This window comes from Dendrobates tinctorius, unplaced genomic scaffold, assembly GCF_039654945.1.
Source record: "Dendrobates tinctorius isolate UK_male_01 unplaced genomic scaffold, ASM3965494v1 ptg000046l, whole genome shotgun sequence".
NCBI classification, from domain to species: Eukaryota; Metazoa; Chordata; class Amphibia; order Anura; family Dendrobatidae; genus Dendrobates; species Dendrobates tinctorius.
In genome coordinates, this window is record NW_027361714.1 from 72,093,130 (window position 1) to 72,165,218 (window position 72,089).

Genomic DNA, 72,089 nt, shown 5'->3' on the forward strand with positions numbered 1-72,089 from the left:
TAGAGATGAGCGACTTTGCCTTTTTTAGGGTCAAGTCTGGTTTCATGAAACACGACTTTCACAAAAGTCGGGTCGAATGAAATCGGCCGACCATAGGGAAAAGTCGGAGGTCGACTGAAACACGAAACCCAATGCTAGTCAATGGGGAAGCAAAGTCAGCAGGGTGTGGAGGACAGTAAACACACCTACAGTGCCCATTTCAATGCCAAAAACATCAATATCTTATTACTGAAGCTTGTCAACCTTAATTTACTTCATAATAATAGTTACGCATTGAAAGCTGGGGGTTATTTGGCTTAAGATGAGGGGGGGTAGGGCTGGCTCCAGGTTTTCGTGTGCCCTGGGCCAAAGAGTGTCAGTGCGCCCCTTTAACACATACCACAACTAATGATGCTCCAATACGGCACAGAAATATAGGTATAGTACAAAGACAAATACTTCACTGCTTACATAACATGACATGACTGATCTATTTTAAATTCTACAATAGCTCAAAAAAAGGACAGTATATTACTCCAGACAGTATTATGGCCACCACAATGTACGCCATACAGAATAATAAGCCCCATATATTTCTCCATACAGAATAATTGGTCACATATAATGTTCCATACAGTATATAATGAGCTCCACATAATACTCCAGTGTATGATGGGCCCTAATAATGCTCCATATATAGTGGGCTCCATTTCTAATGCTCCAGTGTATAATAGGCCCCGTAAATGCTGCTCCAGTGTCTGATGTCCCCCATTTGGAATGCTCCAGTATATGATGGGCCTCATGGATGATGCTCCAGTGTATGATGGGCCCTAATAATGCTCCATATATAATAGGCTCCATTTCTAATTCTCCAGTGTATAATGGGCCCTGTAAATGCGCTCCAGTGTCTGATGTCCTCCATTTGGAATGCTCCAGTATATGATGGGGATCATGGATGATGCTCCAATGTATGATGGGCCCTAATAATGCTCCATATATAATGGGCTCCATTAATAATTGTCCAGTGTAAAATGGGCCCTGTAAATGCTGCTCCAGTGTCTAATGTCCCCTATTTGGAATGCTCCATTATATGATTTGCCTCATGGTTGATGCTCCAGTGTATGATGGGCCCTACTAATGCTCCATATATAATGGGCTCCATTTCTAATTCTCGAGTGTATAATGGGCCCTGTAAATGCTGCTCCAGTGTTTGATGTTCCCCATTTGGAATGCTCCAGTATATGATGGGCCCCATTTTTAATGAACCGAGGGTACTTCAGGGTACTCAGAAGGAAGCTAAGAAAAATGAAGCAAAACTTCTTTCCTGCATGCTGACCAACGCAAGAAGCCTGACCAATAAGATTGAAGATCTGGAGTTGGTAATGTATGAGGAAAAATACGACATAGTAGGAATAACTGAGACATGGTTAGACGACAGCTATGACTGGGCGGCTAACTTGCAAGGATATGATTTGTTTAGGAGGGATCATAAAAAAGGAAAGGGGGTGGAGTCTGTCTATATATAAAGTCCACTTTAAAGCCCACACTAAGAGAAGATATGCAAGAGGGAAATGAAGAGGTGGAGTCTCTATGGGTGGAGATACAAGGAGAGAAAAGTAATAAAATCCTCATAGGGGTTTGTTATAAGCCACCAAATATAACAGAAACCACTGAAAATGTATTATTGAAACAAATAGACAAAGCAGCAAATCACAATGAGGTGATTATTATGGGGGACTTCAACTACCCCGACATAGACTGGGAAACTGAAACCTGCGTATCTCAGAAAGGAAACCAATTTTTGTCAGTAACCAAGGATAATTATCTGTCACAACTTGTGCAGGGCCCAACTAGAGGGACAGCCCTTCTGGACTTAATTTTAAGCAACAGGCCTGATAGAATAACAGAAGTACAAGTCGATGGGCACCTAGAGAACAGTGACCACAATATAATACAATTCCACTTGTCCTTCAGTAAGGTGCCCTGGAAGAGGGTTACGAAAACGCTGAATTTCAGGAAAGCAAAGTTTGATCAACTTAGAGAGGACCTTCACCGAATTGATTGAGACAATGTCCTCAAAAATAGGAGCACAGAAAATAAATGGGAAATATTTAAATCAGTTTTATACACCCACTGCGAGCTAGCCATACCATACAGAAATAAAAGGGCTAGGAACAGGAGAACACCAATGTGGCTAAATAAGGATGTAAAAAGGCAATAAATAACATGAACAAGGCATTTAGGAAGCTAAAACAAGAAGACAATGAAGAAGCATTACAAAGTTATAGAGAAAAAAATAAAATGTGTAAAAAAACAAATACATTTAGCAAAAGTGTAAACTGAGAGACTCATTGCTAAGGAAAGTAAAACAAACCCCAAACTATTCTTTAATTATATAAACAGTAAAAAGATTAAAATTGATGGTGTCAGCCCTGTAAAGAACAATGAGGGTGAAATCATAGAGAGCGATGTGGGAAAAGCAAATGTTTTAAATACTTTTTTCTCAACAGTGTTCACACAGGAAAAGGATTTGCCAGGGGAAATGCAGAGTGATAATGTAAACTCCCCATTATGTATTACCTGCCTAACCCAGGAAGAAGTGCAGAACCGCCTTAGTAAGATTAAAATTGACAAATCACCATACCCTGATGGCATTCACCCTCGGGTATTAAAGGAGTTAAGAAATGTGATAGACAGGCCTCTATTCCTAATATTTAAAGACTTTATAGAAACAGGGTCTGTTCCTTTTGATTGGCGGCAAGCAAATGTAGTACCAATATTCAAAAAGGGGTGTAAAAGGGAACCTGGAAACTATAGGTTAATATCTGTTGTGGGTAAAATTGATCAAAATAATGCACAAGCCATCCCGCCACGTCACGGCAACCCTTGTGGGACAGTCCCTACTCTAGTATTTAAAACCTTTTCACTTGCCAAGTGACGTGAATGTGAATAAGGATCGAGCGGCTGAACCACTAGTAACAGCTTAGGCCAGACTGGATGGTTTTTCCCAGCTCAGAAAAAGGGCGGTCACACCCATATATGCACTGAATGCACAATGAAATGAATAAAAAACAAATCTGAACTGAGAAAGTAAGTTAATGTGTATGCACAATGTAAGTGCATATTAACACATGACCATTAACCAGAGAAAACAAAAAGCAAAAAACACAAATATCCTGAACTAAAAAGTAAAAAATATACTGCAAATAATGCATAAAGGTAGTAATAATAATAAGGGTATATAGTAAACAGAATTTTGATCAAAATAATGCACAAGCCTTTATGCCTTATTTGCAGTAGATTTTTTACTTTTTAGTTCAGGATATTTGTGTTTTTTGCTTTTTGTTTTCTCTGGTTAATGGTCATGTGTTAATATGCACTTACATTGTGCATACACATTAACTTACTTTCTCAGTTCAGATTTGTTTTTTATTCATTTCATTGTGCATTCAGTGCATATATGGGTGTGACCGCCCTCTTTCTGAGCTGGGAAAGCCATCCAGTCTGGCCTAAGCTGTTACTAGTGGTTCAGCCGCTCGATCCTTATTCACATTCACGTCACTTGGCAAGTGAAAAGGTTTTAAATACTAGAGTAGGGACTGTCCCACAAGGGTTGCTGTGACGTGGCGGGATGGCTTGTGCATTATTTTGATCAAAATTATGTTTACTAAATACCCTTATTATTATTACTACCTTTATGCATTATTTGCAGTATATTTTTTACTTTTTAGTTCAGGATATTTGTGTTTTTTGCTTTTTGTTTTCTCCAGTCGACGGATAACAGTAAATCTCCGTATATATTTCATGAGTCATACACAGATGCTCACAGGCTCAGTATGGATTACCCAATAAAATAAAATGTTGAAAAAGGATTCAGTATCACCAGATACAAGGTAAATATAGCATAGTGTAAACATTCTGAATCTCTGTATATATTTCAGGAGGCAGACACAAATGCTCTCAGGCCCAGTATGGAATACACAAGAATATAAAAAGCAGTAAATGGGTAATGTAACACAAGCGTACAGCTGTATACAGTGTTGGGGTAATCTTAAATCTCCAAATATATTTTCGGAGTAACAAACAGACGTTCACAGGCTCATTATGGATTACACCTGAAACTAAATAGCAAAAGAGGTTACTGTATCAGAAGCGTACTGCTGTAATCAGTGTTGGCCAAATTTGAAATCTCCGTATATATTTCCGGAGTCACCCTCACACGCTCATTCAGTCTGGGTTTGACCATAATAAAAAATGTTGTTAAAAAGGTACTGGATAACAATATAGCAAGTATATATAATATAGGGTACAATTAAAATCTCTGTATACATAGTCCCGTAGTCACTCTCAGACGCTTAATCAGTATGGATTTAACCGTAACACTAAATGTCGACCAAAGGTACTGTATAACAAGATACAAGCTGTATCGAGTATAGAGTAAAAATTGGTATCTCCGATTCACCATCTACATAGAAGGTGGAAACCACACACGCTCACTCACTATGGAGGATACCTTGGGCCTCTTTCACACTTCAGTTTTTTGTGTCAGATAAAATCCGCCAAAAGGACGGATAGCGGATCCGTTTTAGTACTGATGACAACAGATGCCACCCGTCCGTTTTTTTTGACGGAACCGTCAAATGAAGAATGTTAAAGGAATCGCTGTCGAGAGAGAGAGAGAGAGAGAGAGAGAGAATTTTTTTTGTTTTTGTCCGGCACCCAGACAGAATTTCGGGTTAAATCAGTGTCTGGAGGATCCGCCGCCCAAAAAAACGTTGCAAGCTCCGTTTGGAAATCTTTTAGGATGTTGACAGACACCAACATTTTGGCGGATCCTCACAAAAACGGATGCAACGGACGGCAATCCATCAAGATCCGCCAATAATGAAAGTCAATGGGGAAAAAAACGGATCCGCAAAGAAAAATGGCGGATCTGTTTTTTTTCCAAATCATAGAATCATAGAATCATAGAATCATAGAATCGTAGAGTTGGAAGGGACCTCCTGGGCCATCTGGTCCAACCCCCTGCTCAAAGCAGGATTCGCTAAATCATCCCAGTTAGATGTCTGTCCAGCCTCTGTTTGAAGACTTCCATTGAAGGAGAACTCACCACTTCTCGTGGCAGCCTGTTCCACTCATTGATCACTCTAACTGTCAAAAAGTTTTTTCTAATATCTAATCTGTGTCTCCTCCCATTCAGCTTCATCCCATTGCTTCTAGTCTTTCCTTGTGCAAATGAGAATAAAGTTGATCCTTCTACAATGTGACAGCCCTTTAGATATTTGTAGACAGCTATTAAGTCTCCTCTCAGTCTTCTCTTTTGCAAACTAAACATTCCCAAATCCTGCAACCTTTCCTCATAAGACAGGGTTTGCAGACCGGTCACCATTCTGGTCGCTCTTTTCTGAACTTGCTCCAGTTTGTTGATGTCTTTTTTAAAATGTGGTGCCCAAAATTGGACACAATATTCCAGATGAGGTCTGACCAAAGAGGAGTAGAGGGAAATAATTACTTCACGTGATCTAGACTGTATGCTTCTGTTAATACATCCTAGAATTGCATTTGCCTTTTTTGCTGCTGCATCACACTGTTGACTCATATTCAGTCTGTGATCTATTAGTATACCCAAGTCTTTTTCACATGTGCTGTCACTTAGCCCTATTCCTCCCATTCTATATATGCTTTTTTCATTTTTATTGCCCAGATGTAGTACTTTGCATTTCTCCCTGTTAAAAACCATTCTGTTAGTTGCTGCCCACTTCTCCAGTTTATTTAAATCTTTTTGAATCCTCTCTCTCTCTTCTCTAGTATTAGCTATCCCTCCTAGCTTTGTGTCATCAGCAAATTTAATCAGTTTACCCTCAATTCCTTCATCTAAATCGTTGATAAAGATGTTGAACAATACAGGGCCCAGGACAGAGCCCTGTGGTACCCCACTTGAGACATTCTTCCAACTGGATGTGCAGCCATTTACGACCACTCTTTGGGTCCGATCACTAAGCCAGTTATGAATCCACCTAACAGTTGCCTTGTCCATTCCATACTTAGTCATTTTTTCAATAAGGATTGTATGAGAGACTTTGTCAAATGCTTTGCTGAAGTCAAGATATACTATATCTACAGCATTTCCTTGATCCACCCAATCAGTAATACCATCATAGAAGGAAATTAAATTAGTCTGACATGACTTATTAGTTACAAACCCATGCTGACTCTGTTTAATCACTTCATTCTTATCCAGGTATTGACATACATGTTGTTTAATAATTTGTTCAAAGATCTTTCCTGGTATAGAAGTCAGACTCACCAGCCTATAGTTGCCTGGGTCCACCTTCTTCCCCTTTTTGAAGATAGGAACAACATTTGCTCTTCTCCAGTCTTCTGGCACTTCTCCTGTTCTCCAAGAATTTTCAAAGATTATGGAGAGGGGTTCAAAAATTTCTTCTGCTATCTCCTTCAGTACTCTGGGGTGTAATTCATCTGGACCTGGAGACTTGAATACATTTAGGTTAGCTAAGTGTTTCCTCACTATCTTTCTGTTTATAGATATCCTGGATTGTTCTATTCCCTTAATAGGACAGTGAATAACAGTTGATGTTACATTTCCTTTCTGAGAGAAAACAGATGCAAAATAGGAATTTAAAAGTTCAGCCTTCTCAACATCCTGTCTTACCATTTCATCATTTTCATCCTGTAAAAATCCTATAGCATCTTTGACTTTTCTTTTACTTTTGACATATCCCCAAAATCCTTTATTATTGCTTTTGACATCTCTTGCAAGCCTCAATTCATTTTCAGCTTTAGTTAATCTGATTTGTGCCTTGCAGGTTCTGCAGACAGCATTATATTCTTCTTTAGATATGCCTCCTTCTTTCCATTTTATAAACATTTTTTGCTTCCTTTTTAGCATGTGCTTAAGTTCTGTGTTCATCCATCCTGGTTTCCTTAAATGCTTCCTATTCTTCCCTCTTTTCGGAATTGTTAACAACTGTGCTTTGAGAATTTCATTTTTCAAGATTTCCCATCCTTCCTGGACATTTTTGTCTTTAAGGATATCCAGCCATTGGATCCCTCCAATTCTCTTTCTGAATCCCTTAAAATCTGCCTTTCTGAAATCTAACCTTGACGTCTGAGTCTTCACAGGTCTTCCGCCTCTAGTTATCCAAAATTCTAAAATAGCATGGTCGCTACCTCCTAGGGTCCCAGCCACTTTTACCTCCTCAACCATTTCCTCCCTGTTTATAAGGATTAGATCCAAGGTAGCAGTTCCCCTTGTTTTCTCCTTTACCTTTTGGAAGATAAAGTTGTCAGCAAGAGAGGATAAGAATTTCCTTGACCTGTTAGTTTTGCCTGAGAGAGATTCCCAACAAATGTCTGGATAGTTGAAATCTCCCATGACAACTATGTCATATTTTTTGGAGAACTTGGCCATTTGATGCATAAAGAGTTCATCCATATCTTCAGCTTGCACAGGCGGCCTGTAGTAAATGCCTACAATGGTGTCCTTTCCATTGTTCTGTCCTTGTATTCTTACCCAAACAGTTTCCACAGAACTCCCAGTCTCTGAAGCTTCAATCTCTGTGCAGATATATGTATTTCTAACATACAATGCGACACCCCCTCCTCGTTTATCAAGTCTGTTTCTTGCAAATAAGTTGTATCCTTCTAGTCTTGTATTCCAATCATGTGTATTGTCCCACCAAGTTTCAGTGATTCCAATGACATCATATTTCTTTTCCTGTGTTAGTAGTTCCAATTCTCCTTGTTTGTTGCCCATGCTTTGTGCATTAGTATAGAAACATTTTAGTTTGTGATTGGTTTCTCTTTCTCCAATATTTTTTTTAATTAGATTCTTTCGTCTTTGTTCTTCCTTTCCACTTCTAATAGCAGAGTTCTCAGTAGCATTTGTCAGGTGTATGGCTTTTTCTGGTCTTTTGCTTCCCTTCCCATGTTGTTCTAGTTTAAAGCTCTCCTTACAAGTGTAGCAAGGCGACTTCCAAATACCTGCTTTCCAGTCTTCCTAAGGTGCACCCCATCTCTAGCAAGTAGTCCATCGTATAAGTAGTTCACTCCGTGATCCAGAAATCCAAATCGTTGCTGACGGCACCATCGACGTAGCCAGTTGTTCACCTGCAGAATCTTATTCCACCTCCTTGTTCCATGGCCATCCACTGGGAGGATAGAAGAGAAGACCACCTGCGCTCCCAGTTCTTTCACTTTCTTGCCTAAGTCTTCAAAGTCTCTGCAGATGGTTTCCAGGTCGTTTCTTGCGGTGTCATTTGTCCCCACATGTAGTAGCAGGAATGGGTAGTCATCTGTAGGTCTGAAGAGTCCTGATATCCTGTCAGACACATCTTTAATTTTTGCACCTGGAAGACAGCACATTTCTCTTGAAGTTATATCCGGTCTGCAGATAGCGGCCTCTGTTCCTCTCAACAGGGAATCCCCCATGACCACCACTCTCCATTTCTTCTTCACAACATTTTTCTTTCTCCATCCAGGAGGACTCTGAAGGCGTACAAGGTTGCTGTTTGTTGGCAAAGTCTTATCCTGATGTATTTCTTCATCGTTTTCCTGCGTGAGAGCCTGGTACTGGTTTCTGAGCAGTATAGGTGCTGACTGCCTCCTGATCCTCCTGCTTCTCTGGGTCACATGTCTCCAATCCTCTGTTTCTTCAGGTGCACTTCGAATTTCTTCTCTTTCTGTAACATGAAGAGATAATTCTGCTCTGTCCAAGAACTCTTCACCTTCCTTAATGATCTTCAACGTAGCTAACCTCTCTTCGAGATTTTGCAACTTTTCCTCCAACAGGGTCACAAGCTTGCATTTGTGGCATGTGAAGTTTGGCTTTTCCACTGGTAAATCTGTGAACATGTAGCAAGAAATGCAGCTCACCAAATGGCTCCTGGCCTCTTCCATCTTGAGATTTCTTAAAAAGATGAAAGATGAGCCAAAATTCGCGCGCCGACAGGTGCGCGGTTTCTCCGATTTCCTCTTTTCAGCTGCAACGGCCAAAACCCAGTGATCCTGTTCCTGATGCTCCGGCTTTAAAAGCGGTTTTCCTACTTCAAGAAAAGGGAACCTTACAGGCCTTCTTGGGCAAGACGATAATGCAGGTTCAACACCTCCTGCCTTAGCTGCTATTGTGCTTTTGCCAGAACCAGCCGATGCACCACCACCATCAGTACCAGCCGCGCCCCCCTGCCCATGTCCGCGGCCTCTTCCACCATACATTACTTCCTGTTAGGGACGGTGGAACGCACTAAATATAAAATAATAGAAAGTGCGTTCGCTGCCCGGGGTCCACCATGCAGAGGTGTTAAACTGCTGCTATATAATGGCAGACGCACAATATGGCGGTATATCGCACACGGGTTGAACGTCACCCGGTGTGCTCTGGGCGTACTCTGTTATATTCACAGAGTTGCCTTAAGGCATAAACATAAATGCCTAGCCTGTTGACCTCACAGGTCTCAGCGGTGTGCACGCATGATATATGGTCACAGGACTCGGGCCCAAGACACAGGGTCGATGTCCGCCTAGACCTACCATGCGTGCGGCGTCACTACCGCGGACGCCCACAAGTGCTGCTGACCGCAGTGCAGCAACTGACTCAGCCGCTATGCGACAATGCCCAGGAGAGGTGCACTGTCGGACGATAGCTCTGTGGAGATGAGCACTGTGGCTTGTAGCATGCCACTGACTCACGCTGACTCTAAGGCTAAGTCCCTATCCACACGTAATATCAGAGGGAGGGGATCTTAATGAGTCATTCGCAGGTTCATGCATCCATCATCATCCACACAGTAGCAGTTAGAGACTACGCTAGCGCATGGCGAGGGGCCATGCGGACCTTTAATAGCCGTGCGGGACCTTCCAGATCTCTGGGATGGACCAATCAGATCAGAAGGACCTGAGCACGTGACTCCTGATCTCCAATGGGAGATCGTATCGTGAGCATGCCCAGTAGCGTGACGAGAGGACTTGCCGCTGGGCAGACTGCGCTGCTATTGCTGACCCAGAGGTGACAGCAACAACCAGTCCTACAGAGCTGGTCTGAGCAGAGCGCCTGTGACCCTGAGATTGCTGTGCAGGCTCCTGAGCGGTCGGAGAAGAATGGGAGACCGCAGGATGCAAGGCTCAGGATTCCTGCTGTGCAGCTGCAGGAATCCGATGCCTAACATTACCCCCCCTCCTCTCTGAGCCTCGGCACGCTCAAAAGCTGCGATCAAGAGCGGGGTGTGGATGTTCTCCACTGGCTCCCAGGTCCAGGCCTCCAGACCATGACCCTTCCAGTCCACCAAATAAAATTTTTGCCACGCACAATCCTGCGTCCCACAATGGCGTTGACCTCAAACTCATCCGAGGACAGGTCTGATGTCCCGGCAGATGACTCGGAAAACCGAGCCATGTGAACAGGCTTGAGAAGGGACACGTGGAAGACGTCAGAGATGGCCAAGTGTGGTGGAAGAGCCAGACGGTAGACCACTGAGCTGATGCGCTCGAGGACCTTGAAGGGACCAATGTATCACGGAGCGAACTTGGAGGACTCGGCCCGCAGCTTGATACTACGTGCAGAGAGCTACACCAAGTCGCCAGGGGCAAAAGTTGGAGCGGGACGCCGATGTGTGTCGGCTGACACTCTCATTCTCTCCTCAGAGGCTCTAATAGCATCCTGGGTGCAATCCCAAATGTTGCGAACCTCCACTGCCCAGTCTGCCACCCTGGAATCAGTGGAAGACACTGGCATCGGAACAGGGACACGCGGATGCTGGCTGTAATTGAGAAGGAACGGCGTCTGACCAGTCTAATCAGCCACTGCGTTATTCAGGGCAAATTCAGCCCACGGTAGTAAGGATGCCCAGTCATCCTGCCTGGCAGAGACAAAATGTCGCAGGTATGTGACCAGAGTTTGATTGGCTCTCTCAACCAACCCGTTCGTCTCGGGATGATATGCGGAGGACAAATTGAGCTCGATACTGAGTAGACTGCAGAGCTCCCTCCAAAATTGAGATGCAAACTGGGGACCTCGGTCACTGACTATTTTGTCTGGCATACCGTGCAAACGAAATACGTGCTTTATGAACAGTGCGACGAGACCACGAGCGGAAGGCAGCCGCTCGAGTGGCACCAGATGCAACATTTTAGAGAAATGATCGGTGACCACCCAGATGACCATGCTGCCACCAGATTTGGGCAGGCCGACCACAAAGTCCATGTCGACCATCTCCCAGGGTCTGTCTGCCACCGGCAAGGAATACAGTAACCCAGCCGGCCTCTGCCTAGAGGACCTGTTCTGAGCACAAGAGACGCATGCTTGAATGTACTCTTTAGTGTCCCGAACCATGTGTGGCCACCAATAAGACCTTGTCAGGAGTTCTGTGGTCCGCTTAATGCCAAAGTCACCACCCACCCTGGACGCGTGTGCCTCCAGGCGAGGAGGGACAAAGGTCTTTCCCGGCGGAACTGCCTCAAGAGCGACCGGAGCCACGGTCCTCAGGCTCTCCGTAGGGACAATTAGCCGAGGCTCAGCCTCCTCTTCCTCTGCTGAGACCACCGAGCGAGAAAGCATCCGCATGGACGTTCTTCTCTTCAGACAGGTAATTCAAGGTGAAGCGAAAGCGGGAGAAGAAGAGCGGCCACCTAGCTTGACGAGAGTTCAAACGCTGGGCCATTTGCAAAAAGACCTGGTTTTTATGGTCAGTGTATACCTGGAAGGGAAACCGGGCTCCCTCCAGGAGATGTCTCCACTCAGAAAAGGCCAATTTCATGGCCAGCAACTCCCTGTCCCCGATGGAGTAGTTTCTCTCCGCCGGTGAGAAGGTCTTTGAGAAGAAGAAGCAGGGATGCTTCTCACCTTGAGCATCCTTCTGGAAAGGACTGCTCCTGCACCAACAGACGAGGCATCTACCTCTAGGATAAAGGGTTTATCAACATCGGGACAGTGGAGGATGGGAGCACCAGCAAAATGGGTTTTCAGGGACGAAAAGGCCATGGAGACCTGCTCTGACCAAACCTTTGGATTGGCTCCTTTCTTGGTGAGAGCAACCAAAGGAGCTACCAGTGTGGAGAAGTGGGGAATGAACTGGCGGTAATAGTTAACGAACCCCAAAAAGCGCTGCACCGCTTTTAGAGAATGGGGCTCCTGCCAGTCCATTACCGCTTGCAGTTTGGCAGGATCCATAGCCAACCCCTGGGCCGAGATGATATAGCCCAGGAATGGCAAGGACTCCTGATCAAACTGGCACTTCTCCAGCTTGGCATAGAGAGAATTCGCCCGCAAACGGTCGAAGACCTTGCAGACGTCTCTCCGGTGAGACGTCAAATCTGGAGAAAAGATGAGAATGTCATCCAGATAGACCACCACCGAGGTGGAAAGCATATCGCGAAAGATGTAATTTATGAAGTCCTGGAAGACAGCAGGCACATTACAGAGGCCGAAGGGCATGACCAGGTACTCATAGTGGCCATCCCTGGTATTAAAGGCTGTCTTCCACTCGTCTCCTTCGTGTACGCGGATCAGGTTGTACGCCCCCCGTAGATCTAATTTCATAAAGATCCGGGCCCCTCGCATCCTGTCAAACAAATCAGAGATCAAAGGAAGATGGTATTTGTTTTTTACGGTAATGGTGTTGAGACCTCTGTAGTCAATGCAGGGGCGCAACTCCCCACTCTTCTTCTGCACGAAGAAGAACCCTGCATCAGCTGGCGACACCGATTTTCTGATAAACCCTCTTGCTAGGTTCTCCCGCATATATTGTGACATGGCCTCTGTCTCCGGGAGAGACAGAGGGTACACACGGCCTCTAGGAGGCTCCGCGCCTGGCAATAGGTCTATCGGGTAATCGTAAGGATGGTGCGGCAGAAGAGTCTCCCCTGATTTTTTGGAGAAGACGTCCGCGTACTGCCGGTAATGTCATAGAATCATAGAATCGTAGAGTTGGAAGGGACCTCCTGGGCCATCTGGTCCAACCCCCTGCTCAAAGCAGGATTCGCTAAATCATCCCAGTCAGATGTCTGTCCAGCCTCTGTTTGAAGACTTCCATTGAAGGAGAACTCACCACTTCTAGTGGCAGCCTGTTCCACTCATTGATCACTCTGTCAAAAAGTTTTTTCTAATATCTAATCTGTGTCTCCTCCCATTCAGTTTCATCCCATTGCTTCTAGTCTTTCCTTGTGCAAATGAGAATAAAGTTGATCCTTCTACAATGTGACAGCCCTTTAGATATTTGTAGACAGCTATTAAGTCTCCTCTCAGTCTTCTCTTTTGCAAACTAAACATTCCCAAATCCTGCAACCTTTCCTCATAAGACAGGGTTTGCAGACCGGTCACCATTCTGGTCGCTCTTTTCTGAACTTGCTCCAGTTTGTTGATGTCTTTTTTAAAATGTGGTGCCCAAAACTGGACACAGTTTTGGGCACCACAAACTCGCTCCAGGGAGCGCGGAAAGATCCGCGGGCACCTCCATAGATGCTACTTGAACACTGCCCCTCATACACCTTCCCTCACAGTCCTTGCTCCAACCCAGTATACTCCCCGAAGACCAATCTATATGAGGGGAATGGTAATGGAGCCGGAAGTCCGAGAAGCACCTGGTCGATGCCATCTGGCAAAATGAACAGAGACAATGTCTCGTGGTGAGAGGGTGAGATTGAGAAACCAAGAGGTGCTGTCTGTTGTGTAACTTGGGATGGTAAAGGCGCACCGTCAACCACCCTGATGGTCAAGGGACGAGGCAGTAATACCAGCGGAATAGCATGCTTTTGGGCAAAGGATGAGGACATGAAGTTTCCTTCTGCCCCGGAGTCCACCGTGACCTCTACCTCCCAGGTGGAAGCACCACTATCTAATGTCCCTCGGAATACTGGTTTTGGGGAAATGCGTTTTCATATTAATTAAACCACCACCTACAACCACTGGACGTGATAGTTTTTTCGACCGCAGAGGACACGTGCTACCCGAGTGACCAAACTGCTGGCACTGGTAACAGCGTGCGAAGCTTCACGCCGGACGTGGCTTGGGGCCGGCACGAGGCACCTCCATAGGTTCAGGAAGGTGTAAGCTCCTGAGCGGGAAATCTTAGTGGCTCAGAGAAGGTGGGAGCCAAATTAACCCTTCGTCTTGATTGCGCACGTTCCAGCCCGCACTCCATAAACCGGAGATCAATGCGGGTGGAGATGGCAATCAACTCCTCCAAACTTGTGGGGACCTCTCTGGTTGCTAGAGCAACTTTGACATGCTCCACTAACCCTCTCCAAAACACCGGGACGAGTGCTTTATCAGGCCACTCCAGTTCGGAAGCCCATGTCCGGAATCGGACGGCATAATGGCTGACCGAGAGAGACCCCTGTGTTAGGGCCAATAATTGGAGAGAGGTGTCATGCGTGATCCGTGGTCCCAAAAAGACCTGCTTCAGAGCCGTGAGGAACTGAGCAGCGCCCTGAACCACAGGGTCATCACGCTCCCACAGTGGCGTAGCCCACTCTAATGCCCTGCCTGACAGGAGAGAAACAATAAACCCCACCTTTGCCCACTCTGTGGGAAATTGCGTGGCTAGTAACTCCAGCTGGATAGAGCACTGGCTCACAAAACCCATGCAGGCGGTGCTGTCACCGGAAAACTTATCGGGCAACGGGAGGCGGGTTACTGTCGGCATAGGCGTGGGTGTGGACACGCTTGAAACAGCCTCTGTGACTGCCTGAGCAGCAGCCACTGTAGCATTCGCAGCTGAGGTGGAGCTCTCAATAGCCGCCAACCTGCTCTCCAGCTGCTGAATGTACTGCTGTAGCTGCTGCAGGTCCACCATTACTAGCCAGACCCTGGCGCTAGTGTAATGTTAGGGACGGGGTCCACCGTGCAGAGGTGTTAAACTGCTGCTATATAATGGCAGACGGACAATATGGCGGTATATCGCTCACGGGTTGAACGTCACCCGGTGTGCACTGGGCGTACTCTGTTATATTCACAGAGTCACCTTAAGGCATAAACATAAATGCCGAGCCTGTTGACCTCACAGGTCTCAGCGGTGTGCACGCACGGTATATGGTCACAGGACTCGGGCCCAAGACACAGGGTCGGTGTCCGTTTAGACCCACTGTGCGTGCGGCTTCGCTACCGCGGACGCCCACAAGTGCTGCTGACCGCAGCATGGCAACTGACTCAGCCGCTATGCGACAATGCCCAGGAGAGGCGCACTGTCGGACGCTAGCTCTGTGGAGATGAGCACTGTGGCTTGTAGCATGCCACTGACTGGTGCTGACTCTAAGGCTAAGTCCCTATCCACACACGTAATATCAGAGGGAGGGGATCTTAATGAGTCATTCGCAGGTTCATGCATCCATCATCATTCACATAGTAGCAATTAGATACTACACTAGCGCATGGCCGAGGGGCCATGCGGACCTTTAATAGCCGTGTGGGACCTTCCAGATCTCTGGGATGGACCAATCAGATCAGGAGAAGGACCTGAGCACGTGACTCCCGATCTCCAATGGGAGATTGTATCGTGAGCATGCCCAGTAGCGTGACGAGAGGACTTAGCCACTGGAGTGGCTTGCCGCAGGGCACACTGCGCTGCTATTGCTGACCCAGAGGTGGCAGGAACAACCAGTCCTACAGAGATGGTCTGAGCAGAGCACCTGCGATGCTGAGATTGCTGTGCAGGCTCCTGAGCAGTCGGAGAAGAATGGGAGACTGCAGGATGCAAGGCTCTGGATTCCTGCTGTGCAGCTGCAGGAACCCGACGCCTAACCCTTCCTCATGTTTGGGAAAATGTACCCAAAATACCAGCAGAGAGAGGGTACTGTATGAGGAGCGTCCAGCTGTGTAAGGTGTATTAAATCTACGTATATTTTTTGTTAGTCACAGACGCTCAACCAGTATGTATTTGACCGTAATACAGCAAGCAGATATACGGTACTGTACCAGAAGTGTACAGCTGGATACATTTTTTGTGTAACTAACAATCTCCGTATATGTATTTAAAGAGTGACACACACACACACTGTCTCTGTATAGTTTGGACCGTAATCAAACAGCACATATACTAAACTGTTTGCAATGCCGACAGCTTTATACGGTGTAGGTCTGGAAAACTGGCAAATCGCCTCGGCTTGTTTTTCCAGAGTCACACACAGATAGCTTGTATTTGTCCGTGATCCCAGCAGGTACACGGTAGTGTGTGAGGAGTGTACACCGTTATACGGTGTCTGTATGGAAGATTGTAAATCTCAGGCTATGTTTATATGGTGACACACGCTGTCTCTGTATAGTTTGGACCGTAATCAAACAGCACATATACCAAACTGTTTGCAAAGCCGACAGCTCTATACGGTGTAGGTCTGGAAATCTGGCAAATCGCCTCGGCTTGTTTTTCACACACAGAAAGCTTGTATTTGTCCGTGATCCCAGCCGGTACACGGTACTGTGTGAGGAGCATACAACGCTATACGGTGTGTGAAAAAATGAACGCTAGGTAAGTGAGCAGAACAAAATAATAAAAGTTGGAGTGCTTTGAAAAAAGCAGTTTGAACAGCAGTGTGCACACACCAATGCAGCTATCAGGTAGCCTTAAAAGGCAGCCTAATCACCACCAGCACTGCTGCACACAACTAAAATCCTCCACTTTCACTGCAAACTAACTGTGCAGTGAAAAGCGCTAGCAGCAGAAGCTATTTTTTTTTCTTCTTCCCTGCCTAATGCTCTCCCTATTCAGCATCAGCAGCCGCACCTCTCCCTGTTCTAAGATCGGCAGAAGCAAGATTGCGGTCGACGGTCACGGCCTTTTATTCCCCTGTGACGCCACACAAAGCCAGCCAATCACTTTAATGCCCTTCTCTAAGATGGTGGTAGCCGCTGCACATGTCATCGCGTTGCCCACAATGTGCGTCCTCCATCATTGGCTGAAAAAAGGCGCTGGAAGCATCATTTGAAATGCGACTTTGGCGCAAGGATCGGCGACCTCATGGCCGACCTCACCCTAGAGTCGGGTTTCGTTTCATGAAACCCGACTTTGGCGAAAGTCTGTGATTTTTTAATTTGACCGACCCGTTTTGCTCAACTCTAGTGGTGAACCTTCCCAAGAGTGGCCAGCTGACCAAAATTACCAACAAGAGTACAGCAACGACTAGAGGTGGGCGAACCCAAACAGTAAAGGTCAACGTCCATACCGAACACCTACTGTTTGGGCACAGACACCGAACTTGGACTTCACCAGGAAGTCCGTGTTACTGTTCGTGTTCGGCTGCTCAAACTCCGGGTGTTTGTCGCACTGTCATGTGCATGACAGCATGGCAAACACCTGTTCTGATGGGTGGTGAAATCCTCCCTGACACTCAGAGAGCCGCAGTTCCCATGAGAAAAACTTTCATGGTGCTAGCAGAGATCGCACTGAGGTCACAGCAGTTCAGCCCGGCTGGGAAAGGAGCCTCAGTGACCGGAGGTAACTTCGATGATGTCACCACCGGTCACTCATGCTGCGCTCACAGCAGTTCAGTCACCAGTAGTTCTCAGCCTGGAAGGTCGCATCTTGGCACCGTCCAGGTTGAAAACTGTTTATGCCCCAGACATGGATTACGATGTGGGACAGAACGACAATCAGATATGGTCAATTGTTGTTGTTTTTTTTGGTTTATCACAGGAGATCGAGGGCTTTGGTGGAATTAGGTGTTAGGTGAGTATAACTGTGTTTGCTATCTAATATAAAAAGCTCAATGTGTGTGTGTATGTATGCATGTATGTCCGGGATTGGCATCCGCACTGTCGCAGCTACAGCCACAAAATTTGGCACAGTCACACGTCTGGACCCCGAGAGCGTCATAGGCTATGTTGTGAGGCAAAATTTTAACCCCACGCATTCCAATTCACCAAACAATTTTGCCCCTATCTACATAATGGGGAAAAAGTGTATATATTGGCATCTGCACCGCCGTAGCTACAGCCGCAAAATTTTGCACAGTCACACGTCTGGACCCCGAGAGCGTCATAGGCTATGTTGTGAGGCAAAATTTTAACCCCGCGCGTTCCAATTCACCAAACAATTTTGCCCCTATCTACATAATGGGGAAAAAGTGAAAGGAACAGTGTTGGAGGCAAATTGACAGCTGCCAGATGTGAACAAGGAGGACTTAAAGAATGAGAGCGATGGCGCCAAACAGTATTTACCATACAGTTGCTAAGGTGGGGCCCTGACATGAGATACTCACCACACACGGGGATATGAACACACACAAAATGCACCACACACTACCACATGCTTCAACACATATACCACCCTCAGCACACATTTCACAACACATACACCAACCTTGCCACATAAAAGTCGAAGCACAAAAGTCACCACTCAAAACTCGCCACGCTGTCCCAGAGCTGTTTAAAAGATGAAAAATGAGCTGTGATTGGTTGCTATCAGCAACAGTTTTCTTTGTAGACAGTTGTGGTAACTGAGGCCTATTATTCTTATCATTTCTATGGTGTTATCGTCCTTCTGTAAAGCTGGAAATAACACAATTTATTACCGTGTCAACACAGACCACCCTCTGACACAGACTGCAGGGGGAGCCCAGTATCACACAGGATAGGATTAGATACGTAGCTCAGCAGTCAGTATCACACAGGATAGGATTAGACACATGGCTCAGCAGGCAGTATCACACAGGATAGGATTAGATACACAGCTCAGCAGTCAGTATCACACAGGATAGGAATAGATACACGGCTCAGCAGACAGTATCACACAGGATAGGATTAGATACGCAGCTTAGCACACATTATCAACAGAATAGTGTTAGATACACGGCTCAGCAGACAGTATCACACAGAATAGGATTGGATACATGGCTCAGCAGTCAGTATCACACAGGATAGGATTAGATGCACGGTTTTTATGTGCAATATAATCATTATAATTTGTTATAACTAACCACAGTTGGTTACTATGCCCAGGCAATGCCAGGCTCTTCAGCTAGTTTTTAAATAAAAATGGAAACTGTGTTTTGTTTTATCTAATATATAAAGTATATGTATGTATGTATGTGTGTGTGTATGTCCGGGATTGGCATCGGCACCATCGCAGCTACAGCCACAAAATTTGGCACAGTCACACGTCTGGACCCCGAGAGTGTCCTAAGCTATGTTGTGAGGCAAAATTTTAACCCCGCACGTTCCAATTCATCAATTTTGCCCTTATCTACAAAATGGGGAAAAATTGTGTGTGTATCAAGCCCCGCACCACATTATGATGTCATTAATGGTTGCCATGGCGACACTGATGTCATCATAGGTTGCAAGCCCCACGGCTCATTATGATGTCATAATGGTTGACTATGGGATGGAGGATGTGAGATGGGTATATGGGCACTGGACTATGGGATGGAGGATATGTATGACGGGTAAATGGGCATGGGACTATGAATGGAGGATGTGTGAAGGGTATATGGGCACTGGACTATGGGATGGAGGATATGTATGATGGGTATATGGGCATGGGACTATGGGATGGCGGATATGTATGATGGGTATATGGGCACGGGACTATAGGATGGAGGATATGTATGATGGGTATATGGGCATGGGACTATGAGATGAAGGATGTGTGATGGGTATATGGGCACTCGACTATGGGATGGCGAATATGTATGATGGGTATATGGGCATGGGACTATGGGATGGAGAATATGTATGATGGGTATATGGGCATGGGACTATGGGATGGAGGATGTGTAATGGGTATATGGGCAGTCGACTATGGGATGGAGGATATGTATGATGGGTATATGAGCACGGGCCTATGGGATGGTGGATATGTATGATTGGTATATGGGCATGGGACTATGGGATGGAGGATAATTATAATTTGTTATAACTATCCACAGTTAGTTACTAGGCCCGGGCAGCGCTGGTCTCTTCAGCTAGTTTTCAAATAAAGGACTTTATTCTGGCTGTGTCTTTATTTACCATGTAACTATAGAATTAGTAATAGATAGGTGTCTTACAGACTCCTCTCCATTACTAATCCATGGGCTTGATGTCACCTGACAGTACAAAGGTGACATCAACCCCACAAATATTAACCCCACTTGCCACCGCCACAGGGCAAGTGGGAAGGGCCGGGCAAAGTACCATAATTGGCACATCTAATGGATGTGCCTTTTCTAGGCAGCTGTAGGCTGCTATTTTTCGGTTGGGAGGCCAATAACTATGGCCTCTTACCAGCTTGAGTATACCAGCCCCCAGCTATCTGCTGTAGCAAGACTGGTTGTCAAAAATGGGGAGGACCTCACAAAGTTTTTTTAAATTATTTATTTAAATCATTTTTTAAAAAAAACAACATGGAGACCCCTCTATTCTTGCTGACCAGCCTTGTTGAAGCTGACAGCTGAGGGTTGCAGCCCCCAGCTGTGAGTTTTACCTGACTGGTGATCAAAAATAAAGGGGGACCCAAGCCATTTTTTAAAATAATTATTTATTTACAGCACTGGAGCAGCTGATGAATGCTCCCATCTGATGCTCCTGCTCTCGCTGCAGGTGTCGGATGATGGGATCAGTAGTCCCATCAGCTGACACCAGTGACCAGTGACCAGAGGTAAACTTTATACCTCTGATCACAGCTGAGCGCTCACGCTGTCTTCTGACAGGGTGGGAACTGCGGCTCTCTGACTGGCGGGGATGATTTCACTGCTGATCAGAAGCAGTGTTTGCTATGCTGTCATGCACATGACAGCGTGGCAAACACAGGATGTTCTGACCCCCCCATTCAAGTGAATGGGGTCCGGGTTTGGGTCCAGGTACTGTTCTGGTACCCGAACCCAAACTATTTGTAACTATTCCGCTGAACCCACCGGACCTGAACATTTAGGAGTCCACCCATCTCTAGCAATGACTCATCTAAGAGGTCACAAGAGACCCCACAACAACATCCAAAAAACTGCAGGCCTCACTTACCTTAGCAAATATAGCCTGCATGGCAGATTTCCAAGACAAAAACCACTGCTGAAAAATAAGAAGAAAAAGGCTTATCTCAGTTTTGCCAGAAAACAGCTTGATGATTACAAAGACTTTTGGGAGAATACTCTATGGATGGACTGACGAGACAAAAGTTAACCTTTTTGGAAGGTGTACAGTATGTCCCTTTACATCTGGCATAGAAGTAAAACTGTATTTCAGAAAAGGAACCTCAAACCAACAGTAAAATATGGTGGTGGTAGTGTGATGGTCTGGGGCTGTTTTGCTTCTTCAGGATCTGGAAGATTTGCTATAGTAAATGAATGTAAACTATTAATTGTGTTTTCTACCAAAAAATCCTGAAGAAGAATGTCCGGCCTTCAGTTTGTGACCTCAAGCTGATGCACACTTGGATTATACAGTAGGGCAGTGATCCAAAACACACCAACAAGTCCACCTCTGAATGGCATAAAAAATACAAAATTAAGACTTTGGAGTAACCTAGTCAAAGTCCTGACCTTAATTCGATTGAGATGCTGCAGCATGACCTTAAAAAGGCAGTTTATGCTTGGAAACCCTCCAATGTGGCTGAATTACAAGAATTCCCCAAAGATGAGTGGTCCAAAATTCCTCCAGAGCATTGTGATAAAAGGAGAGATACAGGGCGCATCCACTGTGCGAAATCCGTATAAAACAATTAAAATTGTGGAACAGTAGGGAAGGTGCTCACCTATTGGGGTTGTGAGGAAGTCACAACACCCATGAACGCTTGAGAAGCAGCAGCAAGTCTGCACAGGGTCCTAGGACAGAATTGCAGAAATGACGTGGAAGTGCAATAAGGACTGCGCTTGCTTCTGGTAGAGTAAAGGGTTCTTTATTCAGCCAACGCGTTTCCTGAGCCTGCTGGCTCACTTCATCAGGGCAGATCTGCCCTGATGAAGTGAGCCAGCAGGCTCAGGAAACGCGTTGGCTGAATAAAGAACCCTTTACTCTACCAGAAGCAAGCGCAGTCCTTATTGTACTTCCACGTCATTTCTGCAATCCAGAGCATTGTAAAAGAACTCATTGCCAGTTATCGCAAATGCTTGATTGCCGTTCTTGCTGCTAAAGGTGATGCAACCAGTTATTAGGTTTAAGGGGGCAAACAAGTAAAAAGAATCCAATATTGTAGGAATTAGCAATACCAAAAGTGAACATATAATCCCTATAAAAACAACTTTAATTTCATATAGTTATAAAAACCACCCGTTCCCAGTGAAATATTGGCAAATGCCACAATATAGACCTAAACTGAGATGCTGCAATGCCCTACAATAAAGTCAACTGATACCTTCCTGTCCGTGGAGGTTGGCACCCTAAGGATCCCGATTTTTTGGCGCCCCCACTCAGCGAGGACTGTCCCTTGCTGCCCTGTCAGTCCCTGGTGACACAGGTATGAAAACAATGACTGATAGTATAGAGATGAATAATAAGAGTGCCCTAGAGCTCATGCAAAAATCCCAGACAAATAAGCAAAAAAATACCACATCATGACATCAAGATTCACCATATTAGAAAACAGTGCCTTAGCAATGAGGCATATATACCAGATAAGAAAGTGGCCACTTATCATTTGTGGAGTCACCTCAATGTGTTTCCCTGCACCAGCGGTTCATCTGGAGGCATAACAGATGTAAAGAGTGTCCATCATGTCAGATACTGTGACATCGGCGGCCGTGCCCGCCGATGCCCCTTCAGCGGCGGTGCCCGCCGCAGCTCCTCCTCACCTGCGTCCTCCTGTCCACTCGCACTTCCGCTCTGCTCCCCGCGCTGCTGCGGGTAACCGCGCCGGTCTTAGGCCGCGCACGCGCGTTCTCCCTCTCTCTTCTGCTAGTAGGGGGCGTCGCTGAGGGGAGGGTCTGTAGGGCGTACTTCCGGCCTCTGGTTATATCAGGCGTCCGCTCTATTCTGAGGGCGCCTGGTGATTGTGTGACCTCTTGCACCCATCGGCCCTTACCTTCTAGTGTACCCTGCCTATCCTTTGCTGTTCTCCCTGTGTGCTCTTTGGCCTGCTCCACTTCCGTCAGTCTGTCTCTGTTCCGTGGTCCCCCTCTGAACCCCTTCCTGTGGAATCCTGGCCAGTATTTTCCGTTATCCTTGCTCTGCCTGTCTATCCATCGAGTCGTCCCTCCTGGCACCGGCTGTCGCGGTTCTGCCCCCTGCGGCCCTGCTCCTAACGATCCCTGTACAGGGGTCGGTCTTCACCAGGTACGCTCGGCCCAGGGGCTCCGGATCCACGACCCAGAGGGTCCACTCTTGGACGTATTAGCCTAGAGTAGTCACAGTAAGTATCACCAGGCCATGGATCCCGCCGGTGCCGCAGCCGCCACACAAAAGGAATTACTTTTCCTTCGTGAAAACCAGACCCGGATAATGTCCTTTATGAAGTCTATGGACACCCGGCTATCCGCCCTGCAGACCTCTGACCCCGGGCACGCTCCCCTCCTAGTCAGTCTCCAGCAGGAGCTCGCGCAGCAGCGCGACGCTCAATCCCACATCTTAGGTTACATGGCATCCGTGGATGATCGATTGCTTGCTCTGCAATCCTCTGCTGCCGCAGCAACTTCCCCCTCTGACGTGGTCTCCACCCCTGCTCCCCGTCTGGGTAAACCCCCCAGGTACAGCGGAGACCCTAAGTTATGCCGGGGTTTTCTAAATCAATGCAGGCTACATTTTGAGCTTGCCCCCCTTCAGTATCCTACTGACCGCGCCAAGGTGGCGTTCATTGTGTCCCATCTCGAGGGTGAGGCCCTGTCCTGGGTGAACCCCCTGTGGGAGAGGGATGACCCCGTAGTGTTAAATATTCTGACCTTCTTGGAAACCTTTCGCAAGGTATTCGATGAACCGGGTCGCTTAGCATCCTCCACGGAGGCCCTTTTTAACCTCCGCCAGGGTTCCCTCACAGTGGGGCAATACGCCATCCGCTTCCGGACCCTCTCTTCAGAGTTGGGGTGGAACAATGAGGCTCTTGTGGGAGCCTTTTGGAGAGGCCTCTCCAGTAAGATCAAGGATGAGCTTGCCGGGCGAGACACCCCCACCACTCTGGAGGACCTTATTTCTCTGGCCACTCGTATTGATCTACGCTTTCAGGAGCGCGCTCGAGAGGCGGTCGGAGAGAGAAGGTCCTTTAGGCTGTACCAGGCTCCTGTCCCTCGTTTCTCTGCATCTCCTGTTAGTACCGCTCCTGAGCCAATGCAGATTGATCGTGTCAGACTGTCCGAGCAACGGCGCAGGGAGAGGATGACCAAGGGACTCTGCCTGTACTGCGGAGGTGCCAACCATTTTGTGCGTTCTTGCCCGGAGAAGCCAGAGAGGTCGGGAAATGCCTCCACCTAGGTCAGGTAAGAGAGGACCCCCTAGGTGATCAAAATTCCTCTCTCCCCCTTACCCTTTCAGCTTTGATAATTACAGGTCGGGAGCGTGGATCTGTGGAGGCGTATGTGGACTCGGGTGCTGCTGGTAACTTTATCCGCCAGGAGGAGGTTGATAAACTCCGGATCCCAGTGATTGTATTAAGGAACCCTCGTGCTATTTCCTCCGTTGATGGTAAACCTTTACCCGGACTCATCACCACAGTTACCGTCGAAGTGGACCTTCAAATCGGAGCACTCCACCTCGAGAGGATAGCCTTTTATGTCCTGCCACAACTAGCCCATGCTGTTCTTCTAGGTCTTCCCTGGCTCAGACGGCACGAGCCGGTGATTGACTGGCGCTCTGGGGAAGTTCTCCGTTGGGGCACTCCTGCCAGGAGCACTGCCTACGGGCTCTCACTCGTCCCCGTCCATGCTCGAAGCCTGCCGACCTTCCGGGCCTACCCGCACCCTATCACATGTTTGCCGATGTGTTCAGCAAAAAGGAAGCGGACTCCTTACCACCTCATCGCTCCTTTGACTGCCCTATTGACCTGGTCCACGGAGCCAACCCTCCCAGAGGGAGAACTTATCCTCTATCCCCAGCAGAGACCACGGCTATGACGGAATACATACAGGAGAATCTGGCCAAGGGGTTCATCCGGAAATCCTCGTCTCCTGCGGGCGCAGGTTTTTTCTTCGTCCGGAAGAAAGATGGGTCCCTGCGACCCTGTATTGATTACCGGGGCCTGAACAACATCACTGTTAAAAACCGGTACCCGCTCCCGCTGATTCCTGAACTCTTCGACCGGCTGAGGGGGGCCAGAATCTTTACGAAGTTGGATCTGCGGGGAGCTTACAACTTAATCCGAATCCGAGCGGGGGACGAGTGGAAGACGGCCTTCAATACTCGGGACGGCCATTATGAATACTTGGTCATGCCGTTCGGTCTCTGCAATGCTCCGGCGGTGTTTCAGGAATTCGTAAATGAGGTGTTCCGGGACCTACTCTATTCCTGCGTGGTGGTTTACTTGGATGATATCCTCGTTTTCTCGGCCGATCTCTCCTCCCATCGGAGAAGTGTACGCATGGTCCTGCAGCGCCTTCGAGAAAATCGTCTTTACGCCAAGATTGAGAAGTGCCTCTTCGAGCAAACAGCGTTACCTTTCTTGGGATATATCATCACGGATTCCGGCCTTAAGATGGATCCGGAGAAGCTGTCCGCGGTACTCCAGTGGCCTCGTCCAGTTGGCATAAAGGCCATCCAGCGTTTCCTCGGCTTCGCTAACTATTACCGACAGTTTGTACCCCACTTTTCTACAGTCACCAAGCCCATCACGGTCCTAACCCGTAAGGGGACGAAGTCTAACGTCTGGTCTTCCGAAGCCGAGGACGCCTTTCTGGCCCTGAAACGCTCGTTTGCCTCTGCTCCGATCCTACACCGCCCAGTGGCTAGTAGACCCTTCATCCTGGAAGTTGATGCCTCCTCCACTGGAGCTGGGGCGGTTCTGTCCCAACAGGCTCCATCCGGACGTTTAGTCCCCTGCGGGTTCTTCTCCAAATCCTTTTCTCCTGCGGAGTGCAACTACTCCATTGGGGACCGGGAATTGTTGGCCATTAAGATGGCGCTGGAGGAATGGCGATATCTGCTCGAAGGGGCAGTGCATCCCTTTACTATCTTTACGGACCACAAGAACTTGGCCTACCTGCAATCTGCCCAGAGACTCAATTCCAGACAAGCCAGGTGGGCCTTGTACTTTTCCCGTTTTGAGTTTAAGCTCCACTTCCGGCCCGGCAGTAAGAACATTAAAGCTGATGCGCTTTCCAGGTCTTTGCAGCCACCTGAAAAGGAGGAGGATCCATCATATATCATCGAGCCGGCTAAAGTTATTTCCGTGGCCCCTGTGAGATTCTCTACCCTTCCGCCGGGCAAGACCTTCGTTCCTTCAAACAAACGTCTGGAAGTGCTGCGCTGGGGACATTCCTCCAAGGTTGCTGGGCACGTTGGGATTAAGAAGACTCTTTTGCTTCTCTCCCGGTATTACTGGTGGCCCTCTCTCCACCAGGATGCAAAGGACTTTGTAGCCTCTTGCAGGACCTGTGCTCAGAACAAGGTTCCTAGGACTCTGCCCTCCGGTCTCCTTCATCCGTTGCCTGTGCCAGAGGCCCCTTGGCAGCAAATCGCCATGGATTTCGTGACTGATCTGCCTCGCTCTGCTGGATGTAATACCATCTTAGTCGTCGCAGACCGCTTCTCCAAGATGGCCCACTTTATTCCCTTGTTCGGACTGCCATCTGCTCCAAAGTTGGCCGAGATCTTTATCCACCAGGTTTTCAGGCTGCATGGTCTTCCTCTACGAATCGTAACCGATCGAGGGGTCCAGTTTACCTCCCGATTCTGGAGGGCCCTCTGTCGGCTCCTGGGCACGTCTCTCGACTTCTCTTCAGCGTATCATCCTCAAACCAACGGCCAAGTGGAACGGATTAACCAAATTTTGACCACCTACTTACGCCACTTTTCTAACGCTCATCAGGATAATTGGGTCTCACTCCTACCTTGGGCGGAATTCGCTCATAATAATCATCCCAGCGAATCAACGTCCAAGACGCCGTTCTTTGTGGTAACTGGGCTAAATCCTGGGGTTCCGTTGCCTTTTTCCGCATCATCTGGAGTCCCTGCAGCAGATACTCTCGCCAAGGAATTTTCGCAAATTTGGAAGGAGACCAGGGAGGCGCTCGAGGTAGCCAGCGTCCGAATTAAGAAACACGCAGACAAGAGACGAAGGGATCTACCCCCGTACCATCCCGGGGACAAAGTCTGGCTTTCTACCAAACATATCCGCCTGAAAGTCCCTGCTTACAAATTAAGTCCTCGATACATCGGTCCTTTTGAAGTACTTGGGCGCATTAACGAAGTAGCCTACAAATTGAGGTTGCCGGCATCGCTCCGGGTCCCTAACGCCTTCCATATCTCGCTCCTTAAACCTGTGGTTTTGAACCGGTTCCAACCAACCTCCATGTCCCCTCCCTCGCCAATTTCTTCTAACGATGTCTTTGAAGTAAAGGACATTTTGGCTATGAAAAGGGTCAAGGGTAAAACTCTTTTTCTTATCGACTGGAAGGGTTTTGGTCCAGAGGAGAGGTCCTGGGAGCCCCGAGAGAATGTCGATGCCCCCCTTATCATGAAAAGATTTCTGACCAACCTCAGAAGGGGAGGACATAGGGGGGGGGGTACTGTGACATCGGCGGCCGTGCCCGCCGATGCCCCTTCAGCGGCGGTGCCCGCCGCAGCTCCTCCTCACCTGCGTCCTCCTGTCCACTCGCACTTCCGCTCTGCTCCCCGCGCTGCTGCGGGTAACCGCGCCGGTCTTAGGCCGCGCACGCGCGTTCTCCCTCTCTCTTCTGCTAGTAGGGGGCGTCGCTGAGGGGAGGGTCTGTAGGGCGTACTTCCGGCCTCTGGTTATATCAGGCGTCCGCTCTATTCTGAGGGCGCCTGGTGATTGTGTGACCTCTTGCACCCATCGGCCCTTACCTTCTAGTGTACCCTGCCTATCCTTTGCTGTTCTCCCTGTGTGCTCTTTGGCCTGCTCCACTTCCGTCAGTCTGTCTCTGTTCCGTGGTCCCCCTCTGAACCCCTTCCTGTGGAATCCTGGCCAGTATTTTCCGTTATCCTTGCTCTGCCTGTCTATCCATCGAGTCGTCCCTCCTGGCACCGGCTGTCGCGGTTCTGCCCCCTGCGGCCCTGCCCCTAACGATCCCTGTACAGGGGTCGGTCTTCACCAGGTACGCTCGGCCCAGGGGCTCCGGATCCACGACCCAGAGGGTCCACTCTTGGACGTATTAGCCTAGAGTTGTCACAGATACCAGGATGAGATGGCACCAAGGGTCAGAGAGGCCAGCCTTATATAGCCCCAGATCACTACTCAAATGAGTAACGCCCACACAATCAAGCGTTCACATCACAAGAAACTATACATGTGTGTTGTGAGTTAATTTTTCCCTTCACCATTGAGGTCTGATGAACTCCCTCCTCTGGTGAAGGAAGGTAGTGAGGCTGATTACCAAACACCTGGGCAGCTAGATGATGACTGGGTGGCTGGAATTGAGGACTGGATATAAGGCTGCCGACGCCCTTCTTCCTGGCTGGTGATTTTCCTGCTGGATTCTTGGAGACCAGTCTGTTTCCTGCATCTCAAAGCTAAGTTTTTCTGCTCTTCTTTGTACTCTTCAGTTTTGTTTTTGCTTTGCCTTGTTTTTTGGGAGTTCTGCCATCCCCGGCTGGGGGTGAGCTGAACTCCATTTGTGTCTCTGATCTGTTGATATTTTGCTCTGTCTTCAGAATATACCTGGGTGCTGATATAGTCTTTTGAAACCTAGCGACTGCAGGGCCTGTTTTTCCTATCAGTCGGTTGGCTCATTTTGATAGGGTTTTTGCGGATGGCAGACAGCAGCTTTTCTATCCTGTCCTATGTAGTTAGCTTGGGCCCCATCATTTGCTCAACCTATCTTTCTATCTGTATTAGTGTTTTCATCTTGCTTCACCGTCATTATATGTTGGGTGCTGCCTATTGCTTTGGGGTCTGGTCTGGGGCAGTTTAGTTTTTCCCCTTTCTGTCTTTAGGCTATATAGTTCTCCGGCTGTGATCGAGGGGTCTAGGGCACCGTAGGAACCCCCCACGGCTACTGCTAGTTGCTGTGGATAGGTTCAGGGGTCTGCAATCCGATAGCTGCCAACCTCTCTGGTTTTTCTGGACTTAGCTGGTATTTTGTTTTTTCCTCCTTCGGTGACTCATCATAACAGAATCACCAGCCAGGAAGAAGGGCGTCGGCAGCCTTATATCCAGTCCTCAATTCCAGCCACCCAGTCATCATCTACAGTTGTGGCCAAAAGTATTGATACCCCTGCAATTTTGTCAGATAATACTCTGTTTCTTCCTGAAAATTATTGCAAACACAAATTCTTTGTTATTATTATCTTCATTTAATTTGTCTTAAATTAAAAAACACAAAAAGAATTGTCCTAAAGCCAAATTGGATATAATTCCACACCAAACATGAAAAAGAGGGTGGACAAAAGTATTGGCACTGTTCGAAAAATCATGTGATGCTTCTCTAATTTGTGTAATTAACAGCACCTGTAACTTACCTGTGGCACCTAACAGGTGTTGGCAATAACTAAATCACACTTGCAGCTAGTTGACATGGATTAAAGTTGACTCAATCTCTGTCCTGTGTCCTTGTGTGTATCACATTGAGCATGGAGAAAAGAAAGAAGACCAAAGAACTGTCTGAGGACTTGAGAAACCAAATTGTGAGGAAGCAGGCGCAATCTCAAGGCTACAAGTCCATCTCCAAAGACATGAATGTTACTGTGTCTACCGTGCGCAGTGTCATCAAGAAGTTTAAAGCCCATGGCACTGTGGCTAACCTCCCTAGATGTGGACGGAAAAGAAAAATTGACAAGAGATTTCAACGCAAGATTGTGCGGATGTTGGATAAAGAACCTCGACTAACATCCAAGCAAGTTCAAGCTGCCCTGCATTCCGAGGGTACAACAGTGTTAACCCATACTATCCGACGGCGTCTGAATGAAAAGGGACTGTATGGTAGTAGACCCAGGAAGACCCCACTTCTTACCACGAGACATAAAAAAGCCAGGCTGGAGTTTGCCAAAACTTACCTGAAAAAGCCTAAAACGTTTTGGAAGAATGTTCTCTGGTCAGATGAGACAAAAGTAGAGCTTTTTGGGCAAAGGCATCAACATAGAGAAAAAAAGAGGCATTCAAAGAAAAAAATACGGTCCCTACAGTCAAACATGGCGGAGGTTCCCTGATGTTTTGGGGTTGCTTTGCTGCCTCTGGCACTGGACTGCTTGACCATGTGCATGACATTATGAAGTCTGAAGACGACCAACAAATTTTGCAGCATAATGTAGGGCCCAGTGTGAGAAAGCAGGGTCTCCCTCAGAGGTCATGGGTCTTCCAGCAGGACAATGACCCAAAACACACTTCAAAAAGCACTAGAAAATGGTTTGAGAGAAAGCACTGGAGACTTCTAAGGTGGCCAGCAATGAGTCCAGACCTAAATCCCATAGAACGCCTGTGGAGAGATCTAAAAATGGCAGTTTGGAGAAGGCACCCTTCTAATATCAGGGACCTGGAGCAGTTTGCCAAAGAAGAATGGTCTAAAATTCCAGCAGAGCATTGTAAGAAACTCATTGATGGTTACCGGAAGCGGTTGGTCGCAGTAATTTTGGCTAAAGGTTGTGCAACCAAGTATTAGGCTGAGGATGCCAATACTTTTGTCTGGCCCATTCTTGGAGTTTTGTGTGAAATGATCAATGTTTTGCTTTTTGCTTCATTCTCTTTTGAGTTTTTTCATTTAAGACAAATTAAATGAAGATAATAATACCAAAGAATTTGTGATTGCAATCATTTTCAGGAAGAAACTGAGTACTATCTGACAAAATTGCAGGGGTGTCAATACTTTTGGCCACAACTGTAGCTGCCCAGGTGTTTGGTAATCAGCCTCACTACCTTCCTTCACCAGAGGAGGGAGTTCATCATACCTCAATGGTGAAGGGAAAAATGAACTCACAACAGTACCTAAAGTTCTCCCCATCCGAACATAACTATGATGTGGGGAATCGGGAACTGTTGGCCATGAAATGGGCATTTGAGGAGTGGAGACATTGGTTGGAGGGAGCCAAACACCAAGTCGTGGTCCTTACTGACCACAAGAATTTGATTTACCTGGAGTCGGCCAAGCGCTTGAATCCTAGACAGGCTAGGTGGGCCTTGTTTTTCACACGTTTTGATTTTGTGGTCTCTTTTCTTCCGGGCACTAAGAATGTCAAGGCAGACGCCCTCTCTAGGAGTTTCCTTGCTGATTCTCCTGTTGTGACTAAGCCTGCTACCATCTTAGGTGAGGGGGTAGTTCTTTCTGCCATCTCGCCCGATTTGAGACGTGCTCTGGAAGAGTTTCAGGAGGACAAACCTGAGCGTTGTCCCAGTGGAAAGTTGTATGTTCCTGACCAGTGGAGGAAGAGAGTGATGTCTGAAGTTCATTGCTCTGCATTGGCTGGTCATCCAGGTATTTTTGGTACTAGAGATCTGGTGAGTCGGTCTTTTTGGTGGCCCGCCTTGTCTCATGATGTCAGGAATTTTGTGCAGTCCTGTGGGACTTGCTCCCGGTCTAAACCTTGTTCTCGCTTTAGTGGCTTGTTGATGCCTTTGCCGCTGCCCAGGAGGCCATGGACCCATATTTCAATGGATTTTATCTCTGATATGTCTGTCTCTCAGAGAATGACTGTTATTTGGGTGATTTGTGATAGATTTTCTAAGATGGTCCATCTTGTACCACTCCCTAAGTTGCCATCTTCCTCTGAGTTGGTGCCCTTGTTTTTGCAACAGGTGGTTCGCTTGCATGGGATTCCTGAGAACATTGTATCTGACAGAGGAGTTCAGTTTGTGTCTAGATTTTGGAGGACTTTCTGTTCCAAGCTGGGAATTCAGTTGTCCTTCTCCTCTGCTTTTCACCCTCAGACCAATGGGCAGACGGAGAGAACAAACCAGACTTTGGAGTCGTATTTGAGATGTTTTATTTCTGCCGATCAGGATGATTGGGTTTCATTTTTGCCCTTGGCCGAATTTGCTTTAAATAATAGAGCTAGTTCTGCCACTTTGATGTCACCTTTTTTTTGTAACTTTGGTTTTCACCCTCGATTTTCTTCAGGGCAGGTGGAGCCTTCTGCCTGCCCAGGTGTTGACACTGTGGTGGAGAGAATGCACCAGATCTGGGACCAAGTAGTGGATAAGTTGTCTCTCTCCCAGGAAAAGGCCCAGCGGTTTTCCAACCAACGTAGGACCGTTGGTCCCCAGTTTAAGGTGGGTGATATGGCTTGGTTTTCATAAAAAAATATCGCTATGAAGGTGGCTTCTCCTAAGTTTAAGCCTAGATTTATTGGACCTTACAAGATTTTGGAGATTATTAATCCGGTCTCTTTTTGGTTGGCTCTTCCTGTCACATTTAAAATTCATAATGTGTTTCATAAGTCCTTGTTGAAGAGGTTTGTTGAACCAGTAGTTCCTGTGGTGGCACCTCCTGACCCTATATTGGTTGAAGGTAACATGGAATATGAGGTAGAGAAGATACCGGATTCCCGTCTGGCTAGACGGAGACTCCAGTATTTGGTTAAGTGGAAGGGTTATGGTCAGGAGGATAATTCCTGGGTCTCTGCCTCTGATATTCATGCCGAAAGATTGGTGCGTGCCTTTCATCGGGCTCACCCGGATCGCCCTGGTGGCATGGATGGGGGTTCGGTGACCCCTCCTCAAGGGGGAGGTACTGTTGTGAGTTCATTTTTCCCTTCACCATTGAGGTCTGATGAACTCTGGTGAAGGAAGGTAGTGAGGCTGATTACCAAACACCTGGGCAGCTAGATGATGACTGGGTGGCTGGAATTGAGGACTGGATATAAGGCTGCCGACGCCCTTCTTCCTGGCTGGTGATTTTCCTGCTGGATTCTTGGAGACCAGTCTGTTTCCTGCATCTCAAAGCTAAGTTTTTCTGCTCTTCTTTGTACTCTTCAGTTTTGTTTTTGCTTTGCCTTGTTTTTTGGGAGTTCTGCCATCCCCGGCCGGGGGTGAGCTGAACTCCATTTGTGTCTCTGATCTGTTGATATTTTGCTCTGTCTTCAGAATATACCTGGGTGATGATATAGTCTTTTGAAGCCTAGCGACTGCAGGGCCTGTTTTTCCTATCAGTCGGTTGGCTCATTTTGATAGGGTTTTTGCGGATGGCAGACAGCAGCTTTTCTATCCTGTCCTATGTAGTTAGCTTGGGCCCCATCATTTGCTCAACCTATCTTTCTATCTGTGTTAGTGTTTTCATCTTGCTCCACCGTCATTATATGTTGGGGGCTGCCTATTGCTTTGGGGTCTGCTCTGGGGCAGTTTAGTTTTTCCCCTTTCTGTCTTTAGGCTATATAGTTCTCCGGCTGTGATCGAGGGGTCTAGGGCACCGTAGGAACCCCCCACAGCTACTGCTAGTTGTTGTGGATAGGTTCAGGGGTCTGCAATCCGATAGCTGCCAACCGCTCTGGTTTTTCTGGACTTAGCTGGTATTTTGTTTTTTCCTCCTTCGGTGACTCATCATAACACATGTGGTTAATTCCACAGGTGTCGCAATTTGTCACTCACATGTGTACACCCGACTTCCATGCCGTCAGGTCCCCGCGTGCGCTCCAATGAGGAGCACAAACAAACATGGCCGCGACAGCTTCCGGTTTCCAGTGAACATCACCGGTCAATTGCGCATGCCCAGAAACCAGCCATGGAGTGTGAGGCCAGAAGCCAAAATGGCCACGATATACAGCCAATCAGGACTGCACATGCTCCTATCCTAGCCATTGCGCACGATACTCGCGCTGATCAAGTCCTGGAGCGCGTAATATGTATAGCGCAGTATGGCAAACAGAGACCAGGAACCAAGATGGCCGCGATGTAGCAGATCAAAACGGCGCATGCTCATAAAATCAGAAATCAAACGCTGTATTCACACACATTTCTTCTGTATAGCGCAATATAACACCTCAAAAGCGCAACAAAAAGCCATTCAATGTAACATATACATAGGGCCTGTCATGCAGATCCACATAGTGAATTTCAAGAATGGAATATACATGGAACATAGATAAAATATAAATTAATATTAAAGAAAGTAATACAGGATATATTAATCAAACCAACGATATGGTACATGTAACAAAACGCTTTAAGAAACGCCATTATGCTCCCCCATAACTTTGAACCGGAACATTTAAAAAACCAGATGATATTGAATATTATATATTAAAAGAAGCAGGTATAAGACATACACTTGTTCATTCCATCTGGGGAAAGGGATTGTAGACGAAATATCCATTCACATTCCCGCCTCAAGATAATTTTATCCAAATTCCCTCCCCTCCCCCTGGGCTTTATTAGTTCTATCATGTTGAAAGTGATCTCGTTCAGGTGACCGTTATGAACAGCATTCATATGTCGGGCAACCGGAGTATCTCGTTTATTTTTAATGTCGCCCAAATGTTCGCCCACTCTCACTCTCAGCTCTCTAGTGGTTTTTCCCACATAGTCCATAGAGCATGTGCATGTCGCTTTATAGACTAGACCTGTAGAGTTGAGCGATACCGTCCGATACTTCAAAGTATCGGATCGGAATGGATCGGCCGATCTTTAAAAAAAGTATCGGTATCGCCGATTCCGATACCGGAAGTCCCATTCAAGTCTATGGGACTTCCGGTATGGGAATAAGAAAAATCCTGTTTTTCCCTTGTACAGCCTCTCTGGGGTCTGTACGGGCCTTTTGGGGGGCTGTGCCGGCCTGCCAGGGGGTCTGTGCAGGCTCCGGTGGTCTGTGCCGGCCTGCCAGGGGGCTGTGCCGGCCTGCCGGGGGGGCTGTGCAGGCTCCGGTGGGCTGTGCCGGCCTGCCGGGGGGCTGTGCAGGCTCCGGGGGGCTGTGCCGGCCTGCCGGGGGGCTGTGCAGGCTTCGGGGGGTCTGTGCAGGCATCGTCCGATGGGACTACAAGTCCCATCGGGCGATGCCTGCTACCATGACAGTGATTGACACATTAGCCAATGATGGGACAGTAGTAGTCCCATCATCCGGCTAATGTGTTGAATGTAAAAAAAAAAAAAAATTACATGCTACATACATACAACATGCATACTACATACATGCTACATTCATACTACATACTGCATACATGCTACATTCATACTACATATATACTACATGCAACATACATACTACATACATACTACATGCAACATACATACTACATATATACTACATGCATGCAACATGCATACTACATATATGCTACATACATACTACATATATACTACATGCATGCTACATACATACTACATACATACTACATATATGCTACATACATACTACATGCTACATACATACTACATATATACTACATGCATGCTACATACATACTACATGCTACATACATACTACATACATACTACATACATACTACATACATACTACATGCTACATACATACTACATATATACTACATGCATGCTACATACATACTACATGCTACATACATACTACATATATACTACATACATACTACATACATACTACATGCATGCTACATACATACTACATGCTACATACATACTACATATATACTACATGCATGCTACATACATACTACATGCTACATACATACTACATATATACTACATACATACTACATACATACTACATGCTACATACATACTACATATATACTACATACATACTACATACATACTACATGCATGCTACATACATACTACATGCTACATTCATACTACATATATACTACATACATACTACATACATACTACATGCATGCTACATACATACTACATGCTACATACATACTACATATATACTACATGCATGCTACATACATACTACATGCTACATACATACTACATATATACTACATACATACTACATACATACTACATGCATGCTACATACATACTACATGCTACATACATACTACATATATACTACATGCATGCTACATACATACTACATGCTACATACATACTACATATATACTACATGCATGCTACATACATACTGCATGCTACATGCATGCTACAGACATACTACATACATACTACATGCTACATACATACCACATATATACTACATACATACTACATACAATACATTCATACAATACATACATAGACATACAGTACATATAACATAGAGTAACATACTTACCAATACTTGTCACATTGTTCCCCGAAGCCATTGTCTTTTACGGAATAAATATTAACATAACAAACCACAAAAATACTCACCCACGATCCGAAGCAGTCCACGAGTGTGTCCCATGACGATCTTGGGTAGAGAACTGCAGCATCAGCTGTTGCTGCCGTTCTCTACGGGCTGCAGGAATCCAATGATGGAAGGTAGGTATCCTTCCGCACTGTATTCCTCCGCCACTTAAAAAAAAAAAAGTCCCTATTCTCACTTTATGCCATTGCTGCGTGGGAATTTCCCACACAGCAATGGCATAAAGTGAGACTAGGGACTTTTTTTTTTTAAGTGGCGGAGGAATACAGTGCGGAAGGATACCTACCTTCCGTCATTGGATTCCTGCAGCCCGTAGAGAACGGCAGCAACAGCTGATGCTGCAGTTCTCTACCCAAGATCGTCATGGGACACACTCGTGGACTGCTTTGGATCGTGGGTGAGTATTTTTGTGGTTTGTTATGTTAATATTTATTCCGTAAAAGACAATGGCTTCGGGGAACAATGTGACAAGTATTGGTAAGTATGTTACTCTATGTTATATGTACTGTATGTCTATGTATGTATTGTATGAATGTATTGTATGTAGTATGTATGTAGTATATATGTGGTATGTATGTAGCATGTAGTATGTATGTAGTATGTATGTAGCATGCATGTAGCATGCAGTATGTATGTAGCATGCATGTAGTATATATGTAGTATGTATGTAGCATGTAGTATGTATGTAGCATGCATGTAGTATGTATGTAGCATGTAGTTTGTATGTAGCATGCATGTAGTATGTATGTAGTATGTATGTAGTATATATGTAGTATGTATGTAGCATGTAGTATGTATGTAGCATGCATGTAGTATATATGTAGTATGTATGTAGCATGTAGTATGTATGTAGCATGCATGTAGTATGTATGTAGTATGTATGTAGCATGTAGTATGTATGTAGCATGCATGTAGTATATATGTAGTATGTATGTAGTATGTATGTAGTATATATGTGTTATGTATGTAGTATGTATGTAGTATATATGTGGTATGTATGTAGTATGTATGTAGTATGTATGTAGTATGTATGTAGCATGTAGTATGTATGTAGCATGCATGTAGTATGTATGTAGTTTTTTTTTTTTTTTTTTTAACATTTAACACATTAGCCGGATGATGGGACTACTACTGTCCCATCATTGGCTAATGTGTCAATCACTGTCATGGTAGCAGGCATCGCCAGATGGGACTTGTAGTCCCATCGGACGATGCTTGCACAGACCTCCGGACATCAGCACAGCCGCCCGGCAGGCCGGCACAGACCCCGGCAGGCCGGTACAGACCCCCACAAGGTGCACAGCCCCCCGGCAGGCCGGCACAGCCCCCCGGCAGGCCGGTACAGACCCCCACAGGGTGCACAGACCACCGGCAGGCCGGAACAGCCCCCCGGCAGGCCGGTACAGACCCCGGGCAGTCCACACAGCCCCCCGGCAGGCCGGCACAGCCCCCCGACAGGCCGGCAGAGACCCCCGGAAGGCCCGAAATGACGGCGCATCATGATGCGCACACACCGCGCATCATGATGACGTCAGGCTGTCAATCAACTTTGAACTTCCGATTCCGATGCCGACTTCCGATATTGAAAAAATATCGGAAGTCGGTATCGGAATTCCGATACAGCAAGTATCGGCCGATACCCGATACTTGCGGTATCGGAATGCTCAACACTATAGACCTGTTGATCTACAATTCCCAAAATCTCTAAGGCAGAAGACTCTTCCTTTCATTGCACTCGTGAATGTTTTACACTGATTCATTGTGTTACATCTGGTGCAGTTACCACATCTAAAGAAACCCAAAGGTTTTCTATCCAGCCAAGTACCAGTTCTTCCCGGTCTCCGATACAGGCTGTGTACCAGGTGATCTCCTATTGACCTTCCCTTTCTATAAGAAAGGTCTTATCTCACAAAAACCTAGTGTCACTTATAGAAAGGAAAGGACAATAGGAGATCACCTGGTACACAGCCTGTATCAGAGACCGGGTAAAACATTCACGAATGGAACGAATGGAAGAGTCTTCTTCCTTAGAGACTTTGGGAATTGTAGATCAACAGGTTTAGTCTATAAAGCGACATGCACATGCCCTATGGACTATGTGGGTAGAACCACTAGAGAGCTGAGAGTGAGAGTGGGCAAACATTTGGGCGACATTAAAAATAAACGAGATTTTCCAGTTGCCTGACATATGAATGCTGTTCATAATGGTCGCCTGAACGAGATCACTTTCAACATGATAGAACTAATAAAGCCAAGGGTGAGGGGAGGGAATTTGGATAAAATTATCTTGGGCGGGAATGTGAATGGATATTTCGTCTACAATCCCTTTCCCCAGATGGGATGAACAAGTGTATGTCTTATACCAGCTTCATTTAATATAAAATATTCAATATCATCTGGTTTGTTAAATGTTCCGGTTCAAAGTTATGGGGGAGCATAATGGCATGTCTTAACACGTTTTGTTACGTGTACCATATCATTGGCTTGATTAATATATCATGTATTACTTTCTTTAATATTAATTTATATTTTATCTATATTCCACGTATATTCCATTCCTGAAATTCACTATTTGGATCTGCATGACAGGCCCTATGTATATGTTACATCGAATGGTTTTTTGTCGCGCTTTTGAGGTGTTATATTGCGCTATACAGAGGAAATGTGTTTGAATACAGCGTTTGATTTCTGATTTTATGAGCATGCGCCGTTTTGATTTGCTACATTGCGGCCATCTTGGTTCCTGGTCTCTGTTTACCATACTGCGCTATACATATGACGCGCTCCAGGACTTGATCAGTGCGAGTATCGCGTGCAATGGCTAGGACAGGAGTATGCGCAGTCCTGATTGGCTGTATATCACGGCCATTTTGGTTTCTGGCCTCACACTCCATGGCTGGCTTCCGGGCATGCGCAATTGACCGGTGATGTTCACTGGAAACCGGAAGCTGTTGCGGCCATGTTTGTTTGCATTCCTCATTGGAGCGCACGCGGGGACCCGACGGCATGGATGTCTGGTGTACACATGTGAGTGACAAATTGCGACACCTGTGGAATTAACCACATGTGTTATGATGAGTCACCGAAGGAGGAAAAAACAAAATACCAGCTAAGTCCAGAAAAACCAGAGAGGTTGGCAGCAAGGGATAGTCCTCGCTGAGTGGGGGCGCCAAAAAATCGGGATCCTTAGGGTGCCAAACTCCACGGACAGAAAGGTATCAGTTGAGTTTATTGTAGGGCCTTGCAGCATCTCAGTTTAGGTCTATATTGTGGCATTTGCCAATATTTCACTGGAAACGGGTGGTTTTTATAACTATATGAAATTAAAGTAGTTTTTATAGGGATTATATGTTCAGTTTTAGGAGGAAAACACTTTTTCTCACCGGTCCCTGTAGGTTTGGATTTCTTTTTTCCTTAATAATAAAGACCTTCATTTAAAAACTGAATTTTGTGTTTACTTGTGTTATCTTCCTAACAAAAAAAATTGCTTCCAATATTGGGCTGATGTAAAGTAACATGTGGGAAATGTTATTTATTATGTAGTTTGTGTGACACATCTCTCTGATTTAAGGGCATGAAAATTAAAAGTTTGAAAATTGCAAAATTTTAAACATTTTCGCCATATTTCCGTTTTTTTCATACAGAAACGCAAGTCGTATCGAAGATATTTTACCACTAACATGAAGTACAATATGTCATGAAAAAACATTCTCAGAATCAGCGGGATCTGTTAAAGTGTTCTAGAGTTATACCTCATAAAGTGACACTGGTCAGAATTGTAAAAATTGGCTTAGTCATTAAGTAGCAAATTGACTCTGTCACTAAGGGGTTAAGGCTGAGCAGTGACTTATGATTCACCACAAAATATCTGCTGCATTTCCTGCTTCTTCTTTTTTGGAGGATATTATAGTCTTTCCTGATTGACTGTGATGTGATAGCTGTCAGAAGTCATGTGATTCTTTTTTTGGCTGATGCTCTCCTATGCAGTATGTAAAATGTAATGCAAAATCTTAAGGACAGAACACATCATATAACAAATGGTCCTAAGCCTATATAACCGGACCACCAAAGGCAATAACCAAATTGTAAACATGCAAGAATGGAGTAAGACAATCCAGCAAAAGAATAAAAGAAAAATATTTTTAGCTGACTTATTACATGAAAGACACTTAAGAGACTATTAAAAGAACCATATCAAATGACAGAGCTATTGAAAAACCGGAATTAGGTGCAACACGATAAAGTGCAACACCACAGGTACAGCATAGTTAGAGCCAAACAATCAAATCCATAGGTTAAGTAAAGTGACAGTGCGTCAAGTTTATCCAGAAAATAGCTTCAATGAGACCCATGTAGCTGTGTCAATGCAGTGATAGTGACCAGAGTATTCTCCATGAAGAAGCATAATATTGAAACATATAAGCGTTGACCGCAGCAACCCGGGAGTCATACGCTATGATTGCTCTTACTCATAACTGTCCTGTAGCACTGCACGCATGGCCCCAATGCTCATTTCACGTTGGCTTCTCCAGCCCCCTGTACGCAGCGATGCAAAATATGTGTATATTTGATTTTTTTATTGCTTTATTTTGAATGGTGCGAAAGGGGGGTGATGTGAACTTTTTATTTATTTTTTATTTGCAAAAACTTTTCTTTTTAATTTTTGCATGCTTCAATAGTCTCCATGGGAGACTAGAAACTGCAATACATTGATCGGCTCTGCTACATACAGGCGATGATCTGATCGCCTGTATGTAGCAGAAATGCTCACTTACTATGAGCGCCGACCACTGGGCAGCGCTCATAACAATCTGGCTATGACAACCATAGAGGTCTGCTGGAGACCTCTGGTTGTCATGCCAACCCATCGGTGACTCGCAATCACGTGAAGGGGTCATCGATGGGTGGGATTTCCGGTGCGCGAGTTACCTGCCACTGTGGAATTTAACTAGTTAACAGCCACGGATGGATCGCGATTCCACCTGTGGTTGTTGCAGAAACATGTTAGTTGTATATATTAGCTGACATGTGCCCAGAAAGGTGCGTGTTCAGTGCCAGAGAATGCGGCAAACATGGAGAGTCCGACATCAGCATACTATTACGCCCAATTGTGGAAACGGTTTAATATGATGTTAAGAAAATGTTGTCTTTAATTTCCTTCTTGCGTGAAATAAAATTTTGTGTTGAATTTATAATAAGTTATAAATGTGTCATAGACTCCTAGAGCAATCTGTTGCCCATCAACATGTATGATTAGACCAGTACTGGCTGCCAGAACACATTAAAGCTTCGACTCTTGTCTCTGAGTGACATTCATTGCAAAGTGACAGAAATAGGATTCTAACTTTGGAATGTGTAAGTGGGCTCAAGGAAATGTGACAGAGAGTAAAACTAAATTTTATATTTTAATGAGAAGCGTAGGTGGAGACATACTTACACATTGTCAAAAATATAATAATATGTAATATATATTTATCACAATAGAAATACATGACATAACTTTCTTGGAAGCTAAATATATTGCTACTGAGAGCTATTTTCTGCTTTAACTAGTAGAGGGAGATCCCAATCATCAAAGCTCTTCTGCTGGCAGAGATAAAGGTTGTCAGTTTGGAACCATAGAATCATAGAATCATAGAATTGTAGAGCTGGAAGGGACCTCCTGGGCCATCTGGTCCAACCCCATGCTCAAACCAGGATTCGCTAAATCATCCCAGTCAGATGTCTGTCCAGCCTCTGTTTGAAGACTTCCATTGAAGGAGAACTCACCACTTCTCGTGGCAGCCTGTTCCACTCATTGATCACTCTAACTGTCAAAAAGTTTTTTCTAATATCTAATCTGTGTCTCCTCCCATTCAGTTTCATCCCATTGCTTCTAGTCTTTCCTTGTGCAAATGAGAATAAAGTTGATCCTTCTACAATGTGACAGCCCTTGAGATATTTGTAGACAGCTATTAAGTCTCCTCTCAGTCTTCTCTTTTGCAAACTAAACATTCCCAAATCCTGCAACCTTTCCTCATAAGACAGGGTTTGCAGACCGGTCACCATTCTGGTCGCTCTTTTCTGAACTTGCTCCAGTTTGTTGATGTCTTTTTTAAAATGTGGCGCCCAAAACTGGACACAATATTCCAGATGAGGTCTGACCAAAGAGGAGTAGAGGGAAATAATGACTTCACGTGATCTAGACTGTATGCTTCTGTTAATACATCCTAGAATTGCATTTGCCTTTTTTGCTGCTGCATCACACTGTTGACTCATATTCAGTCTGTGATCTATTAGTATACCCAAGTCTTTTTCACATGTGCTGTTGCTTAGCCCTATTCCTCCCATTCTGTATATGCTTTTTTCATTTTTATTGCCCAGATGTAGTACTTTGCATTTTTCCCTGTTAAAAACCATTCTGTTAGTTGCTGCCCACTTCTCCAGTTTATTTATATCTTTTTGAATCCTCTCTCTCTCTTCTCTAGTATTAGCTATCCCTCCTAGCTTTGTGTCATCAGCAAATTTAATCAGTTTACCCTCAATTCCTTCATCTAAATCGTTGATAAAGATGTTGAACAATACAGGGCCCAGGACAGAGTATGGTCTACAGACTATCAGGCAATATGGCTGTGGCTAATGATGTTGTTACACTATATAAATAGCAGCAATCTTCTCTTTCATGTAGTTATTATCACTACATTAGTCAATTCAGCTTTATTAGTCTCATTGTGTGAAGTGAAGCTGCTGGGCTCAGCAATGAATCGTACAGAGAATGCAGTTATTTTGGACTGAACCAGAAAGCCACAAGGAGGGCATATAGATCTACTGGGCAACTAGAAATGTTTCACACTGATGGCTTCAGTATATAAATGAGGAAACAAGTCTTGTTCCTCTTAGTTTATTCTACACTATGCAATATACACAACTGACACTGTGTGTAGGGGGCTGTGTCATGTACATTTATATACACAGTTGTCACGCTGGGTGAGGGAGAAGCTAGGTGCACAGCAGGCGGAAGAGGGTGGGGGAGCCCAAACATTAGCAAAGGGGAGAGTGGAGACTCCTTAGCAGATCTGACAACAACCTGTCTGCCCTTATGTCTCTAAATAGGTTCCGCACCTATCGCTGAGCAGGAACCTAATCCCTGACTGTCCCTAGCAATAGGCCCTGGACAGTGAGGTGACAGGGTAAGCACTAGTCAGCCACTACTACAACTAAAGGCAAAGCAGGAAGACAAATGAGGGATTGCACTTAGCTTGAGACGACTCAAGAGAGCTCACACCAGCAATCCTTGAAGAGGCTCAAAGAAGAACTTAGTCAAATTCTAGCACTTCCAACAGACAGAGGTAAATAGTGCTATCACCAGCACCTTGCTGAAGCAACGAAAGGTATTTAAGCCTCCAGCAAGGGTGTGTTAATCAGCAGCAGATGGTGGGGATCACCGCTAGGTCCTAGAGGGGCAGTCAAGAGATTGAGAGATCCAAAGAACCAGAGATTCTCTACAGGACAGCAGCCAAGACATCATGGCTCCATCACAAGGGACACAGATTTGTCATTCTACAGGATGCCAGCTTAGGGGACCATGGCCCCAGCTGGAATACAGATCTGCCCCATTGACCATCACAAATCCGTGGATACATTTGGGGTTGTCAGGATTTGGACCCACCTTCACCTAAACCCCATGAATACATTTGTGGAGGTCAGGAATGAGATCCTCCAGTCACCTGACTCCATGGAGATGTTCAGAGAAGCCAGGTTTGTGGCCTTGCACCTCACTGGACTGTTATCTTCCTAAGTTTGTCATTACCTCCTCTTTCTGTGGGTGCCAGTAGTCGGTCCTGGAAGCTCTGAAGTCACAGGTGTTCTTTAGTGATGAGCGAGCATGCTCGCCACTACTCGGTACTCGCCCATGCATCTCACTGCTTGAGATGCTCGGAGGTAACTGAGTATTTCTGGGGTTGCTCGGCGGGAACTCGGGTCCCCACCCTGTATGTTTGGTGCTCTTTAGAGAGTCAATGAACATGCAGGGATTGTCTGCCACACACTGTAATGCCACAGCCATGCTGGTTGTGGCATTAAAGTGATTGGCTGGCCGCTCAGCGTCATCAGATCTATATCCGACCTGGCCGTGCTCGTCATAGTCTGGTCTGGAATCAAGCAGTGTAGGGAGAGTTGCTGCTGAGCTAGGGATAGATTTGCTTGGTTCTTACTTAGTGTGGGTATAACTTATATTATACACATATCCATCTCAACTAACAGTCCTTCTGAGGACTAATAAAGCTGCATAGGTATTAGTGCTAGACCAGAAGGCAGTGTATGTGGCAGACTTCAGTGCATATAGCAAGAGGGTCCATTCCACTTTTGTCTGCTGCTGCTGCTATTACAGATATTTCTAGATATAGCCCCAGGTATCAGGGGCCAGGAATATTTATTTTTGGATCTTAATCCTGATTATTTGCTTATAAAGCAATCTAGAGAACACCATTTTTCTGCTACATTTTCTTGTTGGCACTGTAGAAAACAGACAGATCCTTTCCATATTACAGCTCTAAAAATCCATCTATTTAAAACTGTGGTTTGTTCGTCACACGGATCACATATAAAAAGTGCGCTCAAAATTCTGCCATTTCTGTCCTCCATTTAAATTTTGTTGCAGTGTGTTACCGAAGTTATTGACACCAGTTTGCTGGTTAAAATAGTTACCTACAGGCCTGTTATTTGAAACTGTGGTTTGTCAGTCACACGGATCACATCTAAAAAGTGTGCTCAAAATTCTGAAATTTCTGGCCTCCATTTAAATTTTGTTGCAGTGTGTTAGTAAAGTTATTGACATCAGCTGGCTGGTAAAAATATCTACCTGCAGTCCAGCTATTTAAAATTGTGGTTTATCCGCCACACGGCTCACATATAAATTCGATTCAAATTCAGCCATTGGTAGTGAACGTGGAAAATATTTAAAATGGGCAAGGTGTCTGGCAAGGGACTGGGAACTGGACGTGGTGGTGATGGTGCATGCGAGGCCATGGCTTGGGCAAGCTGAAATTGTGCCACAACAAACACCCACATCTTCTCACCCGACCTTCCTGCAGCACATCACTATTGAACCCAGAGCAGTGTTAAAAGGTTGTTGGTTGGATAGCGGAAAATGCTTCCAGTCACTTTGCCACCGCCACCACCCTGTCTTCCACATGGTCAAGTCTCAGTAGCCGTGAGTCTGGACTGCATATTCCTCACCCTGATCCTCCTTCCTCCCACCATGGAAACAACTGATCCCACACTTGGTCACTCCGAAGAGCTGTTCACTTTTCCATTTATAGATTCGGGCCTCTCGCCCGGCCCACTTGAAGCAGGGGAGAGAGGAGATCGCATGTAGTGATGCCCAAATATTTTAGCAGCCACAGTTACATGAAGGCGACGGTGGGAAAGTGTCACAACAGGTGGACGATGATGAGACACAATTGCCAGAAAGTCAGGAGGAGGACCAGGGTGCGGAAGTGGAAGACGGCATGGTGGATGATACAGTAAGGCTGGTTTAACATTTGCGTTTTTTTGCGCTGCGTTTTTGAGCATACGTGCGCATGCGTTTTTTTACCTATATTTAACATGGGTGCGCATACAAGCGCATTGGCATGCGCACATAAGCGTTTTTCGTGCGCTGCGTTTTTTTAAGATGTGCGTCCATAATTTCCAGACGCTACATGTTGCATTTTTTGGTCCTCCCAATCGCTTAAAAAAACGCATGCGCACGTTTTGCGCAAAAAATTAACACTATTGTCTATGGGTGCGCATACGTGCGCATTGGCATGCGCAAGTATGCGTTTTTTTGCGCATGCACTTTTTTGGTGTCCATTGGTTAGACAAGTTATAAAAAAAAGCCAACTACAAAAACTTCATGTCTGTATAAAAGTAGGTGTCTGCCAGAACTGTACCACAACTACAGAGACAGCCTGGAGAGCAAACAGACTGCAAAAGAAGACACCATTTTCAATTCCAGCTTCAGCGGCAAGAATGTGAGTATTATTACATCTAAAAATGTATTCCTGTCCTTTTACTGTAAATTGGATATGTATTAATGCTTTGTATTATTTTTACATGCAGTATGTCTTCGGAATCTGAATATTCACCATCCCGGCAGGAACTGGCGCAAGCAGACCGTGAGGTGATTATTTCCGTGTGTTTGGTAAGTATATCTGCTGCTTCTCAAAATCTCTAACGTTTGTTGCTTTTTTTCAGACATCGTCATCTTCAGCGGACGCGACTAGTGAGGTCGAACAGCATGAGCAGCCAAGCCAAGTCCCGGTGGTGATACGGAATGTAAATATCAAATGATTTGTAATGTCCTTTATTTTTTATCTTCTATCTTTCCTCTTTTCTGGATCTTTTTTAACTTTTTATTCACACAAAATTCGAATATTCTAATGAATGTTTTTTGTCTAGGTTCCACAATGGGATGAAGACGTCTACCTGGATAATGAGCACCTTATCCGCCTGGTCCAGGAGCGTGCCCCGTTGTGGGACAGTGGTTGTACTAGGACAATGTGATGACCTGTCGGCTATGGAATGAGGTGGCCGCAGCGTTGATGGATGGCTGGGACAGAGCCACTGCAACCTCCAAAAAGGCGTTTAGTAAGTATTTTCCTGCTCTGTTATGCCGCAGTGACTATTGTCCTTGATGGCACTGTTGTGTTTCGTGCTAGATACATTATATTCTAGCAGGAAACCCAACAGTGTCATCTGGCTCAACAGTGACTGCTTTGGGTATTGTATTGCTGTATTGTGCCGCATTGACTCTTGTTCGTGATGGCACTGTTGGGTTTAGTGATAGCATATACCGTGCATCATACACAATTGTTAAATGTAGTTTGTTTGTTTTTCCAACAGTTAACAAACTCCGAACACGTTGGCGCTCGAACAAGGACCGCTTCAACACTGATGTTCATGCTGAGGGGCAGGTTCGCAGTGGTTCAGCGGCAAGGACCAGAACAAAATACCGGCACTATCAAGCTTTGCAGTTCCTAAGACCGGTCCTTGCCACCAGAGCGTAAGTATTATAATTTTTGGGTTTTTATTTTTATTAACCCCTTAATCCCATATGACGTACTATCCTGTCCATGTGCCCTGGGACTTAATTCCCAGGGACGGGATAGTACGTCATAGCGATCAGCGGCGCCCACTTGGAGAGAGCCGCTGATCGCAGCCGGGTGTCAGCTGATTATCACAGATGACACCCGGCACAATGAGTCAGGGGTGGTCACGGACCGCCCCCGACACGTTAACCCCTTGCACACCGCGATCAAACACGATCGCGGTGTACCGGGGGTTAAAGGGAAGCATCAGCAGGGAGGGGGCTCCCTCCGTGCTTCCCTGAGCCCCCCATGGCAGCGCAATGTGCAGCGCTGCTGTGGGGAGCTCCTTTCCTGCAGGCCCCCAAATCCAAGATAGCGATGGGGACCTTCGGGGGCCTGCAGAGAGCCGGCTTCCTCAGTGCCTGCAAAGCGCAGGCACGAGGAAGCCTGCTGCACTGCCTGTGACAGATCGCTGATCAGCGATCTGTCACAGGACAGTGATATCCCACCTGGGACAACGTAATAAAGCTAAAAAAATTTAAAAAGGGTTAAAATAATTTTTAAAAAATCGCCAAATAAATTAGAAAAAAAAAAAAATATTTCCCCAAAAAATTCATTTTTTGGAGATAAAAAAAACAATAAAAGTACACATATTTAGTATCGCCGCATCCGTAGCGACCTGCCCTATAAAACTGTCCCATTAGTTAACCCCTTTAGCAAACCCTTTAAAAAATAAAAATAAAAAACGAAGCAAGAAATAATGATTTATTATCATACCGCCGAACAAAAAGTACAATGACGCGCGATCAAAAAGACACATATAAATATCCATGGTACCGCTGAAAACGTCATCTTGTCCCACAAAAAACGAGCCACCATACAGCATCATCAGTGAAAAAGTAAAAAAGTTATAGCTCGCAGAATAAAGCGATGCAAAAATTATTATTTTTTATATAAAATAGTTTTCATTGCATAAAACCGACAAAACATAAAAAAAGACCTAAATGAGGTATCGCTGTAACCGTACTGACCTGAAGAATAAAAGGGCTTTATCAATTTTATCGCACGCGGAATGGTGTAAACGCACCCCCCCAAAAGAAATTCATCAAACGCTGGTTTTTGTTCATTCTGCGTCCCAAAAATCAGAATAAAAAGCGATCAAAAAATGTCACGTGCCCGAAAATGGTACCACTAAAAATGTCAACTCGTCCCGCAAAAAATAAGACCTCACATGACTCCGTGGGTCAAAATACGGAAAAATTATAGCTCTCAATATGTGGTGATGCAAAAACTGTTTTTACAATAAAAAGCGTCTTTTGGCATGTGACAGCTGCCAAACATAAAAACCCGCCATAAATAGTAAATCAAACCCCCCGTTATCACCCCCTTAGTTAGGGAAAAATAATAAAATTAAAAGAAAATGTATTTATTTCCATTTTCCCATTAGGGTTAGGGTTAGGGCTAGGGCTAGGGTTAGGGCCAGGGCTAGGGTTAGGGCTAGGGCTAGGATTAGGGCTAGGGTTAGGGCTGAGACTAGGGTTAGGGGTGTATTGGGGTTAGGGTTGGAGTTAGAATTGGGGGGTTTTCACTGTTTGGGCACATCAAGTGCTCTCCAAATGCAACATGGTGTCTGATCTCAATTCCAGCCAATTCTGAGTTGAAAAAGTCAAATAGTGGTCCTTCCCTTCCAAGCTCTGCCATGCGCCCAAACAGTGTTTTACCCCAACATATAGGGTATCAGCCTACTCAGGACAGTGCAAAACAACTTTTGGGGTTCAACTTCTGTTACCCTTAGGAAAATAAAAAATTGGGTGCAAAAATATCATTCTTGTGGAAAAAAATGATTTTTTTATTTTCACGCCTGGGCATTATAAACTTCTGTGAAGCACTTGGGGGTTCAAAGTGCTCACCACACATCTAGATAAGTTCCGTGGGGGGTCTGGTTTCCAAAATGGGGTCACTTGTGGGGGGTTTCAATAGTTTAGGTACATCAGGGGCTCTCCAAACGCACATAACACCCGCAGACCATTCCATCAAAGTCTGCATTCCAAAACGTCACTACTTCCCTTCCGAGACCCGACTTGTGCCCATACAGTAGTTTTCTCCCACATATGGGGTGTCAGCGTACTCAGGACAAATTGGACAACAACTTTTGGGGTCCAATTTCTCCTGTTACCCTTGGGAAAATAAAAAAATGGGGACTAAATGATCATGTTTGTGGAAAAAATACGATTTTTTTATTTTCATGCCCGGTCGTTATAAACTTCTGTGAAGCACTGGGGGGTTCAAAGTGCTCATCACACTACTAGACAAGCTCCTTAGGGGGTCTAGTTTCCAAAATGGGGTCACGTGTGGGGGTTTCCACTGTTTAGGTGCATCAGGGGCTCTCCAAAAGCAACATAACACCTGCAGACCATTCCATCAAAGTCTGCATTCCAAAACGTCACTACTTCCCTTCCGAGACCCGACTTGTGCCCATACAGTAGTTTTCTCCCACATATGGGGTACCAGGGTATTCAGGACAAATTGGACAACAACTTTTGGGGTCCACTTTCTCCTGGTACCCTTGGGAAAATAAAAAAATTGGTGACTAAAAGATCATGTTTGTGGAAAAAATACGATTTTTTTATTTTCACGCCCGGGCGTTATAAACTTCTGTGAAGCACTGGAGGGGTCAAAGTGCTCACCACACATCTAGATAAGTTCCTTGGGGGGTCTAGTTTACAAAATGGTGTCATTTGTGGGAGGTTTCCACTGTTTTGGTACATCAGGGGCTCTCCAAACGCGACATGGTGTCCAATCTCAATTCCAGCCAAAAACGTCAAATGGCGCTGCTTCCATTCTGAGCTCTGCCATGCGCCCAAATAGTGGTCTACCCCCACATATCAGGTATCAGCATAGTCAGGACAAATTGCACAATAACTTTAAGGGTCCTGTTACCGTTGGAAAAATAAGAATTGAGGGTGAAAAGATCATTTTTTTGGAAAAAATATGATTTTTTAATTGTACAGCTGTACGTTATAAACTTCTGTGAAGCCCTTGGGGGTGCAAAGTTCTCACTACATATCTAGATAAGTTCCTTGGGGGGTCTAGTTTCCAAAATGGGGTCACTTGTGGGGGGTTTTCACTGTTTAGGTACATCAGGGGCTCTCCAAACGTGACATGGCGTCCGATCTGAATTCCAACCAATTTTGCATTGAAAAAGTCAAATGGCGCTCCTTCCCTTCTGAGCTCAGCCATGCGCTGAAACAGTGGTTCCCTCCCACATATCAGATATCAGCGTACTCAGGACAAATTGCACAATAAATTTTGCAGTCCAATTTCTCCTGTTATCCTTGGTAAAATTAAAAAAATTGAACCTGAAGTATTTTTTTTGTCAAAAAAAGTTAAATGTTCATTTTTTTTTAAATATTCAACAAATTCCTGTGACGCACCTAAAGGGTTAATAAACTTCTTGAATGTGGTTTTGAGCAGTTTTTAGAATGGTGTCACTTTTTGGTATTTTCTATCATATTGACCCCTCAAAGCGGCTTCAAATGTGATGTGGTCCGTAAAAATAAAATGGTGTTGCAAAAATGAGAAATCGCTGGTCAATTTTTAACCCTTATAACGTCCTAACAAAAAAAATTTTGGTTCCAAAATTGTGCTGATGTAAAGTAAACATGTGGGAAATGTTACTTATTAAGTTTTTTGTGTGCCGTATCTCTGTGATTTAAGGGCATAAAAATTCAAAGTTGGAAAATTGCGAAATTTTCAAAATTTTCGCCAAATTTCCATCTTTTTCACAAATAAACGCAAGTTATTTAAATGAAATTTTACCACTAACACGAAGTACAATATGGCACGAGAAAACAGTGTCAGAATTACCGGGATCTATGGAAGCGTTTCAGAGTTATTACCTCATAAAGGGACAGTGGTCAGAATTGTAAAAATTGGCCTGGTCATGAACGTGCAAACCACCCTTGGGGCTTAAGGGGTTAATCTGTGTTTTTCTATTCCACAGCTGATGCTTCTTGTAAATGCATGATAGTAATGTTTTTCCTTTCTTCAACAGCACCTGGAGCAGCACCCTGCAACCTGGCCCTGAAGCAGTCCTTCATCAGACGACCTCGGACCCGTCTCAGCCATCCGACAGCCAGGAAGCACCTTGCACGTCTGCAACACGGACAGCTGCTGACCAGGAAGCTGGTCAATCAGGTGTTTCCCTGTCCCAGGTCTCTGCCACTGGTTATGCGGGCACTACCCGCCAGTGGCAGAGGGCCTTGGACAGGAATGTGTTGCCTGAGTTTATGCACTTGAGCGAGGCCTTTAATGCCATCCTCAAGTCACTGTCAGACAGAGTGGAAAGCAGTTTTTCACTAATGGAACGTGGTTTTAACCACATGGAACACCGCTTCCACTCTGTCGAACAGCGCCTTGACCGTCTGGAGGCCGACCTCAACAGACCAGTGCACCATTTTTTTAGTAAAATTGAAAAGGGCGTGGTGGAAAACCTTAGTCCTGAGCAACAGCTGAATGTGCTGCAGGCCTGCAACAATGCTTTCTTGCAGGCTATGCAGCATAATCGGTACGGGCAGCAGTCAGTGGTGCCATTTCCAACTGTGCCACCATTGACTCGCTTCACCTCACTACCGACTTGTGCTGCATACCACTGCACGGACACCTCTACTCAAAGCCAGGACACCCACCATTACACCACCACAAGTCTAAGTGCTGCTGGTCACTTCACCAACACCACCATGGCAAGCGCTGCTCCTGTCTGGAGCACCACCGCCACCCCCATGCATGGTTGGAGCACAGCCACCATGACCACTCCTCAAACGTGGAACAGCCCTGCCGTCAGCACTATAACATGTACTAGCCCTGCCACCACCACTCCGCAAACATGGACCATCACTACCGCCAACAGTCCTCCTGCAAGGACAAGCACTGCCACCACCACCACAGAGCATCAGCAGCAGCCACAGCAGCAGCAGCCACAGCAGCAGGCACAGCAGCAGCAGCCACAGCAGCAGACAGGGGACCTACATTCCTTATTTGCCACAAGTTCCAGGCATGGCCAACAATCAAGGAGGGCATTGGGCCCAAGGAGGTCCAGGCAGGCCAGTTTAAGGAGACAAAAAACAGTTAGGACCACTGTCGCTGAACCTCTGTCCTCTCCTCCTAGTGTGTCCAGTTCCATTCCCATCACTGGCCTCCCTTCACCCACAAGTTTTGTTGCACCTTCCCCTAGAACACCTTCATCCACTATAAGCTGTTCATCTTCACTGCACACCCCCAACTTGCAACCATCTGCCACCAAACGCCGAAATAAATAAAGTTTTTTATAATTTTTTTGTTTAAAAATAAATTTGAATTTCTGGTTTACCATAACAAAGTTTGATTAATATTTTTTGTGCCGCCTACACACACTGCGCCGTACACACAATGCGCATTCAACTTTGCAAGGTGTCATTAAATGTTTTGAGGATGAGCTGTTTTTACCATCCTCATTTCACTTATTGTTATACTAGGCCAGGGGGATGATAGATATACCTTGTAATTAACAACATACTCTTATTAAGTGTGTGTTCAATCAACTGATGGGTAAAATACACGTCATATGGCCAATACCCAGTCCAAGTATCATAACTATTTATCAATCATGGGCAGGTTAATACACATATGATTTTTAACCTGCAGTGTCGCTTCGTACCAATATATTTCACGAAAACTAGCAATGCTGCAGTTTAACTCATATGTGTAGTTACCTGTCCAGGTGTGAGAGCATCATTAATTCACAGGTATACATGGGAAGTTGTTTATTTTAATGGAGTGTAAAAAGACATAGTGCACTCGGTACAGATATCAAAACAGGTTTTTTATTAACATACACACGAAAACATTTTTACACCATTTCATCTTGCCAGTGCACCCATCCTACATCAGAGAAAAAGTAGGCCGCAAATTGGTCCTTCATTTGGCCAACTTCAACGGATGACCTGAGAGGGTGCTGAGTGAATTCAGGCAATAGGTTAGGAGCAGCATCATCGAGTTCAAAGGTCGGGTGCTCTTTAGCCATCACAAAATTATGTAAAACCACACACGCCTTCACCACCTCATCCACTGTTTCAAGTTTAAGATTAATGGCTGTGCCGAGAATTCGCCATCTGGAGACAAGAATCCCAAAAGCACACTCTACAGTTCTTCTGGCCCTGGTCAGCCTGTAATTAAAGATTTTTTTGGTCTGGTCCAAGTCACGGCTGGAGTAGGGTTTCAGTAGGTTTGCGCACATTTGAAAAGCCTCATCCCCAACCATTACAAAGGGCAGTGGCGGAGCGTCGGTGTGGGGAAGAGGCTGTGGCATAGGGAAATTAAATTGGTTGCCATACAACCTCTGGCCCATGTCTGAGTTTTTAAAAGCCTGGGAGTCATTACCACGGCCAAAAGCTCCAATGTCCACTGCTACAAACATAAATCCGGCATCCGCAATGGCCATGAGTACTGTTGAAAAGTACTTTTTGTAATTATAATACTCCAATCCAGTTCTTTTGGGTTTGATGATCCGTATGTGTTTCCCATCCACCGCTCCCAAACAGTTGGGCAAATTGCATACTGTCCAGAATTTGTCAGCAATTTCCATCCATTTTTCAGCCGTGGGCAGGGGCATAAATTATGGACAAAGAACGTTCCAGAGAGCCCGGCAGGTGTCCGCAACAATTCCAGACAAGGTGGAGATTCCAATATGGTACTGGAAGTGTAGTGAAGATAGGGTCTCTCCAGTCGTCAGGAATCTGCGAAACAGAGAAAGAAGTAAAATTAATATTTCTGTATATGGTTTTTTAAAACAGTAAAAAAAAAATTAGTACATTCACGAAAAATAATTAGGCCAGGTTTAGAATAATACATGCCACAAAAAAAATGCAGACACCCCCCCTTGGTTTTTAAATATTACGTACAGTAATGTCACCAGGAGCCGTTCCTCAGGAGGAATCGCACGACAGAGCTGTGTGTCCTGTCTCCGGATGGATTCTTGGACACGAGCAAGCAAATCCCTGAAACTTTCTTGGGACATCCGGATATAATCTGTACATTTCTCCGGGTTTGCCTGTAGCTAGCTGTAGAGGGTGTGGTGTGCCCCACGGCTCTCCCGGAGTTCAACAATCAGATGTATCCACAAACGCAGCCGCTGCCGTCTTCGCTGTCTCTCTCTCTTCCTTTGTTCATGGCAAGCAACTGCATATGCCCTAGCCATCGCGATGTCCAAATCCAAGTTGAAGTGAAAACTCTTCCAGTGCAGATCCATGTTGACACGAGAAAAATCAAGCAAATGTGAAGAATACGGCTGTAGACAGGGTCTATATATTACCATACCACACCGCCACTGATGTCCCATTGGTGGGGTGTGTTGCAAGATTGTTATCTAGATTTCTTTTTGTGGGAAGACAAACAATATCCAAAAAAACGCAAATGCATTGAAAACGCATAGAAAACGCATACAAAAGCTGCGGTTTTTTTCTTCATGTGCACAAAAAATGCTGGAAAAAAAAGCAGCGTTTGTATGTGTTTTTTTAATGCGCTGTATGCGCAAAAAAATGCAAATGTGAAAGTAGCCTAACTGACCCAAGCTGGCAGAGGGACATGCAGAGTGAGGACAGCAGCACACAGGGGGAGGGAGACATAGCACCCCAACAGGTAGGAAGAAGCAGTGTGGTGGCCGCAGACAGAAGGCAGACAACCGTTCCCCATAACACCCACACGACAGAAGTTGCCAGTCCAAATGTTAGGTCTTCCCGAGTCTGGTTGTTTTTTAAAGATTCTGCCAATTACCCCAAAAAGCCAATTTGCACCACCTGCCAGGCCAGCATAAGCAGGGGTAGCAAAACTACCAGCCTGACCACCACCAGCATGATCAGACACATGGCAGCAAAGCATCTGATTTTGTGGGCCGAACCCCAGGGTCCAGGAACAGTGTTTGCGGGTGACACGACTGCTTCTTCCACTGTTGTGCATGCAAGCCAGTACCCTGTCCATGGTGCATGGGAAGATGCCTCCTGCCCTGCACCTGTCGCCACTCACACTCAACTAGCACCATCAGCAAGCACGTCCACGTCCTTGTCCGAGCACAACACTCTGTTGTCCACACCCCAGTCCTTGGAACGCAAACATAAATACGCAGCCAACGCAACACAGGCCACACTACTAAATTCCCACATTTGGCAACTGCACTCGAAATTTTTCCTTTTAGGCTAGTGGAGACAAAAGCTTTCTGCAACCTGATGGCGGCGGCCATCCTTCGGTACTCGGTCCCCAGCCACCACTATTTCTCCTAATGTGCCATCCCCGCATTACACAAGCACGTGTCCTACAACATTAGCCATGCCCTCAACAATGCGGCTATTGGGAAAGTCCACCTAAGCACAGACACGTTGGCAAGTGCTTGTGAACAAGGACAGTATATCTTGCTGACGACACACTGGATTAACATAGTAGAAGCCAGGACTCAGTCAGACCTTGGGATCGAACAAATCCTCCCGACGCCGAGGATTGTGGGTCCTAGGTTAATCAGGGTTGCCCCCACAGTCTAACGCTCCTGCACCTCCTCCTATTCAGCCTCCATCTCTGAAATGACCACATCAGTCACAAGCTGGAAGCACTGCAGCACTGCCTCAGCAAAGCGGCAACAGGCTGTGCTGAAGTTAATATTCTTAGGTGACAAACCACACAATGCTGAAAAGTTGTGGACAGCTCTGAAAGAGCAGGCAGATCTGTAGCTGACACCGCTGAACTTACAGCCAGGCATGGTCATGTGTGACAATGGGCAGAGCCTGGTGGTGGCTCTGAGGCGAGGTGAGCTCACACATGTACCATGCCTGGCCCATGTGCTTAACCTCGTTGTTCAATGGTTTGACAAAAGCTACCCCGAGCTGCCGGATCTGCTTGTCAAAGTACACCGCCTGCGTGCCCATTTTTGAAAGTCAGCTCCAGCTTCTGTTGCCCTTGTCATGCTTCAGCAGCGTTTTCAGCTTCCGGCTCGCCAACTGGTGTGTGATGTCCCCACACGTTGGAACTCTACACTGGAGAAGTTGGAAAGGATTTGTGAGTAAGATAGGGCAGTTGTTGACTACCAGCATCAACAAGGCCGTCATTGTTCAGTTCAGACTCCACACATAAGACCTCAGGGGTGACCATGGATGTCAGACATATGTACCATCCTCCAAAACTTTGAGGACTCCACCAAGATAGTAAGCGGTGATGACGCCATAATTAGCATCATTAGCATCACCATCCCATTTCTCTGTGTTCTGAAATGCTCTCTGCTCACAATCAAAGAGGATGCATTGCAGGCAAAGCATGATGAGATGGAGCAAGGAAGCATACAGGGCGATTACACACAGCCCAGCCTCATCTCATCCCAACATGGATTAGGTGACAATGAGGAAGAGGAGGAGGAAGAACAGAAGCTAGTTTCATGTGCTATAGATGGCACTACTGTACCTGTACAACTGTCATACCATCTGTTCAGCGTGGATGGTCTGAGGACAAGGAGGAGTAAAGCATGGTCAGTCGTCCTCTTGGTAAGGACATGAAAGTCTTGCCTGTTAGCAGTTTGGCATGCATGGCTGAGTTTATGTTACGCTGCCTTTTCCATGACCCTAGCATTCTCCAAATTTTGGGTGACAGTCATTGCTGGTTGGTGACACTTCTAGACCCATGCTACAAGGAGAACTTTCTATCTCTTATTCCCAAGGCGGACAGGTCTACTAAATTGGGGCAGTACCAAAAGGCCCTTGTAGTGGAATTATTTAAAAAATTCCCATCTGAAAACGCTGTGTAGTGAAACCTCCACCAGGGGGAGCTGGTGAGGGAAGAGAGGTTATACACTAAGAGCAGCAACCCTGAGCAACAGCACAGGTGCCACAGGTAACGAGAGAGAATAGTCAGACGAACCGAGTCAGAAACTAACAGGAGCAGACGTACCAGAAGGAGCAGCAATACACGTAGTCAAAATACCAAAGCCGAGGGTCAGAAAGCCACTGGACCCCCAGGCTTCCCTGGATGACGAGCGTGAAAGGCCCGGACCAACCGATCCGCATGGACCGAATGCGCCGGCACCCATGACCGATCCTCAGGACCGTATCCTTTCCAATGGACCAAGTACTGAAGTGAATGACGGAGCATACGAGAATCCACCACCTGTTCCACCTCGTATTCGGTCTGCCCATCTACCATAACAGGCGGCGGGTGCGAGGGAGACTTGTCAGAGGAAGGCACCGACGGCTTCAGAAGCGCTTTATGGAACACATTAGGAATCCGTAATGACGGAGGCAACCGCAGGCGAAAGACCACAGGATTAATCACCTCTAAAATCTCATACGGACCAATAAACTTGGGACCCAACTTAGCAGAGGGAATTCTCAGCCTTATGTTTTTGGTGGATAACCATACCTTATCCCCCACCTGATAAGTCGGCCCCACAGAGCGTCGTTTATCTGCAAAAAACTTATATTTGCCCTGAGCCTCCCCAATGTTTCTCTGAACTTCCCTCCAAACCTCCTCCAACCGCAAAAAGGCTGAATCAGCCCCTAGACACTCCGAATCTAGTCTGGAGAATTCACCAAAATGAGGGTGAAACCCATAGTTGCAGAAGAAAGGAGAAGTACCAGTAGACTGATTGACACGATTATTGAAGGCGAATTCCGCCATAAGTATCATAGAGCACCAATCATCCTGTCTGGATGTGACAAGACACCGCAGGATCTGCTCTAAAGACTGATTAGTCCTTTCAGTCTGACCATTGGTCTCGGGATGGTAGGCCGATGAAAAGGTCAGACTGATGCCCAGCCTTTTACAAAAAGCTCTCCAGAATTTTGACACGAATTGCACCCCTCTATCAGACACCACACTGACAGGCACACCATGCAACCGAATCACATGCTCAATGAATAGCTTAGATAGAGTCTCAGCATTAGGAAGGCCCGTTAAGGGTACAAAATGTGCTTGTTTGCTGAACCTATCCACAACTACCCAGATCACGGTTTTGCCATTAGAGGGTGGGAGATCGGTGATAAAATCCATGGACAGGTGAGTCCAGGGTCTATCCGGAATTGGCAGTGGCACCAATTCCCCGGCCGGCCGGTTGTGGGAGGCTTTAGCACGGGCACAAGTATCACAGGAGGACACAAAACCAGTGACGTCAGAAGTCAACGAGGGCCACCAGAACAGCCTAGTGATGGCTTTACGAGTGGCCGAGATTCCTGGATGCCCACTCAGAGCTGAGTCGTGGAACTCCCGAAGCACTCTTAACCGATACTGGACAGGCACAAAGAGCTTATTTTCAGGTATGGATGGGGGAGCAAGAGATTGGGCCTCACGAATCTCCTGCTCCAATCTCTGGGACACCAAAGCCACCACCACCCCACGCTGAAGAATGGAGGAAGGAGGCTCCGGAGGCGATACCGGATCTAGGCTGCGAGACAAGGCATCCGCCTTCACATTCTTGGAACCTGGTCTGAAAGTGATGGAAAACTGAAATCGAGAAAAAAAAAGTGACCACCTTGCCTGTCTCGGAGTCAGACGTTTGGCGGATTCGATGTAAGACAGATTCTTGTGATCTGTAATGACAGTGATACGATGGACAGCCCCCTCCAAAAAATGCCTCCATTCTTCAAAAGCCAATTTAATGGCCAACAACTCTCGGTTACCCACATCATAATTCCTTTCAGCAGAGGAAATTTTTTTAGAAAAGAAGGCACAGGGTCTTAAGTTAGTTAATGTGGTGGGCCCCTGGGACAACACAGCCCCCACTCCCACCTCAGAGGCATCCACTTCTACAATGAATGGTTTAGACAAGTCAGGTTGCACCAGTACCGGAGCAGTCATGAAACGTTCTTTTAACAAAGAAAACGCCACCACAGCTGGAGCTGACCAGTTTTTAAGATCCGCTCCCTTTTGGGTGAGATCAGTGAGGGGTTTGACCACTTGAGAGAACCCCTTGATGAATTTTCTATAATAATTGGCGAAACCCAGAAATCGCTGAAGACCCTTGAGATCTCTGGGTTGCACCCAATCCACAATGGCCTGTACCTTCCTAGGGTCCATACGAAACCCCTCAGCGGACAGGATGACCCCTAGAAAGGACACTTCTTGAGTAAAAAATGAACACTTCTCCAATTTGGCAAAGAGTGAGTTCTCCCTGAGCCTCTGGAGAACCGCATGAAGATGACCCATATGACTTTGTCTATCAGAAGAATATATAAGTATATCGTCAAGATAAACAACTACAAAACGTCCAATAAAATCAGAAAAAACATGGTTAATGAAATTCTGGAATACCGCTGGTGCGGTAGTCAAACCGAAGGGCATAACCAAATTTTCAAACAGACCCTCAGAGGTGAGAAACGCCGTTTTCCATTCATCCCCCTCCCGCATACGGATGAGATTGTATGCTCCCCTGAGGTCCAACTTAGAGAGCCACCTGGCCCCCGACAATTGATTGTACAAATCAGGTATCAGTGGGAGAGGGTAGGCGTTTCTTATGGTTATTTTATTCAGTTCTCGAAAATCGAGGCATGGGCGTAAACCACCATCCTTCTTTTTTACAAAAAAGAACCCCGCTGCCACGGGAGAGACAGATGGCCGTATATGCCCTTTACGGAGGCTCTCAGAGATATACTCCTTCATAGCAGCCCGCTCAGGGCCGGAGAGATTGTACAGCCGGGCTTTGGGCAATTTGGCACCGGGAACAAGATCCACGGCACAATCGAATGGGCAGTGTGGTGGTAGAACCTCTGCCTCCTTTTCAGAGAACACATCCTTAAAACCCTTTAGGTACTCCGGAATACCCTCCAGGTTGACGGATGACATAGACACAGTAGCAAGACAATTTTCAGAACACCCAGGTCCCCATTTAACAATATCCCGGGACCCCCAGTCAATAACTGGGTTATGCCGTTGCAACCAGGGAAACCCTAACACCAGGCCAGCAGGGAGGTTATCAAAAACAAAGCATGACATGCGCTCCTGGTGTAGGGCCCCCACCCTGAGGGTAAATTCTTTAGAACTGAAATGGAGACCATCTTTAGAGAGAGGTGTAGAATCAATAGCCACAATTTTTAAGGGAGTCCCCAACCTAACTGTCCCTAATCTACAGCGAGCCACCAGCTTAGAGTCAATCAGGTTCAGGGATGACCCACAGTCTACAAAAGCCGAAGTATGGAAAAAGCCGTTCTCAACACCAAGTTCCACCTTTAGCAGTACTCTTGAAAAGGAAGAAAAAGGTACCTGAGAGTCTGGGTGACCTCCACGATTATCACCCAGACTCAGCCGCTTGTTAGTCGGAGGACAGGAGGGGCAGTCTTTTTTCCAATGTCCGGGATCTCCACAGTAAAAACACAATTTTCCATCACGTCGCCGTCTCCTCTCTTTCTCCTGGGGGTTGGTGGCTCCCATCTCCATAGGTTCAGATGGAAGCAAAACATCAGGGTTAGCAGGGAAAAACGGAACCCCTCGCTGAGTAACACCTCTCTCCCGCAGTCTCCGATCCATACGGATAGCCTGACTCATCGCCTCCTCCAATGAACTGGGAGGTGGATGGAGAGCCAGAGCGTCCTTCAAGCAATCCAACAATCCCTTCCTGAACAAACATCTCAGTGCAGAGTCGTCCCAGGACACCTCAGTGGACCATCGACAGAATTCGGAGCTGTACCATTCGGCTGAGTGCTTCCCTTGCCCCAGACCCAAAATAGTGTCCTCTGCCACCCTAACACGGTCCGGTTCGTCATAGATAAGTCCTAGGGCCTCAAAGAACCTATCTACCGACATCCGTTCAGGGGCAGTAGGGGGCAACGAAAAAGTCCAGGATTGGGGACCCTCCCTAAGTAAGGAGATAACAATCCCCACCCGCTGAGTCTCATCCCCAGACGATCGGGGTCTAAGAGAAAACCATAATTTACAACTCTCCTTGAATATATGAAATTTATCTTTTTCGCCAGAAAATGTGTCAGGAAGTTTAACTGAGGGTTCAGGAGAGTGCAAAATAACATCTACAGAGTCACCTTGTGGACAAACAATATGAGAGGTGTTTCCCTGCATGGTCTTAATAGTCTCAGTCAGTTCTTTCTGTAAGAGGGTCTGAGACATGACAAGGGACTGATGATTCACAGAAAAGTCCTGCGCCATCTGCGTCAAACTGGACACTTGATCTGCCAAGTTATGCAGCAGATCCATGGCCAAAGGAAAAAAAAAGCAAAATCCCGTTTAAATGTGAGGTTAGTGATAATGTAGTGAAACCTCCACCAGGGGGAGCTGGTGAGGGAAGAGAGGCTATACACGAAGAGCAGCAACCCTGAGCAACAGCACAGGTGCCACAGGTAACGAGAGAGAATAGTCAGACGAACCGAGTCAGAAACTAAAAGGAGCAGACGTACCAGAAGGAGCAGCAATACACGTAGTCAAAATACCAAAGCCGAGAGTCAGAAAGCCAGAACATGAGCACAGGGTCCAAAACGTGAGACGAAATACGTGGTCGGGGTACAATCCAGGGAGTCAGATGCCAGAGAGGGAACGTAACAGCAGAGACGAATACCAAGAGACGGGGTCAGAAATCAGTCCGGGTCATACACGTGAATATCAGTCAAAGGCAGGAGGATCACCAGGGTACAAGGGTCAGCGGCTCTAAACTGCAAGCTTGAGCTATCACTAACACTGGTCAGCAGGCTGTGAGGGATTTAAATAGCCCAGCTAGCTCCAGAATGAGGCTGAGGAGATTAACCCCCGCATGACCAGTCTGGAGTGAAGACAGCAGAAGATAATCTCCGGACTGGACCATGACACGCTGGTGGCAGAGGTTACAGTTCGTTGGACAACCAAGAAGTACAGGCGAAAGAGACACAACTCCAATCCAGCAGAGGCAAGGGAATACTGGCAATGTTCTGTGAGAGTTTTCTCAGACCCTCCCATCGCATAGGCACTGAGGGTCGGGGTACTCTCACAAGAAGTGGAAAGTTTGGGAAGATGGTGAGGAAGTACCTTGATGACCATACCCAGTCCTCCGTGATTCCTCTGTGCCTTATAATTATTGGGTATCCAAGCTGGACATGTGGCATGAACTGGCTCTCTATGCCTTGGAGGTCCTGGCCTGCACTGCCGCTAGCGTTTTGTCAGAGCAGGTTTTTAGTGCCGCTGATGGAATTATAACTGATAAGTGCATCCGCATGTCAACTGAAAATGCTGACAGGCTGACTCTTAAAAAATGAACAAGGGCTGGATTGGGCCAGACTTCTCAACACGACCAAATAATAGCAGCGTAACATAAATTCAAATCCAGGGTCTTTTTTGGGAGGTCTACTCCCATGCACCTCTTCACATCCACACATGGGTCACCAGGGTGACTGTGGTCCGTGATGCAACACCCAAATAATTTTTTTAAAGGGTGTTAATGATGCCCGTAAAAACAATTTGCTAGACAGCATGTTCATGTATACCCCCCACAGGTAAATGTTTGTCAGTCCATACACTTAGTGCATGGGCACTACAAGTATTGATGATCCGATCCTTTCTAATGGGAACATTTTTTTATGAGGCCCTCCTCCACATCTCTTCCAAGGGGCATTGGAGTGCCTCTTAATTTTTGGCAACCCTTGCATTCACTGCATAGGCAAACAGTATGGGAGACCCATTTCCTAATAATGGGAAGATTGTTTTCAGGAGGCCCTCCTGTATGTCTCTTCAAAGGTGTATTGGGGTGCATCCAAATTTTTGGCAGCCCTTGCATTCACTGTATAGGCAAAAAGTATGGGAGACCCACTTCCTAATAATGGGAACATTTTTTCATGTGGCCCTCCTGTACGTCTCTTCAAAGGGGTATTGGGGTGCGTCCAAATTTTGGGCAGCCCTGCCACTCACTGCATATGCAATAACAGTATAGGAGACCCACTGTTTAATAATGGGAACAGCAAAGCATAGCCGGCTGATGGCTCTCTAAGACTAGTGAAGGCCAACTGCTGGCCCTTTAAGAATAGTAAAGGCCGCCTGATGCCCCTATAAGAATAGGCTTTGTGGCTTTCAGAGTCCCTCCTTCATAAATGAAATAGGATGTGTCTGATGAGGTGTCACACACCACATGACCAGATAAGATTGTAAAATGTTAAATTGGCATTTCACAGTGAATGCATTTGTCTTGGTTGAAAGCAATGCTAAAGTTCAAAAATGCTACTTGTGAACATAGCCCAAGGTGTGGAGGAGCATTTTTGTTTTTGTTTATTTATTTTGCCTTATATACAAGTCATTTTACCCTGGAAAGTTTGTTCCTTAACATATTTTCCAGGAAAATCCATTTTGGTTTTGTTTTTGTATGTTTTATTGTGAGTCAGAGAAAGTGACCTAAGACTCTGACAACATTGTTGACAGCAGTGACCTTGGAGTCAGAAATGCTTCCAGGGGTATTCCCCATGCTGTTTCCATGTAATTTGAGTACTGTTCCCATCAATTTCTGCAATTTCTAGACTCTCTGCAGACCGCTGGGGGGGCGCAGGAAAAATGCTTGAATTTCCCATAGACTTACATTCGGCTCGTTGCTTGGGTCGAGCACCTGAGCATTCCAATTTGCTCGGCCCGAGCAATGAGCAACCGAGCATTTTACTGCTCGCCCATAACTACAGGGTGGGCCATTTATATGGCACATTAGTATATCGGAGGGGGGAAACTTTCAAGGTAGGGGGTGACCATGGCGGCCATTTTGAAGTCGACCCTTTTGGATCCAACTTTATTTTTTCCAATGGGAAGAGGGTTATGTGACACATCAAACTTATTGAGAATTTCACAAGAAAAACAATGGTGTGCTTGGTTTTAATGTAAAACTGAGGGGGGTAGCTGAGAACCCGGAGAACATGATTCAGATCAGTTTTCAGTGTCCTCTGTCAAGTGGTTCACTGAATAACGGCAATCACAAAAAAGTCAGATTTTCCACTCATTTCTCTCTCCTCTGATATGATCTAGCATATCCCCGGATGAGAGAGAAGTGGGGTCCCCCGAGCCCACCCGGTACCTCTGCCATCTCCGGATCCACCTGCTCAGTCCCCCGAACCTCCACGCCATCTTCCTGAAAGAAAATGTCAGGTGCATGCGCAATGCGCCTAACAAGATCTGCGGGCAGGTACCCAGAAACAATGGGAAGTTTTTCCTATTGGTTCATTTTGATCACTGTGATAGACCCTATCACAGTGATCAAAATAAAAAAAAAGTAAATAAAACCCCCCTTTGTCACCCACATAGTTAAATAAAAATATAAAATAAAAAATTGTATTTTTTCCATTCTTTGTATTTAGGGTTGAGTTTAGAGCTGAGGTAAGAGCTATGGTTAAGGTTGTGTTAGGGTTAGGGTTGTGGTGAGAGTTGGGGTTTTGCTGGGGCTAGGGTTGTGTTAGGGTAAGGGGTTAGGGGTTAGGGTTGTTTAGGGGTTAAGGTTGTGGTTAGGGTTGTGGCTAGGATTAGAGGTGGGTTAGGGTTGGATTTTGGGCTGTGTTAGGGTTGGAGATGGGGGGGTTTTCACTGTTTAGGCACATTTTTTAGGAGCCTCCAAATGGGACATGATGCCCACCATCGATTCCAGCCAATTTTGCGTTCAAGAAGTCATACGTTGCTCTCTCCTTTCTGAGCCCTGCCATACACCAAAACAGTGGATTTCCCCCACATATAGGGTATCAGTGTACTCAGGAGAAATTGCACAACAAATTTTGTAGTCCATTTTATCCTGATATCCTTGTGAAACTAAAATAATTGAGGGGTGCAGTTTTTAGAATGGTGTCACTTCTGGGTACTTTCTGACACATTTACACTTCAAATGTGATGTGGTCCCTAAAAAAATGGTTTTGTAAATTTTGTTGGAAAAATGAGAAATCACTGGTCAACTTTTATCCCTTATAACATCCTAACAAAAAAATGATGTTTCCAAAATTGTACTGATGTAAAGTAGGCATGTGAGAAATGTTATTCATTAACTATTTTGTGTGACATGACTCTCTGATTTAAGGGCACAAAAATTAAAGTTTGAAAATTGCTAAATTTTCAAAATTTTTGCCAAATTTCCATTTTTTCATAAATAAATGCAAGTCTTATCAAAGAAATTTTACCACTATTATGAATTACAAAATGTCACAAAAAAACCTTCTCATAATCAGTGGGATACGTTGAAGCGTTCCAGAGTTATTACCTCATAAAGGGACAGTGGTTAGAATTGTAAAAATTGGCCCGGTCATTAAGGTTAAAATTAAAATTAGCTCATCACTAAGGGGTTAAAAGTGTTTATCAAGTTAAAAAATTATAATTTACATAAAAAAATTAACATAAGGGCATCTTTACATTTCGGTGTTTCTGCTTTCTTCAAGATACCTCTTTACAATCAGTTATCAAGTTAAATATCCTTGCTTAAGAAGGAAGGAGGCATGAAATATAAAAAAGATAGGGATAACTATTATGGTGAATAATTATATGGAGTCATCCTGAGGAAGGTGGAAGACCCAGAATGAGTTAATGTCAATATTAAAGGGAATCTGTCACCAGGTTTTTGCTACCTCATCTGAAAGCAGCATGGTGTAGGAAAATAGACCCTGATTCCTGCAATGTATCACTTAGCTTACTGATGCAGCAGTTGTGACACAAGCATGTAGCAGAGCTCAGAAAGCTAACCCCACCCACACCACACCTTTCTGTGTACATTGTCTATTGACAGTAAGCTGCTTATCAGAGAAGGGTGTGGTCAAACCAGGGCTCACCCCAGCACCAGCTGGGCAGTGATAATTTCATAGTGATAAAACATTCACTGTATGGAAACAACAACACACAGCCTAATAAGTGACACATCGCTGAAATCATTATCTCAGACCCACAACTTGTTTCCTTCAGACTTCATAGTGAAAACCTGCTGCCAGTTTGCCTTTAAGATGCTGTTAATGTATATTTAATATTAATTTGTAATTAATTAACACTTTTTAATGGATTGGTGATGTGGATGCTGGAGGTTTATTGCCCACCAGAGCTCTATACATGAACCTAATATGTTCTTTGTTTAATTAAGGACACATGAGCCCCCCCCTTCCCATAAAAAGTGAGTGCATTTACAAGAATCCGCTAACGTTTTCTAGAAGTGTCTTGTTGTTTTCGATTTCTCGTTCTCCACTTTCTTTTCCTATTCCTGCATATTTTCTTTTCTGGGAGTAACTTGCCACTGATTCTTCACCCACTGCTTATGGGATAACTGTATAAGTCAATTAATCACAAGACAACAACATGAATATATTTTGGCAGCATTGACTTTTATGCTGACAGGACCCGGCACAAGCAGATGTTCTGATCATTAATCTACCAGTAATATCTTTCACTTATTAATATCAGTTATTTCACTGACTGTAACAGTATTGACAAAACAGATCATGGCAAGTCATGATAGAACTGACTTTGAGACTTCTTATAGTACGGAGCGGGGGGAGGAAGGAAATAATAACCTATGATTAAATGAAACTGGAACTTCAATTATTACCTTAAAGTCTTCCAATTTATATAGCTTAAAATACTTTAATTACCACTTGTGCATGTTTTAATTAAGGCTGGATGTGCGCAATAAGAAGACGGTATGAATAAGTCTCTACTAGTTGCCATAGAAACGCTTTAAGCATATGTTGACTGCGGAGGGATATTGATTTAATTGTTCATGCTATTCTTGCTTTTGAGATGAAGAAAATCATGTAAGAAAGCTCTTAAGCAATGCTTGCTTCAACACGTGTAATTGACATGATCAGCAGTGACAATATGTTTTTTTCATCAAGCGCTGGGAGCACGCCAAAGTGCCAAACAATGCTAAATGATGGGTATTAAGAAATACTGCGCTATGCAATGGGTGTAAGAGGCTCTCCACTGTATTACACCACAGTAAAACACCAACACTGTAAGTCAATAACTAATACACAAATGCTCAATGTCATAATTCAACCAGTCTATGCGTTAATAATTTATAATGTGCATTTATGAATCTAGTGATAGAAATAGCGTATTTTCATTTGACAGTCCTGGCGTACTTTAACGTTTCCAATTATACATGCTTATTGCCAGTTTAAATGAAACAACTGCTAAATATTAACATAATGTCAGTGCCGGGGATAGAACATAATAAGCACAAAGATAACCATGTTGCCATATTCCTAGAGTTCACATGCCATTCTTTTCTGATGGGAATTAAATAAAAACTGGTCAAACAAAATAAAACATATTTTGTTGCCTAAAGTAGTGGAGATGTTAAAGTCGATCGCTTTTATGGCCTGAATGTTCTCAGCACTGACTGACTATTTTATTTCGGGCTGGTCAAGGACTAAGGAGCAGCTTTGACACATTATCAAAATCTTCTCACTTTAGCATGTTAGGCTGGTTTCACATTAGCGTTTTTTTGCGCAGCGCATCGTGCGTGCCCATGTGCATGCGCCATGCGCCCCTATGTTTAACATGGCGGGCGCATGGTCAAGCGTTTGCACGTGTTCGTATGCGTTTTCGTGCGCATGCGTTTTTTTGTAGTCTGCGCCTAGGCGCGCCAGACGCAACCTGTTGCATTTTTGGGTCCGTCCAATGGCGTAAAAAAACGCATGCGCACGCTTGTGCACGGAACGCACCAAAATAACACATTACAGTCTATGGGAACGAAGCGCAGCGCTAAAAAACGCTAATGTGAAAGTAGCCTTAGACTATTCAATGCTAACGTACTAAATGCCATGGACATAAAACAGTGTAAATTCATAATTTTTTATACTATAATATATTATCCTTCATATTACTAAATATGCAGAAAAGGGCTATGTTCTCTTTTTCAGCCGTACGTAAGGGCTCTTTCCTTTCCCAAATCCTCATGAAGGCACACTGGACTAATACACCCAGTAATAGCTTTGAAGGCCTTTTTCTCATCCATCCTCGTTAAGGCATAATTCACCCCTGGCTTCCTCTCATTCCTTTTGAAGGGATCTGTTCCTATCCCTACTTCCATAAAGATATCTTTTTCCAGTGCCACCAGATTCTATGGACAGTAAGGCTAGGGTCATACAACAGTATTTTCTGTCATCCGAGAAAATCAGTCCACCTATGCTAATCACACTCTGATCAGCATTTGAGCAGAGTGTTTATCACACTCTGCTCAAATGCTGATCAGAGTGTGATTAGCATAGGTGGACTGATTTTATTATCAATTATTAGCAATAATGATTTTAATTATCAATTAGCGTGATCCAATTTTCTTGGAAGAGGAGAAGATGGAAACATTTTTTTTTCCATCTCCATTCTGTTAGTCTATGAAAATCAGATGTCAACCGAGTTCAGTCAAATGTTTTCCACTGACTTCCATGGCCGAGTGTGATTCAAGTATTGAATGCAAATCATGTATTTGAAAAAATTGGACAAGTGCATGGCCCCATAGAATAGCATTGGTCCAAATATGAGCCAATAATTTGTTGGATTGCACTTGGCCCAAATATATGGTGGTCTGCTCGAGCCCTTAGGAATAGTAATCATGAGGCAGGGCATGCCATTGGTTCTGAGTAGGGATGAGCAAATGTGCTCACTGATACTCAGATATGACTCAGGTATCTGGGTGCTCGGATGTACTCTGCACTCAACGAGCATTGGCTAGTGCTCGAATTTGAAGCTCGAATCCCTGCTCCGCATGTTTGGCACCTGTTAAACAGCTGTCATGTGCCAAAAAAAGATGTGGGCTCAGCATCGGAGCATGCACCAAAGAAAGTGAGGCAACCTATGATGGATATACACATCATAGGTCATTAAGGGGTTAAACCAAGAATACCAAAGCAAAGGTTAACATTAGTCACCCCCACTCACTAGCAAAGGAGACAACTAAATTAGGGCACTTCAAAGGCTTCCATAAAATAGAAGCCCTACTTTCTCCTAGTCTCTAACATTCCAAAAAGAACATTTTTAGGTCCAAGTATGTTCCTGCCACCTCACAATCGAAGAGAATATCCCATTGCTCTGATACTAAACACCTAATTACTAAGCCCAGAAAAAATAACTTGTCATGATCTTGTCCACAGAGGTTTCTGAATGTCCTATAAGTCCAGTCCACGTAAGAGAATCCAGTCAGTCATGCAGTGTGCAAAGATCATTCACTTGCCTATATCTTCCATTGCAGAAATCATTCCCTTTAGGAGAATATTTTTGGAAGATTCCTCTTCTTCTAAAATACTGATGTTGATTGGTGCTCACCAGGGACACATCACAGGGTTGACTATACTTAACTCCCCTAGTCTAGACATAAAGCAGTGTCCTCTCTCTTAAGAGTTAACTGCAGCGCTCATTCCAGCTCCAGCAGTAGATGACTAGGAACCAGTGGTAGGAGATGCAGCCGTCTCTAGTGGACTCACAATCCCTCGTCAGTGTTGGCCCTGCTATGCACAACCTCCCCAGGTGAGCAGTACATGATGTGGTATTGAAACAAGTTCCACAGATTTACACAAGGAGCGCTTTCCCAATTTTTGTATACCACTCTCAAGGTGGCTTTCAGAATCAGCTGGCCATCATAACACACACCAACAGTCCACCCTTCCAAAGACTCGATCATTCACAAACATGTATAATAGTGAGCTCAAAGTTTATCCCTAGCTAACACCAGAACCAACCGTAAAAGTGTGGTGGGTAAAACCATAGGCATGTGAGAAACTCTCTGCCATTGCAAACAATGTCGTAAACTAATCAACAAACCTTTCAAGCAGGCCATGCCTCAGAAGGACAGACATCAAGTACTTATGGTCTGAACACAGCATGCATCCATTCCAGTGACCCATTATACTTTTCTCTATAATGATTCCCAGACACTAAGAAAAGCACTAAAGAAACTGCGGTCTGGAGATGAGCCATGGTGCAATCTTTACCAAATGATTACACACTATCTTTAGCAGAAACTTCTCTTGTTGTTATTTTATTTGCATTTCTTTTCTCATTACAAGATGGATACTTACTCTTTAACAGAATTATCAAAGCAGACTTGCTATTTAAATTCGATAGAATGCCTGAGGGTATAAGTGGTAGTTCCCAAAATCCCTCTCAAAATGTAAAGATGCATGATTACCATGCTGAAACTTTTTAACCAAAGATTTCACTCTGACCATATTCTCACTGCTACCTCCAGTCAAAATACCATGCTCAAAATTGTCCTCAGGCTATGATACAGGCTGTCAAGGCTTTAATAATAATAGTAATAATAATAATCTTTAAATAGCGCCAACATATTCCGCAGCGCTTTACAGTTTAACAGTTTCAAAACACAAGTAATAAGTAACAACATTAACACTACAATAATTAAAGCAAAATAAAGATGACCCTGCTCCTGAGAGCTTACAATCTACAATGAGGTGAGGGAGATACAGAGTACAGGTGTGTATTTACAATGGTGTATTTACAATGATGGTCCAGCCATCTTGAGGGAATGAGGGATAGATGGCGATAGTGAATGGGCTACACACGCACACTTGCACTTAAAATGACTTTGATTAGTCAACGTGATAGGCTGTTCTGAACAAATGTGTTTTGAGGGAGTGCCTAACACTGTGCAAATTGTGGATAGTCCTAATTTCTTGGGATAGAGCATTTCAGAGGATTGGTGCAGTGCGGGAGAAGTCTTGGAGTCAGGAGTGGGAGGTGCGGATTAGTGCAAAGGTTAGTCGAAAGCTGTTTGCAGAGCGCAGCGGTCGGTTAGGCTGATAGCCAGAAATGAGGGAGGACATGTAGGGGGGTGCCGCACTGTGGAGAGCTTTGTAGGTGAGAACAAATACTTTGAACTGGATCCTATAATGAATGGGCAGCCAATGTAAGGCCTGGCGAAGAGCTGATGTGTCCGAGTACCAATTAGCCAGATAGATGACCCTGGCTGTTGCATTAAGTATGGACTGGAGAGGGGATAGTTGAGTAATGGGGAAGCCAATTAATAGAGTGTTGCAGTAATCCAGGCGGGAGTGGATCAATGCTACAGTGAGGGTTTTTGTTGTTTCCATGGTGAGAAAAGGGTGGATTCTAGAGATGTTCTTTAGGTGTAAGCAGCAAGGGCGGGCAAGAGATTGTATGTGGGATGTGAAGGAGAGATTGGTGTCAAACATAACACCCAGACAGTGCACCTGCTGCCGGGGTGTTATTGTGGTGCCACCCACGGAGAGGGAAATGTCAGATTTAGGGAGGTTAGCAGACGGCGGGAGCAGAAGAAGTTCAGTTTTGGAGATGTTGAGTTTCAGATAGAGAGCGGACATGATGTTGGAGACTGCAGACAGACAGTAACTGGCATTCTGTAGTACTGCGGGGGTAAGGTCAGGGGATGACGTATAGTTGTGTGTCATCAGCATAAAGATGGTACCTAAAGCCAAATCTGCTGATGGTATGTCCAATTGGGGCCGTGTAGAGAGAGAAGAGAAGGGGGCCAAGGACTGAGCCCTGAGGTACCCCGACAGCGAGAGGAAAAGGTTTGAGAAGTGGCAAATAGTTTTTCACTTTCATGAACCTCTCCCACCACTTAGACCTATTTCTACAAAAAATCAACAAGGGTACCTGGCTCTGGAGAAAATTCTCATGGGATGATGTTATCTTTGCTTCTTCTAAAATAGATGAATTTTAGTCCCCAAAAGCTTTTTCCCATCTGTTGGGCATCCCATTTGCAGGGGTAACTGCAGAACATGCCCCCTCTAAAGATCTTCAGAACATTACACTATGGAAGTATTCACAGGTGTGCGTTGTGTCTATTGCCATTGAGACCTACTGTTGCTGCTTTTTTTATTGAATTGACTTAGTCAATGAGGTTTATTTCGTAATAAAAGTGATGGATCATAAAATAATTTT